This window comes from Dermacentor andersoni, chromosome 1 (genome assembly GCF_023375885.2).
Source record: "Dermacentor andersoni chromosome 1, qqDerAnde1_hic_scaffold, whole genome shotgun sequence".
Taxonomy (NCBI): domain Eukaryota; kingdom Metazoa; phylum Arthropoda; class Arachnida; order Ixodida; family Ixodidae; genus Dermacentor; species Dermacentor andersoni.
The window spans coordinates 169,486,911-169,558,999 of record NC_092814.1 but is presented as its reverse complement, the minus strand read 5'-3'; the positions used below and the strand labels follow the sequence as shown (position 1 = coordinate 169,558,999).

The window sequence follows — 72,089 nt, the reverse complement described above, 5'->3', positions numbered from 1 at the left end:
AGCTGTACTTATGATGCGTGGCCTACCGATTTCGAAGCCGCAGAGAAGCTGCTGCACGTGCGCTCTGCTGCGACTTCGAGTAACGACGTCACTACTCGCGCAACCAATTGCGCGCCTTTCTCTTTCATTTTTCGCGCATGCACATGTGGTTGCACCGGAGGAGTTTTCGGCGTACAGGCGACAGACGCGCGGACGAATCGGCTAGACATATACAGCTTCGCTATAAAAACATGTTTTAGAAGCTTGTTTAGGTGCTCTCCTCTAGTTATTCCCGCGTTATTATTAGTCATTACTTGTCATTATTAAGCATATTGAGCCATTTCTAATGAACTGTAGTCGTTACAAGTTGTCGTTAAACATATTGATCATTTCATAATCATTAGTAGTCATTACAAGTCATTGCAGTCATTATGAGTCATTGCTGCTCACTAGTAAGCATTTTTAGTCATTTGTAAACAATTGTGGTCACTACAAGCCGTCGTTAGACATATTGGTCATTCTGTAGTCCTTGGTAGTCGTTACAAGTCATTAATAGTCACTTTAGTCATTACTACTCGTTACTAGACATTTCTAGTCATTTCTAATCAAGTGTGGTCATTACAAGCCGTCGTTAGACAAATTGGTCATTTCGGAGTCATTAGTAGTCATTCTAAGTCATTATTAACCTCTACAAATCTCTATTATAACGTTATCATTCACTAACTGTCACTATCAATCCTCTTTCATTCTTTAATCTGTCTTTAATCTGTCTTCATATGGCGTGATGACGCTTCGGCGGACACTCCGGCGGTCAGCTCTGTTGACACAAACTTCACCATGAGCCTAGAAAGGATTTCGCCTTAATAATTTGTGAATTCATGAAGAAGTACATAAAGCAGTCGCCCCAGAAGCAGTCGCCCTGTCAAATTTTTTTTTTCGTACTTCTTGCTCGTTTTTGTGTCTTCATGAACACGTACTAATTCGTTCAACGACTACACTTTGTTAATAAAGATAATGTACGCGATGCCGCGTTGCTGGTCTTCAGGGCCATCATTTCCGACTACAGTAGCAGCTTTTTGATGATTTTCGAATGAACCGCAGCCAGACGGGGAGACATGGCCACAAGAGAGATACTCGCCTTTGCGCTCCGTGGAACCTTCGGGAGGCATTGGTCAGGATGGCTGCGTCAAGCACAACATTGGGCTCCGGAGCCAAACGTGGCGGCTGCGGTGGCGGCTTTGGAGTGATGTCAGCCAGCTCGCTCGGCTCGATGACCACTTCGTCCATGACGTGAAATTCCTCGGCGAGCAACGCGATGCCCAACGTGACACCAATCAACACCGTACTCGCCAGGATGGCCACCTTGGGAACCTCTGTGCGGGCAGAGTGCAAGGCGAAATCGACCGCGGCGGGTCGTGCCACTGGATGACAGAAATCTACTGTCCTCGCTCGCTTTTTGCCCATCTTCTTCCTTGACTTTTTGCCACGTGCCAATCGAACAGGGGAATCGTGTGTCTTCACTTCGTTCACTTCTATGAAGAGGCCAGTGGTCGCAGAGGTAAATAGAGGCATGGGATGGAGACTGAGAGCGTAAAAAGGAAATCGTTGCCTACACACTCAACGTACTCATACACGGGCTTACTGCAGCTTGGCCACGCCGCAGAGCCTTTCTGATGCACGGAATTTGGCGCACGCCAGTTCACCACACAAGATACGTTGCAAGTACAAAGAATGGCAACGGTACATGCATAAGTTCGACTTCGTTCCGAGCAGAGCAGTCGCACGCCCCGGAGTATCCCCCACACGCTTGTGAAGGAGGATAGACAGAAATCTTAAACTTATACAGAGGGACGAGAGCCAAATATCCCCCACCGCACAAAGCTCTAACGAAGGAGGAAGCAACGAGTTGGCGCCGATTGCAGACAAACTCCTTCCCAAATTTATACATCCTAAACAAAATGTACCCAACACAATACAGAGACACCTGCCCATGGTGCGGCGCCACACCCACACTATATCATGTCACATGGGAATGTAAACACAATCAATCATTCCACCAGCACAATAACCCGAGTGCGGAGCAATGGGAGAGTCGGCTTACCAGCTGCGAGCTCACGGCCCAAAGGGCCTTAGTGCAGCATGCTAGTGAGGTAGCTAGTCTCAGTGGAGCCCTGGAATAGGGGCCCACCCTTGCCGGAAGAGGCTCCAAGTCGCCGGCGCCCAAGAAGACAACGGAGACCTCGAGACGCTAAATCCTTGAAGGAACCAAATAAAGTTTTTTTTTCTCTCTCTCTCAGTAATAGATTCACAACACCGTCTCGATATACAACTTTTTTTTTTCTAAATATTATTCGATGTACACGTATTTTTATTGTCTGGAGTTAATGGGTGCGGGTTTACCCCAACGCCATAGAGAACGCAGAAAAAGTAAAAAAAAAGATATCTTGAAGGACCATCATCATAATATTGATACCTCGATCATCGTGCTTCTCTGGAAATTGACGCTTAATACACAGCGATATATTTATTTATTTAGGACCTCGTGTTTATGCACCTTGAAGTACGCCCTGGTGCTTATCGTGCATGATTTGGCCCTCTATATTCTTTCAGCGTTGTTCAGCACACCGACAGATAGTTTTCCTGGACGAATGCTTCCGAGTCCATGCAGAGGGAAGGAAAATTAATAATTTTCGTAAAAGGTTCGATAAGTAACTAGCAAGCCTAGCGATTTCCCTCTGTTTACGAATATTAAGTCGTGTGTGCAGATATGAGACAGTACGAAACCCGCACGCATTTTCCAGCGCATCTACATGGTTGATGGCGCATAATTTTCTGAGGAGTCTGCCGAACAATATTCTGCGAATATTGCTCGGCAAGTGTTCCTTCATTAGCCGGAGTTCTTTACTGCGCCGCGCGTTGCGCCGAATAGCAGGGATTATTTCTTCTCTCCCGAGCGCCGAGAAAGGCTCTCAGTGGTAATTACCGCCGGGGAATGTATCAATATTATGGTGCCATCTGGTTTCGGAGTATTTATTTAGCACCGTACTATTGACACAAGGTAATGGTGCAGTGGGACTTAAAGGGAAAAAATAGGGAAAAAGAAGATATCCGACCGAGCACCACTGCGTTGAAAGATGATCGCATTTTCCCTTACATATTGCTTTGGGTCTCATTTCACTCCTGGAGAGTTTCTTACGCGAGAATAAATTTTCTTTCGAAGTGAGCACTAACAGATTTAATCTCGCTCGGCATCTACTACATCGAATTCGATGAAGTCTATTGCATATAAATGAGAACATTAAACCTAACTAACGTATATGGAGCAGAATTTTCGTTAAGTGCAATGATATATTTGCAACATGTTCGAAAATTGCAAAATAATGTTATGTTTAGTCAATAACGCACGTCTTGGAATCTATGTGAAACGAAGCCTTCATGTACTGGTTAATCAAATGATATAAATTTGCCCATTTCCTTCCTGCACCTTTGGCGTAGAGGAAACTGGCGCGCATGCATGTTCTCTCGCACACTTTCTTTTTTTTTAAGTGTGACCTATTCGGCAAGACAGTAGCAGTGCCCAGCAGCCACGGTCACGAAAGTCCGGGAGGGTTCGCACAGAAAGTTTCTCTTAAAAATAAATAAGGAGCATCGAGTTTGCAACTCTGTGACTCGGCAAAGAAAAATGTTGTCAAGATACTGTAAACTGCGCCTCTTGATCTATCATAAGCTAACAAAATTCTTGTCGTATACACCGCTCTGAAATGTACCACAAATTTATGAGTAGGACTTCTGAAAGTACTCTTGTAGAGATCGTAACAATTTAAGGTAAGCTACAAATAATGTACGCCGTTTGTCCCGCTTAGGTGCTCTGACTGATGCAGTTTAGAGAGTGGCGGTACTTGTTTTCGGTGGCATGTTAGGGATTTGTGAACGGTGCTTCAATTTGGTTTAAACCTACTGGTTTCCAGCAACTGTTGTAAAAAGTACGAGGGCTCACTCAAAATTCTGGTTTGTACAGTCGGTGAAATTCAAGTCTCGGTCTGAAATGCAACAAATTTTATTTGAACACGCGCAGATTTTCTAGACACGCAGCAGCTAACGCCCCAAGCGACTGCGGCGCGAAGATAGCTCGTTTCTTTTGGTACTGGTGAACTTATGTTAAAATTCCGCCTTCACAAGGGGGGAGGGGGGGGGCATCGCAGCATAGGGCAACGAGGGCACTGTTGCAGTTTTTAAAGGCAACAGAAGTGGACAAGCGGCTGTAGCCTGAACAGATGTTTATAGTGCTGCAAGTGCTACTGTGCTGTGCGGTGGCAGTATGCGGCGACAGTGACCGACTGTGATTGTATGTCTACGCTCCTTTCTTTCTTTATCTCTACTGTGTTATCACTTTACCTCCCCCTCCCCTCTCTCCCCAGCGTAGGGTAGCAAACCAGATCTTCCCCTCTGGTTAACCTCCCTGCCTTTCCCCTTTCCTCCCTCTCTCTCTTATGGTACTGGTGGGTTTTTAACGGATTTAAAAATACGAGGCGTATATTGAAAAAGGCAGGTGACAGTGAGGTTCTAGAAGGCAAGCCACTCGGGACAAATACTGTGATTAGTCTGAGCAAAGCTAGAATTTTGTTCCCACAGTGGTTAAATATCAAGCAATATAAGCCGTTATTATGACGCACACGGTAGTGGGGGACTCCGAATTAATGTTGACCACATCGGGCTCTTAAACGAGCACCGAATGGATGCTGCAAGGGCGTTTTTGTATTTCGCCCCCATCGAAAGCGGCCGCTGCGGACGGGATTCGGTCCTGCGCCCTCGAGCTTAGAATCGCAACGCCAAAGCCACTACGCCACCACGGCGAGTATGCTGTGAAGTGATTAGATGAAAAATATTTTGTGAATTTATCAAATGTTCGTGCTGAATTCTCGTGAATATAATGTCCACCTCTGAGACTAATGTATAGCTGAAGACGTCGAATGGCACTACGTGCCGTGGGTGTTGTAAAAATATCATGTTAACGATAAAGAAAAACGTTACATAAATATACTTTAGCGTCACCAAGTGTGCACAAAACCCCAATCCCATTGTCACTGGCACCAGCCAGTCAGTAGCATTAAAAGTATGAAAAAATGAAAAAAAAAAAAGAATTCACGGACGATTACGATACTCCCTAATGCGAAATTTGAGCGCAGCTCATAGGTGTTTTCATTTCACGTGTCAATATTTTGTATTATGGTTATTCGGCACACGGTTTATATTAGGAAGAGAACGCTGCGCTAATCGGGAGATCACGAGAGGCAGCGCGTGGGCGACGAGTGGGCGCAATGCACAGCAGCCGCCGCAGACAGACCTTCGCTCATGCAGCGCTTTGTTTCCATATATGGTATCGTTGGATGTGCTCGCCGCATGCCTTATAGATGGCTTTATCGGTGAACAGACGACGCGCGCTACTCTGGCGTCATTTCGTAACGGTCGTCGCCGCAGAGCACGTCTTGCGCGGAACTACGCTTTTCTCCTGCTCTGCTTTCCGCCTCATGCTTCCGCTGCACCCTCCCCCTTCGCTGTCCTCCTCGCGTTCTCTTCGCTATCGCCATCTTTCATCCCCCGCTGCGTTCTGCGTTCGCTCCTTCATCCTTCGCTGTACTCGTTCTTTTGGTTACGCCGAAGGACGCCGACGCTCAACGCAGGAACCGGCACCTAAGGGCTTAGCTCTAAAAAGGGATGTCGGAGAAACATAACTACTTTTCCAGAATACAGGTCTGATTTTTGTGCTTTCCTGAAAAATGGGAGGCGATAATTATTTTATTTGACTGCCAACGCAAGCTGGTAGAGCCGCCTTACTGTTGTAATCAGTCCGACTTGGCTTCGGTCATCAGTTGCTAAAGTTAATTATTGTGAACCGATTGACATGCTAGCTTTCTCTTTGTTCTCAAACTCTGAGTATTATATGCTGGCCAAACGCCTTACGTGAACTAGTGAATAAGGCTTCCTCACACAAGCCGAAACGTCTAATACTTATTAACAACACATTCTTGGTCAGCGTCCTTTCCTTTTCTACTCACAATTATCTACTACCCGACCAAACAAGATGATGTCAAGACATCAATTTCCTTAAAGCAGCATTTTAGCAGCATCTACGTTATGTGTGCAACAATATTGTTCTAGGCTATTCCCGTACATCGGAGTAGGCGTTCAGCTAGGCGACGAAGACGACAGTCGGAAAGGCTTCAATGGTTGTTTTAGACGCGTCATCTTGGCTGCACCTTCTCCCTGTACGTTGTGAAAGTATTTTCCCTTATTTTGACCTACCCTATCTTCGTAACAATTTGGTAGAGATATGGCGCACTCCAAAGTGTCCAGCTGTTGAGTCATTGTGAAAGTGGTGGAGTACATTGGAACGGAGGATCGTTAGAAGTACGAACAGAAGTTCCGGACCATTGGAGTTAGCATCGCGACGGTAGAGAATATCATCACACAGCAAGAACAGGTTGAGGGACGGGTACAAGACATTCAAATATTGCATTCATAGCGTCGTAGGTGTAGGAACATCTACACTTGCTAAACACTTGCTTCTACACTTGCTAAACATTATTTTAGTACGAAGTAAAAGCAGGAGAGTAATCGGTATGTTTGCAATGACGATCGCATAGAGACCTCTGTAAGGCATAGTTATGAAAGGCTGTTACACAAATGTAGAGATTTTATGACCTCTCCAGCTTATTCACTTTTCACTTCCAACTAGTCATCATAGTAATGTCTGACGACAAATATTGTTATCAAAACGCATTTAAGATCAATGAAGCCGTCGATATTGTCCTTTATCTCAAATAAAATTTATAGGAGGAAGCAGAAACAAATCTGGTGCAGAGGCGTAATGCTGCCAACGCTCTGTCTTCGCAGCTGACGGAACCAAAAGGAAATACCAGTTCGGTTGAGGTTCGGGTTCAACGCGCTCAGATTTCGCTCCCGTTCAGTTCCGGTCCGGAGAAATAAAATTTTCTAACGGTTGCCGAACCGGTTCGCAATACTGAACCAGTTCGCGAACCAGTGCGGCACTGTAGCCCTATGGTGGTGACAAGCTGCACAGTACTATTGACTTGTCTTCATGGCGCATGCGCAGGTTTTCTCAGGAAGTGGAAGGCAGGCGCCATGGCTGGCAGTAGAAATTTATAAGGGCGTTCTAATAGTGAAAATTTCGAATTTAATTCAAAAGCACTACTCGAGATAAACGACCGTCGAATATTGAATACACACAATTTCTAAAAAAACAAGGAAAATGTGCAATTAAAAGCTTCGTGAAATCGGTTCGACAACAAAAGGCTTGTTTACATTATTTAATTCATGCATACCGGATATAATACAATACGATCACATCTGGGACACGTTGAGAATACATGTGATTAAAAAGAGGAAGAACACGTCTCAGATGCATGTAGCAGAGTGTAGCACTTGTTGAAATAGCGAAGCACAGAAGTACAGCACCGCGAATCGTTTTGATGAAATCCAAACATATTTAGATTGGTCAAATGATAAATTCATTTTTTCTAAATCAAGACAGCGTATTCGTAGGCCGCCTAAGAGGAGGCATGCTTACTCGACGGCTGGTAACTATAGTACATAAGAGACCTTCTCGATGTGTCTGCTCTGGAACTCGGTCGTCTGTGCAACAACTGCGGTCCTGATAAACCAGGAATCATTCGGATGAGTCTCCATTTGTATCACCCCTTTTCCCTGTAGACTGCAAGAACTCTTGTTGTCCCTACAAGTATTCGAATGAAACTATAAGGAATTGGCCATAGAGTTTCTCACTATAACACCTAGAGGGTAATCTGGCGCCACCGTCTATGGGAGTTTCTTAAGGGGGCACCGTGCCGTCATGGGAATGACGGTATATGTGTCTGCGAGGCTCGTGTTGGCTGGTGTTGTAAGAGGCTTCGTCTAAAACGTGGATATGGCTACACAAATAACTCGTTCTCAAAGTCAAATCTTCATAAAATGTTTCCATTCACGCATATTACATCTTCACTCACCCACGATGCATGACCAAGCGAAGAAAAGCAAGAACAGACGACCTACTGTTTCAAATAGCGTCCTCGATCACCCGCACCGGTGCGCCCCGGGGCGCCTTGGTGCGCACTTTCATCCTCGATCAACCGCACCGGTGCGCACCGACCATCCTCGATCACCGGAAGCGCACCCTGTTGGAGCGGTTTTCTGTTGCCCCGTCTCGCACCGAGAAAATCGGCGGTGCGCCGGGGTGCAATCCCAGCAAGCACTGCGGGACGCGCCACGCGCGCGCGCACGGCCGTGCAGAATCGCGGACGCTCTGGCCCGATAGCTGCGGTTGCAACGGAGTTGACGGAGTTAGCTAGTGGAGATGTCGGCAATGAGAAAGGAAGCGCTGCTAGCAGCCGCAATCGATGAGCTTTTGTCAAGTTCGTCTGAGAGCGAAGACGACATGCTGATCGACCTCGTCCAATAACAATGTGGTGAATAGTGGCCGAAAGTGGACAGGTTCGTTGAACGGGTCGTCAGGATTAATTATAAGATCCATTGGTGTTTGCTTGCAACCAGGTATGTCGGAGCACGCAGTTTGACAAGGTTCGAGCGCTTGCCGCGGATGCTCAGCACCTGTAAGCAATAAAATGTGCGCGCGCGCGTGTTCGCGCACGTTTTGTGCGCCAGGGGCAAAGTAGCGCTGCCTGCAAGCAACCAGCACGGGGTGCAGTTTTGTCCTCGATGTTGACCCTCCGCAGCGCGCCACCACCGCGGTGCAAAGCGCACCATTTTGGTTTCGGGGCAACCCCGGTGCAAGGTGATCGAGGACGCTAAAAGCGAGCGCGAACCTTGTCGTCTGTCCTCCAACTTTAGCGGCCCGCCGATACTTTTTACGTAACATGTAGCCGTACAAATAATTACAAGTTCTCATAGTTAAAAAAAATTAAATTATGGGGTTTAACGTGCCAAAACCACTTTCTGATTATGAGGCACGCCGTAGTGGAGGACTCCGGAAATTTCGACCACCTGGGGTTCTTTAACGTGCACCTAAATCTAAGTACACGGGTGTTTTCGCATTTCGCCCCCATCGGAATGCGGCCGCCGTGGCCGGCATTCGAAAGTTCTCATAGTTAAACAAAACATGTTTTCGCGTAATAATAAAGGTAATACCGCTTTTCACGTGCTGATTTAGTAGAAAATGAATCATTGTGACAGACGGAACGGTACTTGCCAAGCGCGTCTTCAAGGTGTCCTGTCTCTACGAGAACGCTGCCAATCCGAATCCACAATATACCGGCATTCCCATGCATACCACAGCGCAGCAGCGCCTTATTTCCCTCTAGGTAATGTAGTGAGAAACTCTATGGAATTGGCCTTGAAGATGCAGCGTAGATCCGGGCGCTCGGGTGTTGACAACGTGAACAACGGCTGCAGCGTTCCGTGTTGCACCTTTTTTTAAGGCGACAGCGTTAATGAGCTTGTATCGCAGAAAAGCCGGTGTCGTCGGCGTCGGCGGCGTTGACCGTGAGCGAAAAATCCCGGAAGGCAATTCATAAATAAAAACAACTTGCAATATGGGCTTGTTGGGAATCGAACCAGGGTCTCCGGAGTGTGAGACGGAGACGCTACGACTCAGCCATGAGTTCGATGGTTGAAAGCGGGACAAAAGCGCCTCTAGTGAATGCGGTGTTGCCTTAGAAATGTGCCGTCGAAAGTTATACTGCGGTGTATATTGGTAATTATGATCATGTAAATTACAGAAGTCGCAGTTAAACGAGTAGCGAAGTACGTTTCCGCTACATTTCTTCTGCGCTTGGCGCACACGCAGAGCCATCTTGCGGCAAACAGAGAAGACCCCCTCCTCGCAATTTACGGCGCTGCCTCGACAGGTGGCGTGCCATTCGCCCGCTTCTTCCCTTCGTCTCGTCAAGAGCATGCCGAGCGAATGAATGGGTGGTGCGAACGGTGTGCGATAACGCAATCGCGTTCCACTCTTGAAGGCGAAACTTAAGCGTCCTCCAATTTTTTTTGTACACTCATTCGCAACAGGATGTGCGCTGCTTGGATAGACTTTTCACGTGGCGGCTATCTTTTTTCGATCGGAAAGCAGCCGAGGCACCCTGATAAGAATAAATAAAGACGATTTTCTCTACGATGTGTCGTTAACGAATTGATTGCACCATTGCGGAGAAATTTCAATGTACATATCAATGACAGTGTTAATTACTGACACTGCCTGGGTCTGCGTGGGTTGGGTTAGCTTCCAAGCCTTGAGAGCAGCGTCGTCAAGGCATTTGTATTGCTTCAAGTAATTACTACATGACTGGTGAGGAGTGAGGAGGAAAGAGAAAAGCAGAAGGCAGGGAAGTGTGGCACATGATCTGTGGTGTCACAGAAAACGCACATTCACATTGTATTACACAAATTACAACTCCAAACTTCTAGTCTGTAGCAAAGAAAGAAGCTAGCAATGGTCATTTCGCTCAGTTCTCTGCTTTTTTGGAAATGAAAGGAGGTGAGAACATTGATTTTTCTGAACGATAAACAAGGGCAGCTTGCGCTAAATACCACGACGTTTTTTCTTACGCCACCAAACGTGGCGCAGAGTCTTGTTCTGACTAAGCGCGGTCAAGAAAGGAATGCTAAGCACGCACATTGCGACCCGGGAAAGATTTGAAAAATCGAAGAACATTGTAATATGCACGTATACGCGTTGAACGTTCGTTGAACCATCGCACGAAACAAAGGCACATTTCCCGTGCCGTTAAGCGCAGCAGTGCCCAGGCACTGAGATGGTGACGGCATTCATACATATCAACGACTGCAGTGTTTTCGTTACAAGAAGACGTAGTGATGAGCTCGTTGATTTTGCTGTTTTCCTTTCTCGCGAACGCTGCCAATTCTACTTTCCATGCATCCTGGGAAGTGAGTTTTACGGTCTAACTAGTAATAGTAGCAAGCTGGCCTATAACCAACGAATTGGAAGCTTCAATAGAAACGGTGATTCTGCGGAGCCCCTGAAATAAAGTTCTGGCCGGGGAACAGAACTGGCGTGGTCGAGTTTTGAAGTGCAAGCTTCTCTGCTTAGGTACATCCCCATTCTCGCACACAACGCAACTCGTGAGTCGTAACTATCTGCTACAGGGGTGCGCCGACTGAAGTAAATATTTTAGAAGACTCGCTCATCTATTAAGCATACATATACAGGGTGCTTGCACTCTCTACAAAAAATCTTAAGTAATATTTAAATATGTCCATTTTGAAATAAAAGGGCGGTTCCTTCAGAGACATGCCGCCCGTAGCGGCGACCACAGGTTGCGAGTGATAAGTGGTAATTAGTCACTAATTGAAGAATATCATTAACTAACTTTCGAGCTATTAGTTTCAGCGGGCTCATCGCAATTGGGAAATTGAAACGAGCTCTCCGTACAAGCTATATCAACTTTTGGATCTGGTAATATGTGATTACCCGCGGAACTGTGGCACGACGAATTTCGGCTATCAGAGCGCGTGAAAACGAAACTGGGAGGCGGCAGCGAGCGCAATGTCGCGCCCCTCGAGGTGACGTTGTGCTTACGTCACCCAGCAGCGGGCAGTCAGCGCGCTGACAGCCAGGAGGACGGAGCCGCAGTACGCTGGTTGCCCTCTACGCGGCTGTGCGGAGTGTGGGCGTTACGGAACGCTGGCTAAGCTCGTTTTGCATAGCGACACCTGCATAGCGGCACAGAGACAGTTTGCACAGTTCTTGTATCGTGCCTTATGCCTGAAGGTTCAAAAGCAACTTATTCATGTGTCCATCTTAATACCTATAAGCACACATTTGCTCGATTTGTCACTGCTGTGGTAGCATATTGGCGTGAACTGAAAAATTCTCGGGAATTTAGGCGTTGGGCGCACCTTAAGGAAAGCGAGAGGTCAAAATCTCGAACTGTCCACAACGATATCTCTCATAGCCGCTTTGCGACTTTGGGACGCTAAGCCTTACCAACAAATACAGTATACGTTCCCATTGTAAGGAAAGGTGCCTCGGAGTGCTGCCAACAATTATCCCAGCACACTGACCTCGTAATAACATCAAAGCGAGAGACAGCCGCGGCTGTTTTTCAGAAAGGCTCTGACAGCCCCGTAATCATTCGTCGCTGCGTTTTCCGTGTCGCCGTCGAAGCGCTCAAAGGATGGTAAGACTACTTCAGCCGTATTGAATCCATCCATCCATCCATCCATCCATCCATCCATCCATCCATCCATCCAACCATCCATCCATCCATCCAACCATCATCCATCCATCCCTCGATCCATCCATCCATCCATCCATCCATCCATCCATCCATCCATCCATCCATCCATCCATCCATCCGTCCATCCATCCATCCATCCATCCACCCATTCCACTCATCCATCCATCCATCCATCCATCCATCCATCCATCCATCCATCCATCCATCCATCCATCCATCCATCCATCCATCCATCCATCCATCCATCCATCTATCCATCCATCTATCCTATTACGCCGACTCAACAACACAAGTTGTATGCCTGCTTGCGCTACCAGGTATGTGCTCCTGGTCGTTCCATTGTCGTCATGTCGTAGTCGTCGCGCTGTTGTCGTTACGTCAAATAATAATTTTGGAATCGACATCTCATCGTCATCATGCCGTTGTCGTTATGCTTCCTTTGTATCTGCCAATATCATTCCTTCTTCGTCATTCCATTGTCGTCACTGCGTCGGCGTCGCACAGTCGTCATCATCCCGCCATGGGCGACTTTGGCAAGGGAGTGCCAGAACGAAGGTGGACCATATCGAAATATGCGACATATAGCTGAAGCAACGAAAGTCTCAGAATTACCACTAGGTGTGTTAAATGAGCGTGCCTTCAGGAATACAGTCTATAACAACATTGCACGAATGCTATTCGCATGACCGTTGACAGTCATCGCGAGATGAACTCTACTGTAATATTTTTTAATTTTTTTTTATTGATGACGTCATAACTACGTCGCCACACAGATTTCGAAAAGTTTAAGGTCATTACGCCACATGGTGAAGCTCAGGCAAACAAAACTGGTATGTCCAGGAAAGGTGGATATAAGTTGGTTCAGCATTCTCTCAAGTTTTCTGCAGTCGCCGGTGTACTATCTCGCTGTAGAGCTTACATGCCGACAAAAGCCAAGCTACAAATTTATCATGCATTGTTCACCTCGCAATTTAATTATTGCAGTTTAGTATGGGCAACCCACAACATGAACTTACATAAATAAAATAGTTACATTACAAAAGGCGCTTTTCCGACACATTGCTAATATTGAAGCCCGATCAACAACAAAAACATTGTCACAAACATACCAAATCATATGGGTAGATCGTTACTACGAATATCGTCTTTTACAATTATTTTATTATGCAAGGAAAGAATAGAGAGATTTTCTTACATCACTAGCGACCTTGTAACACCATGACATACCTGTGCATCTCAGAAACCCTGAACCTTGGCTTGTACCGCGCTTTCGCACCGAGTATAAGTTAGAATCTATTAAACACAATTTGCCGAAAATTCTAAATAATCATGTTCACGCTAATAAATTCTCTCGTAAAGAGTTGAAGATGTATTTCGTTAACCTATAACATATATATTCATGTATAACGATGCATATAAAAGACCATGTTTTCTTTTTTGCCTTTTTTGTTTTATTTGTACAAAAATGTCTTGTTGATTCTTACATATCCTGTCATAAGCATGTATCTGAGTTTTCAAATTTATGTTTAGTTTATGTTTAGTAAATTTCTGCTAAAGTTTTTTTGTACCAAAAGGTCACTGTTATCGCGCTGCCATGTATAACGCCTCCTCGGTCCAGTCAAGCTGCTGACGGCAGCTTTTAGCCCGGGAGGACGCTTCTAGTCTGTACTAGAAAAAGAATAAACTTGAAACTTGAAACTAATGAGTGGCATTTCTGCGTTCTACTTGTACTTGAATGGGGGATCTGGTGTTTGCCCCAAGCTAAAGTTTCCTCTTAATGTAAATATTAAGTGCACAGGAAGCATGGTTCATGAATGACTTAGGATGGTGGAAACTACCACCCCAAATGTCACTTGATAAACCACTGCAAACCTCGAAACAGGTACCGCATTTAAAAGCGCCGGTATAAAGGATGATTTTTTAAAGCGACGCTTTCCTTGCCTACTATCCCAGGTTTTGTGTCCTTCTGCAGTGCCTCGCTGAGTAGGACATAACAAACCAGCTGACACAGCAGGAAACTGACACACATAATGGGAGCGTACTTGTGTACTGAGTAACAAAACCTTAAAATACGTAGGTATATAAATAAATATATATTTCTACATCACATAGACCTCGTAATGCAATAGCGCATGACATTCAGCGGCTTCATTGATTTTCTTAAACTTTTTTTTATTTTGGCTAGGAATTCTTTTCCCATTTGGTATGTGACACTTGTGTGCATATTCTTGGACAATTATTCAACATGGGCATGTGCCACTGGGACAAGAAGGATACCAAATCCTCAACTGTGTTAAATCAAAGCTTTCTTTGCCTAGCCCCCCACGATTTCACGTCTGTCTGTCGGTCAGCAATAGTTTGTGGCCAAGTGTACATATGATGTCACCTTATGGGTATCTCTAATGCACACAGACCTCTTAATGAAATAGCGTATGATATTGTACGAGTTCTTTGATTTTTTTTTTCTAAATCGAAGCTTCCGTTTCCTCTTTCACCTACTTTGCGGCGACACTTGGGCTTTTGGTTATGTGACACTGGATAGGTGTCCGAATAGACAAGCGAAACAAGAGGCTAGAAGTGATCTGGCCACTGAAAATTGCAGAAATCGGCTATAAAGAAGTGAAGACGTCGGCAACAGAAGCAGCCGAGTCCGAAGAAAGATGTAAAGTAAAAAAAAAGTCGCACTTTCCCCCAAAAGGCGAAGCATCGATTGCGATAGCATATTATTGGACAGCTAGATATACGAACTAAAGATAGTAGTTTAATCGGCCGTATAAACTTGGAAATATGGGCATACTGTTACGATCGGCCAGCGGGGGTAGTGGGCTTCTAACGTCGCCTTGCCCGCTGCGACGAATCACTTCGTGAAGCCAACAATGCGCACCCCCTCGGACACAGTAGCGGCGCTGCAAGGCAAGACACGTTTGGCGTGGAAAAGGGTGGTTTACGGCGTTCCCCCACGGACTTCGGTAACCGCCATGGTCGTTTGACAGACGCGGCAGCTAAGTGCGGGGTGATCTCCGGATTCAAGACGTGTCAGCTTGAGTTAAGCGTGACAACCCCTGTCTACGAGGCCCCACTCGTTTCGGTGTGTTCAATGAAACAAAGGTGCGGGAGTGAGTGTGGGAAGCCTCGCCCTCAAAGGCGGGTCCGTCGACAAATTCAAGCGCTCGGATTGGACAAAGGTTGGATGGCATTTTCCCTGGCCTAGGGATCTAGGCAGGACTAAGGGGTGTGCTTCGTTTTCAGTCATGCTAGGCTGATGAAATATAACGTTCTCCACTCTGGTTCATATTGTAAATAAACCCAGTACTCCTCGTTCTCCATGAGAACAAGTTCCTCCCTTCAACAATGTCCTTAGCATGGATGAGTCGGACGAGGGCATGGGCCAGCTACGCCTTTTTACATGCCCGACCCCAACTCTTACAATACGAACTAAATTAACAAGCATGGTGTCACGTTTGCACCAGCAATCATGAGCACATCTCACTGGATGACCGCGGAAACTCGCTGTCAGAACGCTGCAGTGAGGAAACGTGGCAGCAGCAGTGAGCGAATTGACTTTCGTGCGGCCGCTCCCATCAACGCGAACTAAGTTGGCAAAACACAGCTCAGCGTGGAGTCTGTACCCGTCGCAGATGGCTTTCAAGATGAGGCGGTGCGGCCGGGCGTGCGCGGCCGCCTGGGCCAACGTTTCCGCTTCGCTTCGCTTCGAGCACGCGCCATGTTTGCTGTGACGACAGCCGAACCATCCGCCTCGGACCAGCCAATGAGAGACGAGCAGGCGTGCGGATGGGAAAGTTGCGACCGCTCCTCGCCCACCAGTTGAGAGCCATCAGCACGCGGGCGGACGAGGGCGGAACGGACGGGTGGACTGACCATGTACGGGCCCTTACTAGACGCCTGGGCCGCCCGGAGCAGAACGCGCACCCCCTCGCTACCCTCCCACCGAAGCCTTGCGGACGTCGGAAGGCGGCGCGCTTCCTCCTGGCTTTCTGCCGTTGCGTGCGCGAGATTGAGCCGCGATCGCCGGCTCATCCTCACACGCTTTCACTCGCACACGTCCACACGATGGCGTGAAAAAGCCGGCCACAGTGGCCTGGTATCGCGAAGTAAACAATGTGAAGCGTGCACGACGCCGAGCGTGGTCAGTAAAGCACGTGGTATCAGTATAGATTAGCATTTCCGTATCTTGAATTGTGCTTGTTTGCAGAACGGTGTCTGTCGCCGATTGAATACACCCCGCTCCCCCCTCATTAGAGAGTTTTAGCAGAGCGTTTACGGTCCGCTCCGCTCAGACCGGCGTATCATACCAATTTGCACAAAGCCACTCAGCAGAACGCTACCGGGAACACGGATGCGCGTGCGCACAACGCACATAGCGGCAGCGGAACGTAGAACGCTGACCACGTTCCGCTAGCAACCCGATTTAGCGGAGTTTCAGGGTGCGTCTAGTTGCTTTCGTAATCGTTTTACAGCTGAGCCGAGAGCACGTCACTGGCGTCTCTCGGAGACGCGCTTGTTAGATAAGCGAAATCAATGCACTCAAAGCAGCCAGCGCTGCGCGTGAAATGTCCGTTCTGCGGAGCGTAGGCAACGCTCTGCTAAAACTGTCTGTTGTCCTCGTCGTATAGGATCGACAACTTGAATTGATTTGATCCGAAACCAGCTAGAATGTTGAACCATTATGAGCTTCATGTACGGTGCTGTGCATTGTTCTGACGTGCACTTCAACGTGCGTTCTTATGCGGCTGGTAACATTATAGAAACGTTGGCGCTCAACATTATGGTGATGTTAACTGATTATCCTTGACTTATTTGAGGTGCCACTTGGACTATCAGAGACACCCTAGTTAAGGCCGATCCACATGACGGACCAAGTCCGCGGGCCGCTCGGTCACGTGATGCGATGTAACGGCCCGGCGCGGTCCGGTCCTGCGCAGAGCACATCCACACGGCGGACCGCCATAGCAGACGGCAGAGCAGACCAAAGCTACACTCTCGGCCAGAGTGTTATCATTGTTATCATTCCGGCTCGAGCCCCACAAAGCCGGGAACTGCTCAACGAGGTATACAACATGAAAAAACCTCCTCGTCACTCCAAGCGGACACGGTGTTTAAAAAATATATCTGCTGCACGCACGTGTAGGCGGAACGGCGAACATGAAACGACTGGCTTGACTGGCTTTTGCTGAGCCGCAAACTAGGTTGGATTTGGCTGAAGACACTCTGTTGCCGGACAACACACGCTGGCTAAGCCAAAATCGCTGCGGTTTGCATGCGGTCCGCCGCCAAAACGGAAGCGGGAAAAGCCTCGGCGATTTGTTGGACCGCGAGGGCCGCGGTCTTGCGCGGGCCAACGACGGTACGCACGAACTGGTGACGTCCTATCACGTGATGCGCGGACCGAGGTCCAAAAGAGCAATTTGGTCCGTCGTGTGGATCGGCCTTTAGGGGCTCCAGGCCCTGACGTCACCAACCTATGATTTATTACCGGTCTTCAAAATTGAAGTGAACGCGCCTTTGTGCACTTTGCCTCGGTTGGAATATGCGGCCGTCTGAACCTGCAAAATAAACTCTTGACCTGGTGCAAGGCATCATCGTGTTTTATCAGCTGAGAAGAAGTTGTTACGTTTCGCCTACAACGCGCGGTAATGCCGGCGCGGATGCAACGGACGCCGGGGCTTCGTTCAAAGCGGCGGACATTTTGGCCCGTGCGACGCCGCCGCAACGCCTCCCCGCCAAGCGTGTCCAGGCGTGTTTCAGTGCCACGTGTCTTCGTGTGTGCGTGTGTGTGTGTGTGCCCTCGCTTGTCAAAGCGCGGCAGCCGGGGAGCGGAGTTCCCCAAATGAGGAGCCAGGAGGTCTCTCGGCTCAACCGTGCGCGCCGTCGTGTGGGCGGGTTGGCGATGCGTCACTGCACTCGGTTCGCCATGTCTCTCGGCTCGACCGTGCGCGCCGTCGTGGGCTCATGCTCCGCCGTCGCGTGGGCTCTTCCCGTGACCTTCCCTTTTGGACCGCGACGCCGAGAGTATAAGAGCAGCTGCCCCCGGACGCCAGGAGAGAGGCTCCGATTTGTACTGTTGAGTTACGTGCTCTCCCGTCTCTCCACTTCGGTCGACCTGACCGGCCGCTCTTTTGCTATGTTAGAATAAACAAGTTGTTCTGTTACCAGTCTTCTCTTGCTTTGCCGGGACCTTCGGATGCTTCCAGTGCCCCAGGCCGCCAGGCCAACGCTACCCTTGGGGCTTGCGACCCATTGGCAATAACGGGCGTCAGCACCGAGACCCCAACAAACTGGTGGCAGCGGTGGGATTGCTACATCTGGTTGCCAGCGGTGGGATCGCGACAACGGAGGCCAGCAGCGAAGAGATGCGGTTGAATGTATGCTGAGCAGCACAACGACCATCCGGGAGCAGTGCAACGAGCCCTGTGTGATGACTGGTTGCCTGCAGCGGAACGACTGCGCTGAATTCTTGGCTGCGAGGTTTGGTGAGTGCGGGACTTTCTTCTTCTGAGTTTTGCCAGGCTTTTGTTAGTGTTAGAAACAGAGCTGGTAATTGGGGTTGTCGTTGCTGCCGGGTTAGTTTGCGGCAAGACAATAGTAGGCAGTAGAGAAAGCAGCATTCAGAGCAGCCATGGATTTGAAGTCGTTGCGCAAACCGAAATTGCTGGAGCTTGCGAGAGAGTTGGGTCTGGATGTCTCAGACAAACTCAGAAAACCAGAACTGCTAAGGGCTATTCTTGAGTTAGAAGCTGAGGATGACGAGCTGTCGGAATGCCTTGAGACCATTGAGGAGAGGGAGGAGCAAAAAGAGAAACAGGAGCGCGAACTTAAAGAACAGAAAGAGAAAGATGAGCGCGAACTTAAAGAACAAAAAGAGAAAGAAAAAGAAGAGCGCGACCGTCAACACGCTTTGGAAATGAAGCGTCTCGAGTTAGAGATGGAACGCGCTTGTAATGGAAGTCAGGCACACGGTGCAGGAGAACGAGTATTGTTCAAAATGACTGACCTGATGCGGCCGTTTAAGCTTGGAGAGGACATTGGTTTGTTCCTGGTTAACTTTGAGCGAACGTGCGGGAAGCAGTGGTGTGCATGATGGTAAACGTTCCCGAAGAGCTTCCGGTCGAGCTTCCGGGACTAGGCTCAGTGACAAACAGGAAAGACACCGATCAAGTCATTAGTGACTTAATAAGTAAAGCATCGCTGTCGCCTGAGCAGAAAACCGAACTACACCAGCTCTTACAAGAGTTTCAAGGTCTGTTCTCTGAGAGGCCTGGTAGGACTTCTGTCCTTACTCATGACATAGAACTTACCTCCCCAGAGCCAGTACGATCCAAGGCGTACCGGGTGTCACCCCGCCAGAGCGATATTATGGAGGCTGAGGTAAAGAAAATGCTACAGCTCGGTGTTATTGAAGCGGGTGAGAGTGATTATACCTCCCCTTTGATTTTAGTTGAGGTACCGGGCAAGGAACCTCGTCCTTGCGTCGACTACCGCAGGCTTAATTCCATCACTAAGGATCAAATTTATCCGATCCCTAACATCGAGGAGCGCCTTGAGAGAGTGAGTAGCGCTCAGTTTATTTCCACCCTAGATCTTGTCAGGGGTTATTGGCAGGTTCCACTTACAGAAGAGGCTAGTAGGTATGCGGCGTTCATTTCACCAATGGGGACATTCCGTCCTAAAGTTTTGAGTTTTGGTTTGAAGAACGCGCCATACTGCTTTTCAAGCCTCATGGATAAAGTGTTGCGGGGACAGCAAGAATTCGCTTTACCGTATCTAGACGACGTAGCGATATTCTCCGCATCCTGGCCTGAGCATATGGGGCACTTGCGGGCAGTGCTAACCCGCCTGCGCGATGCGGGCTTGACAGTCAAGGCTCCCAAGTGCCAGTTAGCACAGGCCGAGGTTGTCTACCTCGGACACGTGGTTGGTCGGGGTCGTCGCCGCCCCTCTGAAATAAAGGTGGCCGCTGTGCGAGACTTCCCGCAACCGCGCACGAAGACCGATATTCGGTCGTTCTTAGGTGTCGCCGGCTACTATCAGAGGTACATCCCCAGGTACTCTGATATCGCGGCTCCCCTAACGGATGCTCTAAGAAAGACAGAGTCGCAAACAGTCGTCTGGGATGAGACAAAGGAAAGAGCTTTTAGCGCCCTAAAGAGCGCCCTAACAAGCCAGCCTGTGCTACGATCGCCTGACTACACAAAAGGGTTCGTTGTTCAGTGTGATGCTAGTGAGCGAGGCATGGGCGTTGTACTGTGCCAACGGGAAAATGGAGAAGTAGAACACCCCGTCCTGTATGCTAGTCGTAAGCTGACGAGTCGTGAGCAGGCGTATAGCGCCACCGAGAAAGAGTGTGCGTGTATCGTGTGGGCCGTTCAGAAATTGTCATGTTACCTAGCCGGCTCGAGGTTTATCATTGAAACGGATCACTGCCCTCTCCAATGGCTGCAGACCATCTCTCCCAAAAATGGCCGCCTCCTGCGCTGGAGCCTCGCTTTGCAACAATATTCCTTTGAGGTGCGTTACAAAAAGGGGAGTCTCAACGGTAACGCCGATGGCTTAAGTCGAAGCCCCTAACGTGGGAATCAGCCTCAAAATTGCTTGTTACTGATGTTTTTCTTCCTGAGGCAGGATTTTTTTTAACTTATTGCCTTTGTGTAGTGTTTCAAAGTGATGATGTGCTTTTTAGTGCAATTTTTCCGATTTGTGGACGCGTTCTGAGTGCTGCTAAACTACTGTAAGGAACTAGGCAGCAGTATAAAAGGGGAAAGAGCCTGGCAGGGCTTAGTGAGGGTTGTGCCGTGCTTGCTGACTGAGCGGTTGACTTTCGGCGTAGTTCTAACGCTTGCCGGAAACGAGAACAAAAATGTCAACTCTCCCGAAGTCACTTTGCAGTGTCCTGTGTGCACCTGAACGTGAGAACGAGGCCTTCTCTGTGCGCTGCGCTCAAGAAACGCCAAAGGACGCCCGACTTCGGTTATGAGCATCATCGAGCGACATCCCTCCGGACAGCGGATGCAGTCCCCTGACCATCGGGATCTCCTTCCCCCGGCGGGGCGGTCTGTTACGTTTCGCCTACAACGCGCGGTAATGCCGGCGCGGATGCAACGGACGCCGGGGCTTCGTTCAAAGCGGCGGACATTTTGGCCCGTGCGACGCCGCCGCAACGCCTCCCCGCCAAGCGTGTCCAGGCGTGTTTCAGTGCCACGTGTCTTCGTGTGTGCGTGTGTGTGTGTGTGCCCTCGCTTGTCAAAGCGCGGCAGCCGGGGAGCGGAGTTCCCCAAATGAGGAGCCAGGAGGTCTCTCGGCTCAACCGTGCGCGCCGTCGTGTGGGCGGGTTGGCGATGCGTCACTGCACTCGGTTCGCCATGTCTCTCGGCTCGACCGTGCGCGCCGTCGTGGGCTCATGCTCCGCCGTCGCGTGGGCTCTTCCCGTGACCTTCCCTTTTGGACCGCGACGCCGAGAGTATAAGAGCAGCTGCCCCCGGACGCCAGGAGAGAGGCTCCGATTTGTACTGTTGAGTTACGTGCTCTCCCGTCTCTCCACTTCGGTCGACCTGACCGGCCGCTCTTTTGCTATGTTAGAATAAACAAGTTGTTCTGTTACCAGTCTTCTCTTGCTTTGCCGGGACCTTCGGATGCTTCCAGTGCCCCAGGCCGCCAGGCCAACGCTACACTTGGGGCTTGCGACCCATTGGCAATAACGGGCGTCAGCACCGAGACCCCAACAAAGTCAAGAATAAACGATGAACGCTGATACGATGTCAAAGTGTGATAGGCAGCGAAACTTGCACGTGCGGGTATTCCGTAGCAAAGTTTTATGTCATAATTTGGGAGTGTCGGTAGACAAGACTTCTTTATGCCTTTCTCTTTTAGGGCAGATTTCATAGCTATCCTTGTCATCGACAGGGATCCCATCCGAAGGGAGAGCGCGCTTCGTCATCGGTTGGCGTTTGACGACATCGTCTACCAACCCCTTAGACAGTACTGGGGCGCGATCGGAGATATTTTGTTCGATACGCGTTCTGTTCAGTTGCTGCAACGTCACAAAGTTGCAGTATGCAAAATTTGTGACAGCGGGGCGGAGAGAGCAGCCAATCAGGAAGCGGTGACCTCCCCGGAAGTTTACTTCCGTCGTTTGTCGTCTGCTTGCAGACAGTATACTACAAAACGAAATGTTTCTCGTCTTCCAAATGAATGAAATCGTTACCTAAAAAAACGTATTTTATCTTCTCAAGCCCAAACACGTTTTCAAATAGTAGTACGTGTCACTACTGCAATTTATAACTATTAGGTTCTTTGCGTCGTCCCTAGGTGGTGTCGCGCACAGCGAGAAGAAAAAAAGAAAAAGAAAACGACGGGAGGAGTGGCGCACTTTTCAAGGGGCAGCGACAACATTCCAGTGACTCGCTGGCACCAATGCTGTTGTCGATTTATCTGTACAACCAACGAATTATTTGTTTCGAGAAACAAAAACGACGCCGGAATTCACTTTCTGCCATTTCTTCAAACGCGTTTCGCACCGCCACCCGCTCTCCTCCTTCCTCTAGAAACGCCAGCGCAACAACAAAAGTTCCCAACGGAAGCGCCATTTTCTCGAATTAAACTATGGATTGGATTCAAACGTGCTATTCCGCAGCCGAAAGAAAGCCGAAAAGGCCGCCTGTTGGATCCAATCCAATCCACCAGACGCGCCATGCGAAGCCGTATGATCGCTCCAAACTTCTCAACTCCCGTCGCGTTCGGACGAAATGCTCGGTGGGCGGATGATTGACAGGAGCGTGTCGTCATTTTGACGTCACCAAAAACGGGGCGGCGCCCCGCGGCTGGCGACGTCGGCGCGGAGTAGGCCAATCGCGCGCGCTGGTAACCGAACGAACGCGCCGAACAACCATCTCCGATCGCACCCCTGACTGTCGAAGGAGCTGATATTGTGCATATGCGCGGCATTAGAACCGCACTTGCAACCGTATGCACCGCTATCACATACCATATCGATGAACATACGGGTGCTGGTCGCCTTCCCTTGAGGCGCCTTGAACTATGAGTATACAGCTTTCTTTTTCCTTCCCGTAATTAGTACCGACATAAAGGCATTTAGTCACTTTTTATTACGGTACGTGTTCGCGGTGGCGGCGGTGATGTTACATGCGGTGTTAGCAGGGCAAACCTGGCCGGCAATTGCTCCGACTGAGCGTCTCTTTATGCGCGAAATTGTCACCATGTGTCCATCAGTCTTGTGTCTCGCAGAAATGCGAGAAGAATGCGTGAAACTTCACTGCTATTCTTTTGGCGGTGGTGCGGTGAACGGGCGCGCGTGGTTGTGCCTGTCGGCGCTGTAGCAGATCTGCTACAGCACCGACAAGCAGCGTCGACGCCCGGAAATGGAAGCTGTCGAATAGGGATGTGTAGTGATCTGCCGTAAGAATATAGTCTCATCTACAGGTGCATGATGTGCGATCATGCTATCAGTTGACCGTGCTTCCTTCACTGCTTACCGTTTAATCGGAGCTTTGCTTCCTCCTAGCTCGCTCTCATACGACGCCGCAATTAAAATGCTACGCCACTTCGGTTGCACCTTTATCTTAGCGTAATAACTTTTTGGCTAAGAAATCGCGTACGAAAAGCGCAGCCTAGGGAATTCCACGCCGGGAGAGCAGTCTAATCTGATAGCAGTGTTCCCTTTTCAAGGCGGTGAAGGGGCAGTTTTGCCACTTGGGGCACAGATGGCGACACTCAGTTTCTCCGCGCCAGCCGCTAGATTTGGGCGCGTTTCTTTCGCTGCTGTGTCTTCAAGTGCAGTCGCCGTCTCCTCCCCGTCTGCCGTCTGCTTCAGCTGCCGCTACAGGGGCTTGCGCTGCACGGCGTTGTTGCCTCAAAACATGGCTCGTATACTAACGAGGGGGGATTGGCCCCACTGGATACATTGAAGCATATATACACCCAAAAACATACCAAAAGGGTTAAAGGCGAACATTTAGAACGAATCATATGGGAATGAACTGCTAACACAGATTTTCAGAGTACCTATACATCAACTAAATAAATAAAAAATTAATTTATACTGATAAACCAAAGAAAGAATAATAATAATAAAATAAAATGTCCCATAAATCTTTCTCGTCTGCTTCAGCTCGCGCTGCAGACGCTCGCGTGTTGATGCTCGCTTGCCACGATGATTCTTTATAGATGTGCTCGCTCGACAACCACTAAATAAATTTGAACGCATTTACAACCCACGCTGGTTACATTTTCATGCACGAAGTCTATTCACACGACGCTTTCCCTGCCTCCGCCCAACAGCGTTTTCACGCTATTAGTATAGGAAAAATACCACAGGGCATATCTAGGCTTTTGCTAAATTTTGCGCATGCATATCATGCCGCAGGAATTGTGGATTGTAGAAAAATGTTATGGATAGTTAACCTCGCAGAGAACACAAGTTAAAAGAGTAAAGAAAGCGGACTACAAAAGCAGTATTACGGGAAACTAAACGCCAATCTACATTTCGTCACACAGCTAAGTGTTTAGGAACGTTGGGGCAGCTCTAGGAACATTCGTGCTCCACTCACTGAACAGCTTTTAGACCGTATGTGGGAGTAAGAAAAAAAAATCATTTCCTTTGCCGTAACCGCACTGTTATCAGAAAACGAAACTGTTTAATACTTTGTTAATTCACCATCAAACGTGATTAACAGCCTAAAACTGTTACATGCGCGATGAGGTGTCACCTTTGAGTTCAACAAAACACAGGAAAACCAACGTGTCCGAGCTGAAGACTCAAACCCGATACAGCGTGATGCGACAACTTCGTAGCGTGACAATCGCTTGAGACAAGCGGGTATCAAATGAAGGCAATAGATTTAGGTTGCAGCACTTATCAAACAACCGAGCAGCGCAGAGCTCGCGTTTCCAATCGGAGCGAATCGCAGCGGCGTTTTTGTTTTGTCCGCTTGTCGCCTGCTATGCAGCCCTGTTGGGCCGCGTAAGAGCCCCTTCCCAAGCTGGATATTTAATATCCAATTTCGACGGTACATGGCGCGCTGTATTTGCGCTAGCAGTCTGCAGAAGCGGAGGAGAAGAAGAGCACTTGAAGAAGGCCTGTTGCGGAGAGGGTTGAGCAGCGGAGACAAGGGGTACGGCGACGTGCTGCGCGCTCTAGTTCGCGGCGTCGAACGGAGCGAACGCGTTCGCGAGTGCCAGAGTCTGCTCTCCTTTATATATTACCCTGTGGTCGTACAGTTCTCTGCGCCACCTCCCACGCCCATTCTTCCCTCGACAAGCATCATACGTCGCCTTGGCCCTCGTGACATCGCTGCGTGCTCGTCTCGCCGTGTGCGTCCGCCAGATTTGGTGTTTGCATTTCGGCCTAGCTTCTGAACGGCGCAACGCTACAGCACTTGCGTGAGATTAACGTTATAACTTCTGCGGTGCATAAACACATACATTGCATGAGGTTGCGCGTTTGGGTAAATTGAAATTAAACTTAACTGTAATTATCGAATTTAGTTTGATATTTACATAACTGCTCCACGAAAGCTTCGTTTCTCGTAGATTACAATATGGGCGCGGAAAGTGCATAATTTTTTTTTTTTCTGGCGGCAGTTCAATAATCGAAGTCGACGATTAGGGTGAAATAACCAAACCATTTCCATTTTTCGCCAGTCTCCTTGGTTCGGACGTGGTACGGAGGCCGCCATGCCACCGTTATCGCTAGGAGCGGCCACGTAACACCCCGCTTGATAAAAAAAAAAAGCGCAATAGAAAATTAAATTGAATTGTTACAAAATGCGGGCCGTGGTTTAATTTAGTTCGTGTTTCCTTGGCTGAGTTCCCGTCAACAACGACATTTCCCTTCAGGTATGTCTCCACTTGAGTACTTGTTTAACCTTGACGAAGAACTACGTTTCTTCAAGTGGTAAATAAGAACATCGAAAGAAATCTTCATTGCGCTACTATTTCACGTTCTTTGTGTTTCGCAAGCTGGTACCTCTGGCACAGACCCTTCTCGAGCTAAGTAATGCAGGCACCTCACGGCTAAAACGGGCTCAATATGCTAAATCCATGAATGTTCGTCGGTGTAACCAAAGATCTTATGCTACCATATTTTGATTAAATGTAATTAACTGTCATACTTTCCTGAATACACACGCCCGATAGGCTCCGGACAAAGCGACACATAGGCCGCCGAACCTATATCGAACAATAAAGAGGACCATATCAAGAAAGCTCGAACCTGTCCTCAATTCACTTCTCCACTAGCTTCAACATAGCGATGGACAAAGCTGTGGCCTTGCTCGGCCGCCTATAATGGATGATCAAAATGTGGTTGAGAAGTTGATATGGGAAGAAACCATATAATGACTTTCTCTCGACCATTGAAGTCGGCGCTCTTGGAACACGGCGATTCTGGCGCTTTGTAGTAAAATAATAATAAGCGCGCTGAATAACAGCGAATGGACAGAGATCGTATTTGTCGAAGTGATGGAGCCCATAATGGTGTATTAATCATGTAACTTCAAAGCACTAGCTGTAGCAACAGGCTCCTCCTTGGCTTCATATGACGTAAGGCCACGCAAAGAAGTGGTCGTAGCCGAAATAGCCACACAGAGTGGCGCGCACTGACTCGAAGCGGTGTTCAATGTATAAATCTAGAGGTGCAGCGAGGCTCCTGGGATCGTGCAGACGCGCAGGGTCGTTACAAAGTTCGCAAACATTAATCGCAACGCAACCTTTAAGTCACTCTACGAAGGCTTCTTAGTTTCACTGCGAAACTCGTACGGATACGCAAGGTTTCGATAGCTGTACGACAGGGTCACACCGGCGTACGTTTTATATTATTTCTTTTGTTTACTTTCCTGCATCACACTTTTCACACTTCGGCACTGCATATTTTTGCAAATTGTTTACTCGGTGTTTATCAAGCACGAAGTGACAGGTGTCGTACACGATTAGCGCGCCTTTCTAGATTCCTTTACGCATATACCGGATGCCGACAGGAAAAGTATGTTCAGCTCCTCGACACTGATGCATTAGGAAAATAATCAATATCGGCTATTCTGAGCCATGACACAACAAAGACGACTTTCTGCTTCGCGCTGCAGGACGAGTGTGACAAATTTAGCGGTGATCTGCGCTCTGAATCAATACGATGCGATATGCGGAACGACATACTGCAAGACTCCAGATCAATCTATAGAGCGCAGCAGTTTCTTGGGAGCAGCAATAGCTTGGTGCGCTCAACTGGTTTTACGTTTTGATCTCATTGGGGAGACATGCAACCACCTTTAGGTATGCAGGAATTGATCGGTTACTGACGGCACAGGCAAGCAAACCCTTCAGTATGAGCGCCAGATTTGACAGCAAACACAGAAATGGACACTTTAATGGATCAGAATCACAGAACGGTTGCGACTGCAAGAAAAAAAAAGAAAAAAAAAGCAGTTGCCCGCGTTTTACACAAAGCTGCGCGATTCTCACTTTTCTCTCATTTTTTTTTGTTGTTGTTGCTGCTTTTCGCAGCCACAGGTGCAGCAACACGTTGGACGAGGGTACATCACGAGTGGTCAACGGTGCTGTTCTCAGCTTGCGGTGTGACAGTAAGCAGCGGCTGCTCGGACAGCTTTCCCGGTGTCATGAGGCTGGCGTACACAGCCGCCACGAGTGGGTGAACGGGGCCGCACGCGCCTTTGAAGTCGTCGATGCTGATGTCCCACAGCATGATTCCAGCCACCGATTCGTTGCGAATCACTTCCATCTTCTCAGCGATGCTTCGTGCGTCGTCGAAGTTGATCCACTCATGCTTTCTGTCGGGATGAAATGTACTCCGCTCGTAAAAAGAGCAAGGTCATTTGCGACGACCAAATAAAATGAAAGCTGCGTAGTTTTTATGGAGCACGTGAATACTATTTTAACCATACGCAAAAACATAAAAGTGCCATTGAAGTGTCTGTTTTCAGCCTAATAGTGCGCTCACACGCATGAGCCTCGAAAGTGCACCGATTTTAACTCAGCAGTAGCGCATTGCAACTACCGCATAAGGGCCCTCTAACACTGTGTTCATGATGCTTTAACTAGTGCGATAAACATAGCGGGTGAGAAAAACGGTGAGTGTGCAGACCATCTCCAGTGGCAGTCACCATAGGGATCCTTTATACAGGGTGTCCCAGCTAACTATTGCCAGAGTTTAAAATATGCAAATGCCACGTAACTGGACAGAACAAATGTAATGTTATTTGCCGTCACTTGGAGATGCTCAAACTACTTTTTCATTCCGCCTAATTAGATTATTAGTGGTAATTAATCAATCAACTCCTCAAATGTTATAATTAGATAAAAATGTCAACGAGAAAATTGTAGAGCGACATGGGAAACTCCCGATACAGCTTTTTGTTGCTCAATATGTGCTACATAAAAGTGTTTTTCTGAGCGTGAAAGAAGCCCGCGAATACACGCAAAGTGCCTCAAGCGGCCAGTCGCGTGGCAATGACGTGTTTTTGCTCTTTGTGCCATCGGCCACTTTGGGTACCGTCGCTTGATCACGCCGGATTTTCTGCCTCATGGAACATGTAATGCAGTCGCATTTAAACCACTTTGTAGGAAAGCTGGGTGGCCCACGCTTGTGCCAGTGAAAGACAACTTCTGAGGCCTTCATAGGGAACCTTGTCCATGTTTCAGGCAGAAGGGATGTACTGCCTTGCACGGCAGGTGGATGAAATCATGTTGAAAACCTCTACACTCGTCATGTCATACTTATGTGGGTTGATCCGCGCCCCTCTTCTCTTCAGATGCTTTCTTAAGCTGTTGTGACGACTGAATTGCATGCGACAACATGAGCTACGTTGAAAGTGTGCTGTGTTTCGCGCTTAGCACATAATCAGTAATCTTTGGCCACACTACACCACCGGCAAAGCGCGCACCTTTCTATAACGGAATCACCACGTGGCGCTGATTATTAATGCCTGTATATCTGATATGCTACTTGCGAAGGGCTCGCGCTCCGCCTCTCATATGTGGCGGTCTTTTCTGGTAAACGCTTACATTCTGAGCGAGTTGTGCTCATCGGCTGCACTGCCTGCTGTAGCGAATCAACGAGGCCGCGGAGGGAGGACGTCGAGGATTTACCCTCCGCACCTGCTCCTGACCTATTCTAATCTGATCCCACGCGCTCTGACCACATTTAGCAAACTTCGTAACGAGCGTAGCCAGCGTTCCGTAACTCCCGCTCTTGGCGCTTTGACGCTCTTCGTCCTCGCTTTACTCGTCTTTATCTACTCCAAATGCGCTGCGTGGCCAGCTGTTTTCGCTCGACACAGAATTGACACTGCGTCAACAATTACAAATGCTGCATATTCTTTAAAGAATAAAATGATTGATTGATTATTTCCTTGCCGGTTTTTGTTGTTTGCGCCTGCGTCATGAGTTTGTTGCTTATGCATTCCATGCATACCTGCCGCAATGACTCAGTGGCTAATGCCCACAACCTCGTTGAGCAGGAACGAGGTTGCGGGCTCGATTCCCGGTCACGTCGGCCGCAGTTAGATTAGGCCGAAATGCAAAAACGCTCGTGTACTTAGATTTAGGCGCACATTAAAAATTAACCTCTTGTGGTCAAACTTAATCCGAGGCCCTCCACGTACTGTGGCGTCCCTCATGCAGTCTTGCTCTGGGACGTTGAACCCAATGAATCAATGAAATTTTGCGCTACAGAACGAAAAAAAAGTTTCTGTAGTGCTCGTCTTTTCTAAAATATGTTTTTCTATCCTGTTTGCGCTGGAAGCCATGAATGTCTACTCAACAGGTGAATTTCTTTTACAACAGGACACAGCGCGCTGTGTCCTGTTGTTCTTCACTCTGTCCCCGTCTATGTGCCCTGTCAAACCACTTTAAGATGCTTTACGAACTAGCCCCCAAACCACAATTAATAATACAGCGCTGGAGTGAAACTCTCAGGCGCAGTCGGCGGTGAAATGGGGAGCATCGAGATAGACTAAGTGGTGAGGCCACTTAATCAACTTGGCACTCGTATTTCTTCCAAGACATTTTTGTCCTATAGCTCAGTCACGGTACAGTTAATCTGATTGTTGTGCTGTACGAGGATACTCCGGCTCAATGGCTGCATCAAATCAAATTTATTTCAATATACAACTGAAGTTCAGGATCGTGGACAAAAAGCCAGTAAGGCTTGACGTGGTCCATCGACCACCTTGGGCAGGTGTTTAATATCCGCGGTAACAGTTATAGAACACTTATAGATATTATAGAACTTACATAACACTTATAGAACGGTTATAGAACAGTTATAGAACACGTTCTATAACCGCGTAGATGATGTCAAAGTCCGTTCAGTGCCGCCGCGTCGCGTTGGCTACATTGGCGCGCCATATACTATACTGACGAGTGTCTCACCATTTTCGACGAAACGTCACCATGGCGAGCCTGCGCACACGCACGCATAAAGTCGGACTATGACAAAGCCTGAACGTCGTACTGCCCGAGTTTTTACGTGCAGAAAAACATTTGAGTTGCACTGTACGGTACTTGTATGTGAGCTTAGATCATCCAAACTTAGTTTCACGCCATTTGCTACCCGAGGCTTCTTACGCCCAGTGAGAAAGAATGCCTTTATATCCGCAGGTTTTCTGACTGCACGCCGATTAGCTAAGGAGGCGAGCCTAGTGACGATTTGCAGCAATCTCTGAAACAGTTAGTAATGCAGAGATTGCGACTGAAGTTTGTGCACCTAAATGGATGTGGCCGCGCTAGCTTCTTGAAAGCGCTAAGTTCTGTTGGGAATCCCAGTGCAAAGCGGTGTTTTTTAAGTCAGAGATGGTGACATGACTACATGTTCCTGACAGAAAACTACGCGCGACGTCAGAATCGGCCTTCCTGTCGCTAAGAGGCTCATTACGATTTAGGAGCTCTGAACCGTAATGTCGCGCAATCGAGACAACCGCCTTGTTTGTTAAGCTAAACGAAAATTTGCCACCTAGATTTTCTCGGTGCCCGGACAAGTGTGTGCCATCATTGTTGTTCACCAACACTCATGTCTCATCTTATCTTAACGTTTCGCATAGACACCCTGTGGCTGTTTATAAATGCAAATACTCCCTGGATATTTCCCCTTGCCCCGTCTATAGTTTGGGCTGCGAACGGAAAAACCCGCTACTATTATGTGATAAGTCGTCTCCGTGGCTCACATATAGCATTGGCAGAAATAATTTATATTGTCTAATTTTTGCCTTTAGCATTTAGTCCTCAAGCCCTAGCTTATAAAGAAGGAATAAAATACTCCACTTTGATAGGTGAAAAACAAATTTTCGTCATCCTTAGTTTAGTACATATCATAAGAAGCCAACAAACACATACACGAAGGACAACATAGGGGAAATTACTTGTGCTTAATAAATGAAATAAAAGGACGATAAATTAATGGAAATTAAGGTGGATGAAAAAACAACTTGCCGCAGGTGGGAACCGAACCCACAACCTTCGCGTTTCGCGTGCGATGCTCTACCAATTGAGCTACCGCGGCGTCGTTTCCCCCATCCACTTTCTTGGGTATTTATATGTCCTGGTAGAACCCTGGGAGTGTTAGCCAGCGCCACCACTCACAGACCTTGGCGGCGGACGTGGATGGTAACAAAGTGATGTAAACAAGGCGGATGTGGAACGTCGTTATTGCTGTAGGCGTCACGAGAACGTGATCTTTTTTGGGTGAAGGAAACTGGTCAATAAACCCCCACATGCTACCTGAAGGCATCAATGTTGACGGATTCGAGACCCTCGTTATGTAAACGAGAAGAAAGGGGGTTAACCGAGGGGACCGAGGGGCAACATTGATGCCTTCAGGTAGCATGTGTGGGTTTATTGACTAGTTGCCTTCACCCAAAAACATCACGTTCTCGTGACGCCTACAGTAAAAACGACGTTCCACATCCGCCTTGTCCACATCACTTTGTTACCATCTTAAAAATTGAAAAAAATTCCGAGATATTCATCACCGAATTTCGGCGCTCAAACCAGCCAATATTGATATCAAACACGCCCCGCTGCTACACCAGACAAAAGCGCCCCGTGAAGAAGTGACGAAGGCAAAAATTGACGTATCAGTATCTGCCGCGACTGGCCGCAACGTTCAGTGTCAAACTTCGTCCCATATTTAGTCAAGGCGCGTTTCCGTTTGGTATGATAGCGGCGCCGCCTTTTTCTGCGCTCCAGATGCTCTTAGTTTCAGTATTGCCTGGGATGAGAGTTAAAATTGGATGATCAATTCCTCAACTTATGTGCGATTTTCAAGATAAAAAAATGAAGGTACATTAAATGTCACTGCCGCCACATTTGCAGCTTAAATAACTGCCCCTAAAGTGCTAATGAAAAAATGCAATCAGCAATTATTTGTTAATTAGTCTCCTGGAACTCACGTTATTAGCGGCAAAGTAGTTTCGCCTCGCCTAGTAACTTACCTGCAAGAACGCCACTTTTGCTATGCTCATAGCCTTTATTCGAGGTGGGGGAATATCGCATTTTTCGAATACAAATCGAATATGAATAGTAACTGTCTAATACCCAATCGAATATCAAATAGTGAAACGAAGACGCGTACATCTTCAGCGGGAATATTTATTTTGGTATATTTAGGCACCAGGCCTGTACTGACTAGTGTAAAAAAGAGAGCTAACTATTGGGAACAATTAGTATCAGTTTTAAACACAAGATAACTAATTGCCATTAAGAAATTGGACCAATAGCCTCTCAACAACATTAGAAAATTGCAGCAAGCAAAATTCCTCAGAATGAATGGCTGCTGTGACCAGCTTTCCAAGATTGCTAAATAAATGATTGCGGAAAAAAATATCGGAAGTTGTGGAAAAGGAAAAGAAAAAAAGAACTGCTGAATGACTCGTATGCAGCAAACATATATAAAATGGTTAGTTGAAAGGGAAAAAACCCTGATGTAATATTGTTGCATAACTAGACTGCCAAAGACATTAAATTACAGACTACACACAAAACTCACCAGTAGTCATGCAGGTTTCCGCAGCGAAACCAAAAACAAAGCTCGCATTAATAATTTTGTTTCTGCATTGCCTCGAAAGCTTTTGTCGCTTCACTTCGGATAATTTGCGACACTTTGTTCAGCAGACGGAGAACAGTAGTAGAGCTTTAATGCTAAGTTGCTGTGAAATATTTGGTTCCCTTTTGGTGTTCGAAAATACCGAATATTTCATTTTTTAATACAAACAGTTAGTGTGTAATATTCGATTCCTATTCAAAAGTTCGATTATTGGTCCACCCCGACTTTTTTAAAACATCTGCATAGTCCACAGAAAGAAAGGAAGAAAGACACCCTGTACATCTGAGAATCTGCATCCTATCGAGTGCGTACAGCAAATTCGGAAGCCGTTGCTCCACCACTACGGTGTTTGTTTGTACAGGCGATTATCACCTAACTTGCTTCTAGCCTCCTTTCGATGCTTCCCATCCACGATGTCTTAAAGAGGACAAGCCATATGGGCAGCTCTCGCGCAAGCCTATCTGAATGTCAATTGTCTCCCCGCTAGGTCGCACTTCACTCGATATCTGTAATTTATTATTGTGATATACTTCATTTAGTAAAAATCTTGATCTTATCGAGAACTTCCTCTCTAGAAATAATACACAAAATTTGTACTTGCGCTGTCGCACGCACCAGTTATTTCAAGTAATGCCAACTATAAAGGGAAGTTTTGTTCATTGGCAATTCGAATATATCGACTGCGTGATTAGAAATAGATGATCGTCCATGCACCTGCCTAATACAAAACCATTCTGTAGTTCTTTCGATAGCTTATTATGTTCGCAGAGTTCGCAGCGCGGTGGATTCTGCAGCGCCACCTGCGGCAAGCACTGACCTGTGAAGAAAGTTGGAATGGGTGCTGGAGTCGAACATCAGTTCCCAGCCTCCCTGCTGGATGCTCTCGCACACTGTGTAGTATGGCAGCGCGACAGGGGACGTGTTGTTGATGGAGTCAAGTGCGTCAAGGAACTTGTACACGGTAACCTCCATGCTGAAGGTGGGCACCAACTTGGAGGCCGGCACGCCGCTTTCGCGCAGAAGCTCGATCGCGCTGCCGATGTTCAGCGCGCTTTCTGCGGCACTCCGCACTGACGGTTCCTTGTTGACCTGGGTCGCAAATGTCCCGAGGGCTCTAATGGGCTGTCACCAAGGGATTACAACTCATGGCCCTTCGATTTCGGTGCACATTTCTCGTATCCGCGAAGGTATTGGGCTATGTTCCTGACCCAGGCAATTTCCTAGGCACTCGGACGATGCTATTTATACTCATCATAACACGTAACGCCAAGAGAGTGAGAGGTTTGGTAGTACGAGAAATTCATTAGGCCATCTCATTCGAGGGACGGATGTGCGAAACGAAATCGATGCGTGAGCAGTTTATTTGTTTTGTGAAGCAACAGTTGAGATGCCGTTTATTCTGAACGACCGCTTCGCCGACAAGGGAGACGACGTCGAACGGTGATCGCCAGTATGCACAGATGAGGAATCTGAAGTGCATACGCAGAGCTAAGTATAATAAAGCGCGTGAAAAGTGAGATATTTGGGCCCACACCACGATAGTAGCGCACTTAGGAGACTACAAACTATGTATACAAGCGCGAGAAAAATAGCTCAGAAACTAAGTGAGCATAACGACAACCTCACGGAAAAATTACCTGAAAACTTGCGAGAAGCAATAAGCTTAACTCGCAACAGGGGCCGGTTCAAAGTGCCATCAGTAGCAGCCATGTTTTACGCTTAAATCAGAGGTTTCATGTGGCATCTGCCTTGCTTAGCTTTGACAGTCGCTTCACGAGACATCATTCATTATCCGCTAACCAAGTGCGTCTGGTAACCCTACACGCGGCCCTTCCACCCAAAAAGGCACGAACAGGCCAGTTTCTGCAACAGTCGAAGACTCACCGTGACGACGACGAGGTCCACAAAATGTGCCAGCTTCACCCCAGCGCCATGGGTGTGAAATAGCTGTGCCTGCGGTGGAACGACCAAGCCCAAGTTGATGTGGTGGACGCGAAACAAGGTGCCAAGTTTTTTAACCATCTTGACCATGGCGTTGCGCATGTTGGCAGGAGCTGGAAACACACCGGCAAGCAACGCGCCGTCCAGCTTGTTGCCGAGCACCCATCGCACCATGTTTCGCGAGAATCGGGCCATGGTGTCACCGTTGCCAGCCACGTCGGCCATCAGATTGGTTACGTCGCCGAACGCACCTACGCTGACCAGCAGGTGCGCGCCCTTACGCTCGAGCAACAGGTCGACGGCACGCCAGAAGAAAGGCCGCGTTGCCACGTGGTACACGTCGTAGTTGATGAGGTCGTTGAACCAGTCCTTGAGGCCTGGCATGGAGAACACCACGTGGGTGCAGTGTTCGGTAGGTATGTGCTCTGCCCGGTACGCCCACGGCTCTGGTCGCGAGAAGCTCTCCGCGCTAAGCTGGCACAGCACTAAAGGTCCCTGCAAGCCCTGTTGTCGCAGCCGGCCTTGGTCCTCGAGCTTCGGAAGGTCGGACAAGTATCGAACCTGCACTCGGCCAAGATGAAACGGCGCGGTCACTGCAGAAACACTCTCGACTTACGAGTCGGGCAACTTTGAAGACAGCGAGACCATCAGCTCTCGTGTAACATCGCAAAACTAGACTGAAGAAGCAAACAAGGAGAAGCACTGACTTCCAACTGCCCGTGGTATATTACTGAACCCGAGACATGTACGAATATACCTTAAGACACACAAATACTAAAGCAAGAAACTAATCTAAATGACAGGCCAGAAAATACCACTGCTAACTCTCCAAGTACGCGATAGCATACTTATGCTGTCTCGACAGCTGTGCGCCCGTGCGTCCCTGCATACTCTCATTTATCGACGTGACGTTTCTGTACTTTGTATGTATTAAAAACTTGTTATTTCGTGCACATTGTGATGCTGTCCCGTACGCTCAACACACCTTGAGTTTTCGGTTAGATACCTCCAAAAAGAGTGAAGTATGTATGCTATAACGCTATAAAAAATGCATGGTTGATGGTACGGGATCGAGCCTCTGTCTTCCAGCACAGCAGCCCTATGCTCTAACCAGTAGGCCACGATAACACGTATGCTGCTCATGTGCTAAAGCCCATCTTTGAAACTTTTGGTACATGCGTCCCGTGCCAGTTTTTGGTATTTTCCCCTCGTGACATTTAGCCCTTTGAGACGCAGTATTAGATTGCACTGCCGTTGAGATTGGCGCATAATTTCTGTTAAGATGCCTCCGAAGTGGATGAAGTCCGCTTACAATGTTACCGCATGAAGAACAGCAACGCTATCACTCTGGACCAGCACGCAAGCACGTATGCCTGCGCTTTCCAAAGACATATCTTTGCCATTGTGATGGACGGTTTGCTTACCCATATACGTACACGATTGTTTGAGGCATTTGTGCAGCTTCTATTATTATGCGCGTGCAGTAATCATACTGTCTCTTCTATACGGTTAAACGGTGCTGTGTAATCGTTGCGTCGCAACAGCTTGCCGGTCCTCGCGAAGGCATTTGTTTAGGCACCTGCGCGGTATAATGCACGTAGCAGTCCCAGCAACAAAAGGGATCTGTACATGATCACGCGGTCAACGCGTTGAGTCTTATTCTTAACCCTGCAAAGGCGCTGCTCTATTCATAGTCAAAAGTGTCTTTGTAGGGTTAATCACAATCATGGAGGCTGCACAAATGCCTTAAAAGATCACCTATGTGTAAGCCTTACTATCTGGCAAAAAGCAATTGTGGCTTTAGAGGGCGTGAGCATGCAGTGCGTGGCAATAGCGCGAGTGTTTTCTTTTGCGAGGGTATTTTGCTTTGCTATTTTGATTAATGCGTTCGCATTTATCAAATAACTCGACGCGTTTTTAGCAGCCTATTCTGCCTAATTTTGCGCTATTTGCAAAATAAATGCACCAGCACCAAGCCCCCGCAGTAGTACAACGATTGCAGGTTAAAGTGTTCTCCCGCATTATAGCAGCATGTATTAGATTGAAGTGGTCACCCCAAACAGAGTTTCTGCTCGACGTGAATATATTATATTAACATATTATAGTAGTATATCATAGTAATATATTATATTAATATATTATAGCGCTAGTTAATGAGATTCTGAAGCGCCTTTTCTTGATACCGGAGCAACACGCTGGAGTGAGTAATATGCCTTTGCAAAGAGTGGATTCCCGAAATTCTTTTTTCAAATCCATGAAACGCACCGGGATGCCAAGATTGCGATGCTTATATACTTTCTCCCTCCTCCCTCAACTCATCGGTTCCACTCACCTGTTTTCTCACCGCAGGCGATGATTATAATCTTTCGAGACTGGACTCTAACAAACGCACTCAAAAGTGACAAAGGAGTGGCAATCCCATTGACAGAAACCGTTATAGATCACCTAACCATCGTTTACGTGTTACTAATACATTTGGAAATATGCGTGCGCGAGCTCACGCTCGCGTGTTATGAAAAACGGTCGCCCGATTGCTGGCGCCTATGGAAAGGTGCCACCTGACGTTAGCTGGTAGCCGGCTGGCGTTTCGAAAAACGGCGAGGAAAAAAACACTGCAATAACCCACCGCGCGCGCTGTAACTCCACCGCTTATATTACATATGGCTGGAAGAAAGCGGGGGCCCGTAGAAAGCTTCACAACAGAGCAAATGATCTATTATATAAGATTGTTGGTTAGGTGCCCTGCGGCGTGCAGCGAAATAATCCTTGGGTGAGATGTTCACGAAGCATTGACTACAAATAACCAATATTTTTATGCGAAGCATACTAGCCGCACAACCACGCTCTTCCTTGCTGCGCCGCGCGCGGCCGCGTAGCTACCATATGACGTCATAACAGCTGCAAAAGCGGAGGCTCAACTCGTGCGCTCGCTTGCGGCCGCGTAGCAACATAGCCGGGTCTCAGCTCGTGCGCTCGCCTGCGGTCGCACAGATGGTACTGCGGCCTAACTCCCGCTTCTCCCGCTTCTCCCGCTAGGGCACTGACGTCACAACAGCTGCAAGCCGGGCTCAACTCTTGCGCTCGCCTGCGGTCGCAGAGCCGGTGCTGCGGCCTAACTCCCGTTCCTCCCGCTAGGGCACTGGCGTGTTAACAGCTGTATAAAGGAGCGGCGCGCTCTCGTCCAGGCCAGTTATATAGCGCGATGGCGGGAAAGGAAAGGGCCGCTCGTCAGACCGCAAAGCGCAAGTTACAAAGAGCCACGGAAACGGCCGAAGAACGAGAAGTTCGGCTTGCCAAGCGACGTGCACAGTACGCGGCTAAACAGCAGCGTTCCTCCACAGAGTCCGAGGTAAAGGATGAAGTTGCGAGTGTATCTGGGAGTACTTCTACTCTAGTATGCTTCGCATCCTGGGCTTAACCTTAGCTAAGCCACAGCCATTTTTTATTGCGTTCAGAAAGTGCCTGAGTGCCCCTTTAAAAACGGTGAAATACCTATACATGGATTTGTATAGCAAACGGATTTGCTGATGCGCTAGTGAGTAAGGATACTCTCTGTTGGGCGTAGTGTTGTCATATTGGCTATTGTTTTGTCGCGGAGCCTTATTGTTTGTGTAATGGTGTCTCGATATGCAAGTATAATGTTTATTATTGTCTAATACAATTAGGAAGACCAAACTAAGAACGATCTTCGCTGGTAACTTATTGGTAAACACATTTACGATACTGTTTATGTGGAGCTCTGGGCTGCATTAACAAAGGTTATCATTCGAAAGGGCAGGCTGTCATTGCCCGGCCGCTTTGACTAATACGAGGGCGAATCAGAAAGTCTTTGCCCCTATTTTGTAGTAGCCAAAATAAGGTACATACCGGTAATTACAAATATAACGTACTATTCTACATACATTACACTATTTTTCCACATAGTCCCCACACCGGTTCAGACATTTGTCCCACCGCAGCACTAAATCTGAGATGCCCCTGTGATAGAATTTGTCCGACTGACTGTGGAACCACCGCCAGACTGCTATCTTGGCTTCACGGCCTTTTTTGCGAACTCACAACACCACCACTACACGCTTCTCAAAGCAAGACACCTTTCCCCATAAGTGGGCTGCATTTCGCTGTGGATTTAGATGGGCGTTCGTCCCTTGCTCCATAGAAAACGAACCACACTTCGTTGCTCGCACGCCGTGGACGTGTGACGCACAATCGCCATCTTCAACTTACAGCAGCGCCGTGCCACGGAGCAACCGGCAGATAAGGCCGGGCCGATCCGAGAAAGGTCCACTGGTACGAATGGATATGTTGACTTCGCATTTACAGCCGTAACTAGGCTAAAAAAATCGGGGCAAACTCTTTCATAGTCACGCTCATACTATGTCCGACATAACAATGTGCTGTCATTTTTCTCCTGCAGAAAAATTTATCGTCACTTTTTTAGTAAGTTAATAGAAAATGAATAGCAACATTAATAGAAAAACCCAACTGCGGGACCTAGCAAAGATATTTAAGGGTTCAAATCTTGACCTCGGAAACGTAGCATGTAAATGGTGAAACATCTTAACCCAGTGACGGATATTCCTAAGTTAGTTTCACTCAAGTGTTCTGGCTATAGTCAGCGATACTCGGGCAATATCACGAGATAACAGATTTCTACAGTGACTTGAAGGCACTTGTGAATGCAGAGCCCGTCTTCAACAAGCTTTCAACAGGCCAATCGAACAGCAAAGCGGTAGATCACAAAAATATAACACGATGAAAAATTTAAAACAATTAAATAAATAAAATCGGTTAGTTTCGGCCGAAGGGTGAAGCTATGCAAGTAACAGCAATACTTAGCGTTGCACTGAACCTCCTGAGACAGTGTTCTAAAGGATACTCGGCGGCGACATGTCGGCGCGACAAAGCACGCGAGGCCGCTGCTGTTACGTAGCAAAAACAGTGCTCTCGTTGCTATTACACTGTAAAATAATGTACACCCTTGAAAGTGAATAAGCGTGTAAAGCTGCCTGCTCACAGCTTAACAACCTTTCCTTTTTTGGTGTAAGGGTCTGAGTTATAGACCGATTTACACCGTTATTCAGTTTTAAGGGCGTACGTTATCTTACAGTGTGATAGTTGCCAGGGCGCTGGCGTAATTAGGACCGCCAGCACCAGCGTCGCAGGCGTCGCACCTGAATGGTGCACATAGATGATACAGATGGAAAACCGTCAGGCGTTTGTATCTGGAAGTGCACTGTTCGTTCCGTGCGCACCGGGGTGTGCGCTACGGTGTGGTCTGCTGACAGGTGAAAAGCAGGAGCGCTAATGTTAGTGCGCACAACGGTCATGCCGGCAAAGCTGCCCTGGCTCAGCTGCAGAACCGATCCAGCGTAGCCTGAAGGTGCGACCACTAGGCCTCGTTGATTTTGCAGGCAAGCGCACTGCCCGTCTCTCGCGTCTCCAGAGACCGTCCCTCCACGCGTGAGGGGGACGTGGGCCGTCGATACCCTAATAGCACGGCGGTGGCGCCGACGGCACGAACGCGCCTCGACTGCCAATATAAGTTATATCGCAATAATAAAGAAGGACTCCTGTTCGTATAAACAAAGCTTAGCTAGAGTTAGTTCCCTTAGAAGAGTGATAAAGATATCTAGCAGCGGGGAAACGGACATTCATGAGCGCTCACCTTGCGGAAGTAGGGCACCAGTGCTCCTGGTAGAACGACGAAGAACACCACCACTAGAAGCATGCAGGAGCTGACCGTGTACACGTAGGAGGTCTTAATAAACGGGTCCTCAGTATCGCCAGCTCTGAGGTCGCGCCTGCTGAGAAGGTTTTGCTCCGAGAACCGCATCCTGAGGCGTTCGAGCGGTCGTCACGTCTTGTGCGGTCAGCTAGGGCGATGGCTGGTGCCTTCGTCCTCTTCACGTGCCGCCGTGCGAGAATCGGGTGCCGAGCGCGCTATGTTCTTCCTCTTCCTTACTCTAGCTCGGATCATCATTTCATTGTTTTTGCGACTGTTATCACGCTTTCCGTCGCCGCTTTGGGTTCTTGTAATTCTGAGCACTGAATTACTAGTTTCACATTCTTTTCATTTAATTGAACTGCGTTTTATAAAGTGCGTTATTTTTTTCACTTCACCGCGCCTAACGCCCGAATATTGGCTTGGACAACGTGGTGGGTCTGCGCCATTCCACGAATGGCACCAGCAGCAACAATTTCTAAATGTCGCAATGCCTTAGTGAAATGCAGGGGGACGCAAGACTGGCTGAGGGCTTTTTAGTTCTTGCTCTGTAGCATCACATATGAGAAAGTCATGTGATATACATATATAATAATTTTTCCACAGACACATAACCTATAAACATAGTACGTCCTACGTAGGGCGCCTCCAGCGCTTTCGAGAACACAGGCACAAGTGTCGGGTTCTTCATCCGTGGCACGTGAAGCAGACCACATTATTGAGTCGAAATTACACATTACCCATGTCGGTATCAGAGTATTTTTCTACCGTTTTAAAACATTTACAGGTGCATCCTTCGAGTTCATTCTTGAAGTTTAGGCATGGTTGAGGCCGCTGCCCACAAAATTAACCAATTGCACGTTTCCGATACCGGGACACAGTATTGAGACACGGTATTTAGAGCCAATGAAACTGAGTGCAAGCAACCGTATCAGTTGCCACTTCTGGGTATGACCTCGCCAAACTTGACATGTTGTGTATATTTGTTCATTTTGTGTTATTATAGTACTGATACAAAATTTAAAACTTTAGATGTGTGTGTCGTTGATTCCTGAGTATGAGACCACGATTACATTGTATCCCTGAGCTGCGTATTAGTGGCCAAAGTTGCCTACAACTTATTTTAATAGAGGCTTAAGGACCACGTGGGGGGACAGACATCAAACAGCAGCATCTCGCGACTTCGAGATCAGCATGACGTGTTCTGCAGCTCCTTTCTTTTCCTTGGGTTGCCAAGCCGCAAAATATGGAAATTAAATTGTAAATAATCAAGCAGGCTCGTTTCTAGCAGATATTACAACGGTGATTTGTAAAATGCATTACCGTGAGCCATTGCTCAGTGGTTAGTTGGATCAGTTCTTAACGCCCGTAACCGCATTTTCACTGATGGTCTTCGCCCCAGCGTATGTCCGAAGTATATTACGGGCGCATCCGCTGCATATGCTGAAGCAGAGCATTTCGGACATTGTACGCGGTTTTTCGATGGTAGGTGCAATGTCGAAGACACTCGCTGACATTCCACAAGGGCGTATGAAGTCACCCATGGGTATGCTTACGCGGTAAGGCTGTTTCTTTACCAGGTTGCTCGGCTGCTTGTAATGCGTATAGTCTATACGGGAGAAAACGGGGAAGCTCACATAAAACGCCCAATAATATATATATATATATGTATATATATATATATATATATATATATATATATATATATATATATATATATATATATATCTGTGCATCCCACGACACAATAAATGTGCTGAGACTTTGCATGCGTCAAGGCATACCGATGACAGACACGGCTATTAATCGCAAACATGAACACAAGTGCTGATTCGCCCTTGCGACGCGTATCGACCATACGATTCCTTTCCTTCAATTTAGAATAAGACTTTCTTCTTACTGCATCCTGTGCAGTACGTTAGAAAAGCCAATTCCGAAAAAAGAATTCCGCCAGAAACTATTTCAGGACGACTGTCCACGGGGGGAACGGGGGGGTAATGCGATTACCACCCCAGCATTGTAGCGACACACCCTATTGCTGAAGACACGCGTATTTATAATCTGTAGCGGGCATTCTGGTACTTATCTGCCTCGCCCATATCCGGCATAGACTATCTCGGCTATCAGCCTACTTTGTTATGACACTCGCTTGCCGAAATCGGCCATGAGCACAATGGCATGACGACGAATTTAGCCGATGGAATGACGAAGGTGCCATGACGATGGCAATATGACGACAGTGAGACTAGAATTCTGAAATGATGACAATGATATGATGACGACAGCGTTACGAAGATTGCATGAGGACAATGGGAGGAGGATGAGTGTATGAGTACGATGGGGTGATGACGACTGTATTACGAGTACACTATGACGACGCTGGCGTCACGATTATGGTATGACGCAATGGCATGACGAAACAGAAAGGACGATGGTGAAACGATCACGACGGCATGATGAGGACGACTGTCTGACGGCAATCACATGAGAGCGGCAGCGTAATCACGATTGAATCATGACATCATGATTATAATAAAGTGACGTCGATGGAACGACCAATGCGGTATTAGGACGACGGCATGACCATGATCGGATGATGAAGTTAGAATGGCGACGATGAAACGACCATGACGGCGTCACGATGAAGGAAAGACAATTAATCAAAAGTACACATTCGGCAGACGTCTTCCTGGTTTGGGACAATTGAATTAAAGAGAAAAGAAATACAATATTCGTTTAAATTTTAAAACTCGAATGCATTACTGCTACTGCATGACGACGATGACATGAAAACGGTATGATGACAATGGGATGAGGCCGAATGTGTGGCGTTGATGGCGTGATGATGGTTGTAAGATGACGACTTTGTGACGAAGAGGGCAATACGACAACGCCGTATCGATGAAGGATTAAGGAGAATCGGATTACGAAGCTCGAGTGAGGACGATTGAGCGACGATGGTATCACAACGAATGCGTCACGACTGTATGACGAAGGTGGCCTGACGACCACTGCATGATCAGAGTCGGATGACAAAGCTGGAATGATGACGATTGAAAGACCATGGCGGCATCACGATGATGGCATGGCAACGAATGCATCCCGACGGCCGTATGACAACGACAGTATGACAACGGTGGGAGGACAAAGGCATAGCGACGAACGTATGACGACGATGGCGTGAGAACGACTGTATGACGATGACTGTGTGGCAAATATGGCATGACGACGATGCTGTGATGACAGTGGCATGGCGAGAATCCAATGACGAAGCTCGAGTGACGACGATGGAACGACCAGGACGGCATCGCAACGATGGTATGACAGCAAATGCATGAAAACGTATTGTATGAAAAGCATGAGGACGGACAGTGGCCCAAGCTATAGTAGACAACTTGGGCGAATAGGTCTGGGGCCAACAAGATCGATCGATCGATCGGTCGACAGACAGACACAGACAGACGAAGAGGCTAGCCTTCATAAAGTACGGAGACTCTACCAGTGAATGTACTCGTACTCAAGCTTTCTAGCAGAGGAATCACGATTACTTTGTCTAGCAAGATTCTCTTAAAAAGAGACTTCCAGATATTGATTCAGTCCTCCAACTTAACGCGCGTTCACCTACTCACAAAGAAGATCAAAAAACCGTCTTGTTCTGCGCATTGAAGATCCAATGTGAACATCGCAAGCATAATGTTTGGTGCAGCTTATTTCTTCCTTAGTGGCATGTCGCAATTTAGGTAAAGAAAGTCGAACGTAGTTTGCTGTCTTGGAGTTCTGCAAACTCACAAGAGATTGTAGAATTCCTACACTGTGACACAATACAGAATATATTAAAGAATCATATCGAACGCCACGTGGTAATGCAGAGCAGTTCTTGAGCGTTTTCGACAGTTATTTTTAAATATATTTTGGTGAATTCCGTTTTTGTGAACACCCATCCAGAACACCACTAATGACTTGAACCAACCTAAGGTTGCTAAAAAAGAAACGCTTCAAAAAGAATTTTCGCTCGCACAATGTCCATCATCAGTGACAGAATTTAAAACTGCGAAACAAACTTGATAGCGAGATTGGACGGGCAGTGACCACAGGTGTTTGATTCTGTTTTTTTTTTTTTTCATTCTGTCTTTTCGATACCGCAAAAAAACGCTTGGATGCCACTTGGGACGTGTTGCACGGTGTTTTGTATCGAGATTAGAAGCCTCTTAAAGCCATAAATAAATTACTGATAAACAACTCCGAGAACTTCACCGGCTGACTTTATAGATGTGTGCTTTGTTAATGCTGCTGTAGCCAATTGTACATACGTGCACAATTTACAGAACAGAGAAACTTGGCTCTTGCAGCGAACGGATGAGGCAGAAATTTTAAAGCGACACTTTGTTTCCGGAATGGGTCGGGTTTGGAATGGGTCGGAATGGGGCGGTGGTTGGACTGGAGGGAATGTAGAGATGAAATAGGTGGAAGATGATAAAGGAATGTATAGGGCGCGGCGCAGGAAATATAGGTGGCATCAGCGATCACGTGATCCAAGGCCGATGCACACATGCGCTTGACTGCGACAGAAGGGACACGCTTCAGAGGCATGTGTTACACCGGTACCCTCCAGAATGGCGCGTTGTGCAACAGTACAAAGGTGGCTACAAATGGAGTGGCCGGCTGGTCGATCTGTGAACAGTGACGCAGCAGGGGAGCTGCTTCGGCTAGGCAAAAGACCAAAATCTCGATCGCAGCGAGAGGCAACCAAGAGAGTCCAACGACAAGAAGGTTCGCTTAATTCGACTATGTCTTTTTTAAAGAAAACTGATAAGCTTGAGTAAGACTCGGACCTTAGATACCTAGAATGCGAAGATAAAGCCGGTAACATACATTCCAGAATAGGTTAGTCCCGCGGTGAATCGTTGGTTTCTTTCGCCAAGGGATTCAAATACATTTCCTGATAAAATGAAGAAGCCCAAACAGTGATAGGAATTTCGTAGGCTACCGGCCATTCACCCTTCTTCAAATCTTATACAAGGGAGTCGAAAAAATTATTTGCTGCCTCCTTGCACACTCTCGTCCTCACGCAAAAGTAGCTATCAGACTTGCCATTGGGTTTGCGCAAGAAAATAAAAAAAAGGAACAGGCATAAGCGGTCTTACGAATTTTGAAAGAAAATATAGTTTTCTAACACTCGGTTTGAATACGGTGCAAATTTTTGTGTGTGAATATGCAATTTGCCTAATTGTACTCTGTCAATTTCCCTTTCTCTTCTTACTGCGTTCGATATTTCTGATAGAACCATTTGTACATAAGTGCTGCTAAGATAAACGAATCTCTCTTTTTTCATAAATATTTCTGTCTTTGTTGCATGCAATCAAAAGTAACGAAGATGACCAGTTTCATTTAATGGTCTCCAAATAAAATAACCGTCTACTGCTTGTCTGGTGAAAACAGAGCGCTCGCTTTCTGACGAGCCAGATATTACCGCATACAGTGCGCGAGTAATTAATGGTATGAAAGAATCTTGCACTACCATAGAATTTCAGATTCAGATGCATATTTTACGACCCAGATCGCGCAGAACTAATCTGTAGATTGACATAGACTCTGCTGTACCTTGGCTGAGCGCTTAAATAGTGAGTGTCCAAGACTAAACAAAGTAGTTGCGTATAAATTTCCTTACCAGTTCCCACTAATTGCCTCGTTATCCACCTGCCCTGCTTTTGTTAGGTACCCCCTTCTTCCCTTCGCGTACAAGGTAGCCGACCAGAACTAACTCTGGCTAACGTTCTTGCTTTTCTATACATACTTTCTCTCTTTCTTTGTGTTAGGTCATACTTCTTCCTTTCTTGATGCTTTCTGTTCATCTAAGATGGATAAACCCTACCTAATTACTGGTAAGCTTACCGTACCTTTCCTTTCTTTTATTACACATTAAGGTATGTCTCTTCGCAGAAGGGCTGAAAACTGAGCGGGTTGGTAGATTAAGAGAATACTTTGGAAGAGCGCGAAAAGACTAGACACGAATAGACAGCGTGAGCGCCTCTCTCTCTTTCTCTCTGTTCCTCCTTCATCGTTTTCTTCATTTGTTCGAAGAGACGCTGAAAATGAATAATAAATAATTTTAAAGCCGTGAAGTGTTCTTTCGACGACCTTACATTGCTTAGTTTGGCAGAAAAATTTTGGTAATTGCTGACTGAAATCTAAACATAGCGCCGAAACCACCACACACGTACGACGCTGTCACGTCACGGATTTCAAAGTATCTTGTATTTCAGTGGCTTAGCACCAGAATCAGCACTCGAAGCTTGCTAGGTTGAGTGTTTGGTTGCTCTTAAATACAATGTAGTCCGCCCTTACTGATAAGCGGTCAACCACACCAGAGCCCACTCTGCCGAAATTCATGACGTCATGGCACGCTGGTGCGGGGGAACTTAGGGTGGCGTGTGATTTTGCATTTCGCTTTCGTGGCTTTTCTGGCTTGTCACGTCTCCTGTTAAGTAAGTGTGGCCGTTTTGCTATTGCAGCAGCCTGACTTTAGTTCTGCAGTTTAACGTATTACATTTCATTTCAGTTCTCCATGATTTATTTTATTTTTACCGTTGGGCTTCAGATGTTAACATGCAATTTAGCCATTGCTCGTAGCGCTTAGTTTTCAGGAGCGCTGTAACTGAATTGCTGCTATCGTTTTTCATTACTTACCTGAACCCGAATATTGCCACACACACAAAATTCTTACGCTGGAAATGTGCTTAAGAGCGTATGCCAGTTAAACTGTAATGTTGGACATATCATTATCGAAGGCGGCCGGTCAATGGAAAACAGCAGTTAAGAGCGAAAAAAATTGTGAATTTGGCCCTTGTTTCTTGGTCAGTCTACCGTAATCAGTTAGAACCGTATATTTGAAGGCTAACAGAAAAACTGCGTTACCACATCACGTTACGATTGCCACTGGCCTTGGCGCAAGAGGACGAAGCCGAGGTCCGGATGTGCTCTCTCAACTTAAGCCGAAATTTCTTTTTTCGTCTACCCGATTAGTGATGACGTGTATAATTTTGTGTCGCAAGGGACAGTAATGACCAAAAAATGCCAGTGTCTACCCGATTATGGGCCAGTGTTAGAAGCTGAATGTCTGGCACTCTTACTAGTGGTTACAAAACTGCGCCAATGGCGATCTAAGGTTTTCATCATAAATGATAATTTTTTTTTAATCTGCCCGTGGCTGTACCTCCTTCCATCTACTCTAAATTGGCCAGTATAACTTATTCTTTGGTGCTTATTTACCGTCTAATGCAAACTAGGATGTTGATAAATGGAGAGACTGACACCCTGTATGAACCTAGACGTCAGTAGGACTTGTGATTGAAGGTCCTCGATTGGCACGTGCAATAGTGGCGAGTTATCGCAGATAGATGTGGTTGAAAACTGTAAGCGGTAGCATACATCTCATCTTTGACTTACTCATAGCACAGAATCTGTTCTTACATATTCTTGCTGTTGTATCCCCATGCTAAAGCTTCTATCTCTGTTGAGCCTCTCCCTTTCACAGATTTTTCATTGGTTCAGAGTTTGTTCTTGCGCACCGACAATTTCTTTACTGCGCCACGGCCACTTGGGACCTAATATTTCATAAAAGTGTTAAATATATCCTCACGTGCTATCGTTTTATTTGTTGCGTCAATGTTGTGCGTATTTGTCGAAACATAAATCTAGTACTAAATTCAATACGCCATTAAATAGAATAGGCTAGGAAACGTTTTTCCGGATTGGGTTCATGAGAAATTCCATATCTTTTCCTTCTATGTTTTTAGCAGTAACAGTGATGTTAAAGTGTTGACATCTCTGCTCGGCTAATCCTTCGCTGCGCATATGTGCTCTATATTTAGAAAGTTAAGAAAAAAAAAAGACGCAGTTTTGCGCGGAAGGCGAAGCATCGATTGCGATAGCAAATTAGTAGGCAGCCATACGAAGTAAGGATAGTAGTTTCATCGGCCGTATTAACTCGCAAGCATTCGCTTACTAAATAAATTAACAAGCATGATGTTACGCGTGCACAGGCAAACAAAAACACATCTCACTGAATGAGCGCCGACACCCGCTGTCAGAACACTGGCGTGAGCAAGGGCGGAGGCAACAGCGAGCGAATCGACCTTCGTGCTGCCTCTCGCTTCAACGCGAACTAAGCGGCGAGAACACAGCGCATACGAAGCTATGAGCCCTCGGCACACCTAGACTCTCTACTAGTCGCAGATCGCTTTAAAGATAGGGTCGGCGCGGCCGCGCCGTACGCAGCAGCCGCCGGGGTAGATTGAGCCGCCATCGCCGGCTTACCCTCGCACGCACGCCATACGGCGCGTGGCGACGATGTTGTCGCCCTTGGACTTTATGCGGAACATCGCGGTGACACCGACGGTGACGAAGACGGCCGAAATGCACCTTGAGTGTCCGTGTAATTGCTATCGCAATTACGTACAATTAGGGAAACAATCCTCCCTCCCCTACAGTCTCCTCTTCAAGTAAGAATCCTCTTAAGCTACGTCCTGCCACCCGGTCCTTGGCCTATCCTGGTCGTACGCGCCAGAAAAGAGGAGGATCATCATCATCATCAAACAAACCATGGCCTTGCAGGTCATGGTTTGGTTCATGATTCGGTTCCGTCCCATGTGTGTAATTTTTTCAAAGTTAACTGAAAATACTGAACAATTCAGTGTGTCATTGATTTTCAATACGACGGAAAGGACTTCTGAAAAAATTAAATTCTGGGGTATTACGTGCCAAAACCACAATATAATTATGATCGAGGCACGCCTTATGTTGGGGACTCCGGATTAATTTTGACCACCTGGGGTTCTTTATCGTGCACCCAATGCAGGGTACACGGGCGTTCTTGCCCCCGTGGATATGCGGCCGCCGCAGCCGAGCCTGCGTCCTCGGGCGCAGCTGCGCAGCGCCATAGCCACAACAGTGCCACCACGGCGGGTAAGCGGCTTCTCCAAACAGCTTCTCTGTCGGCCTGAACTGGGCCTTACTGCTCCAGTGGGCCTATTCCTTGAGTGCGTTGGCATTTTGTTTCTGCCACAGGGCCGTATATGACGCCCCATTTAATTTTATGTCTGAGACACGGAACCGGAGCATCGACTCCGCTAGTCTGAGAGAGATCCTGACTGGTTGCCGATTCATCGCTTTTGTCAGGCGGCGCTACGCATGGGCGGAAAATGTGGAGGGGGGGGGGGGTGCAGGGTGCTGCTCCAAACAACTGGTGTAGTGGGCGCGCGGCTGCGCCAACCTCGGGTCCAAGCTCGGGTCTCCCTGCCGTAGTAACGGCAGAGAGGCCGTGTTCGAGCATGCTGTCGCACCTCCCTGCACATTTGTGGTGTCGTCTGCTCGGCGCATGCCCTGACGCCAGTAGCACGCATAAATATTGCTGTTCGTGGACAGACGTTAGCAAATGAAACACGTTTTAATTTTATTTTAATTAATTTACTCGCATTATGCTTTACAGGACCCATGCCGGGCCTTTTTAGAGGCACGAGCATCGAGTACACTCGTCTTTCTTGCGCCGCACTTCCGGTTCACCTCCTGAGACGACCTGGAAGGAAACTCAATATAAATAAGAAAAACATAGAAAAAAATTGTACACTACAAAATTCATGGGTTTCATTATAGATATATCATAGCGTAAGTTTATTTACAGGTTGAGTTACTGAAGTATCTGGAATAATTAGAATTAGTTAGAAATCACTGAGACGACCGAGAATGAAATTCAAAATAAATCAGAAAAACATAGAAAAAGATTGTACACCACAAAATTCATGGTTTTTCATTATAGATATGATATCAGAGGATAAGTTTAGTTACAAGTCGAGTTACTGAAGTGTCCGCAATAATTAAGTTTAATTAGAAATCACTGATTACCGCACACCGAAGTACAGAATCGTAGACTTTAGAGACGTGAGCACGACTTTGACGAAATTGATGGAAACCCGGAAGTGAAAATCGGAAGTAATGACGTCACTAATGACGTCACACACAAGAAGGTGGCATGATATTTCACCGGCTAATTAACGGAAAGCAGTTGTCTTCAAGTTAGTTTCTATCGTTGCGTTCGCCTAGGTTAACCTAAGAACACCAATGCCGAGAGACACCCATGTAAAAGATTAGGGTCGCCTACTAAATTTTTGAGGGAGTTTACATCAAGTTACGCTAGGCAGAGGCGCAAAGCCACTGAAAATAAACGAAACACGAAGATTATGCAAGAAAAACAACAACTAGAAGATGGGGGAAGGGGGACATGCGACTGCAGTCTGCGGAGTCTCGAGCTATGTCAGAAGACAGCGAAAACATTTATGGGAAGGGCGCCTTTTATTACTGTTTTTATCTGAGCGTCTTTCAAGTAAACAGATGCTTCCCTTGAATCTTTTCTCGCGACGCTTTTTGTGTTTCCCAGTTCTCTCCGTACCTTGTGGCGGTCCCACGAAGGCGGAAACTTGACTCTTTCTAGGCGCAGAAATTGCTCCGGCAGAAATGGACTTTAACTTGCGCTTGCAATGTGTGCTGTCGTCATTTCGTCGTGTGGAGCTGCTTGCACCGCTTCATTCAGCAAAATCATCGTCGCAGGCCGTATGCAAAGCATTTTTCTTCGCTGAACAGATCCCTGCAGCCTCCAGGCTGCAAATTATGGGAATCATTATCTTCTCGAAGACAAGGCTGAGAATTCCCATTACGTCACGTGCCTGAATAAGAGAACGCTCCTACAGTGTGCGCAGTTGCAGACAAATTGTTGTCTTTTTCCTTCCCGCATCGGCGTCTTGTGATTGCAACTGGCACTCGGCATCATAGAGTTGCGCCAGGCTTCCTCGAAAATCGCAGAAACGGCTCCTTTTCATAGTCGGTCAAGACACTTTCTTCTTGCAGGATATTTTCTTTACTTTCGCTGCAGTACTTATCAAAAATCAGGTGCCACTCGAAATGTCGCGCCCATATTTTGTCTTTTGCTTTGAGCGGTCGCTTACGTGCAGGAATTTTCTGTCGCCACTGCTGCAGCAGTTGCGGATGAGGTGGTGCTTCGAAGAGAGAAAACTTCTCCCGTTCTTAGCCACACCCGGATTTATAGAGGGACATAAAACATTTAATCAATTACTGTTGAGTTGTTCCGCCTTTTCAAGCACGAGTATAAGCACATTTTTACTCATCGGGCGTGATTAAACATACTGCACGCATAGTAAACAAAACGCCGAACAGAAAAAGTACGTAGCACATAACCATCACTTCATCGCAGACGTCTAGTTGTGAAGAACATGTACTTCTGCTGTGCCTTTTCTTGGAACTTTATTGATGCGAAAGCATCAAATGGCCCATTGAGCGAAAAATTGGGGGTCGTTTAAGCTACGCCTTCAAGAGTGGAACGCGATAGCGTTCCCGTCCACCCGCGAAGGGGTGTAAGACAATGCGCTACGGCGCAGCGATCACTTACGAGGCGCCCCGCATCGGACTTTGCACCCACCAATCACGCGGTGAGCGTCGAGCAACGCAGCGTTCGGCCCGGCAACGAAACGTGTGCCTGAGCAAGCGGAAAGAACCAAAGAACTCGGTGTCGCGGAGGGGGAAACGATGTACGCCAGCCAAACGTCATGATCGACACGGGCAGAGAGATAGACAGATAGTGATCTAAAGAAAGGAAGGACGCTTGATTCTGCAACCCGTGAGGGAGCACGGCGAAGCGTCGCCAGGGGAGAGGGAGTACGGGCCGCGACGCGCCTCGCCATGGAGGAAGGAAACTGAGGAGAGGCCCTACCCCCTCCGCGCGCTAGGAAAAAAGTGTGGAGGAAATGACGTAGTAGGTTCTCATCTTTTTTGCTGATTTTTTTATTTCTTTGCCGTGGCGGCCACGCCTTTCGGGCCACAATGGCGGCTTTGTTTTGGTTCTGTGCGCTCACACGTGTTGCTCCGTAGGTTTCGTACCGTGGCAAAGGCGCTGTGCGGGCAGGTTCGCGTTGGTCTCCGTGTTTTGTTGCGCTGCGTTAGCTGGACCGTGCTCTCCCGGATTTTGCTGTGGCCAGGTGGGACAGGAGGAACTAAAGTTCGTGAAAAGAAAGCGCGTGCAACGCTGTACGCAATGTACCGCGCCACGGCAATGGCAACGGACGAAGGAATATCCGCGGGAAATATTGCCCTCTTTGGCGGAATCATGCTAACGTGCTAACGATTGTTTAGTATTGCTGCGGAGCGCGTGCGTCCGAGCACCACTGTTGCGCGCAACGCGGCGTGGTTTCGCGAGAAATGTAAACAAGAGAGGAGAGCTGGCCCGAGAGGCGGAGCAACGCCATGAGCGACGCCAACTTCCGGCTTCACTTTAGCTTCACAAAGAGTGATGTCAGGGCCTCTCCTGAGGTTCCTCCCTCCGTGCGCCTCGCAGTGGTCCCCGCACAGCCCCAATGCGCGTGTGGCGCGCCACCTGTCGGGACAGCGCCGTACATGGAGAGGAGGGGGTCTTCTGTGTTCGCCGCAACATGGCTCTGCGTGTGCGGAAAGCGCAGAAAAAATGTAGCGGAAACGCACTTCGCTACTCCTGTAACTGCGACTTCTGTAAGTTACATGTTCATAATTACCGATATACACCGCAGGATAACTTTCTACGGCTCGTTTCTAAGATAACACCGCATTCACTAGAGGCGCTTTTGTACCGCTTTGAAGCATCGAACTCGTGGCTGAGTGACAATAAAGAAAAAAAAAATCGTGGCTGAGTGGTAACGTCTCCGTCTCACACCCCGGAGACCCTGGTTCGATTCCCGCCCAGCCCATCTTGCAAGTTGTTTTTTTATTCATGAAGTGCCTGCCGGGATTTATCGCTCACGGCCAACGCCGCCGCGAAACTCGCCGCGAAACTCGAAAGACAACTCAGCGGTGTTTAATTGGACCGTAATGTTTTAGCATTCGCAACTCATGAAAGTGCTTAGGTGTCCTCGTATTCATTTCGCCTGCTTTCTCTAGGGAAATTTAAAAAAAAAGTTTTACATACGCGCAGAAAAGTCAGGGGCATGCGTTCATTTTTTTATTTATGGTCATATAATTTTGTGTTTGATCATTGTCAAATCGAGACGCCGAGGGCCTGAATTTCTAGTAGACGACAACGTCAACGCGCGCCGCTCTGCCACCGCCGCCGTTATCCGCCACTATAGCGCATTCACACAGGGAAGCAAGCTCTAGAATGGGTTCCGCGGGCCTCAACAGAAGGCGCTAAACAAGGAGAGTAGTTACCCGAGTAATTAACTCAACTAGGTTAGATGAGTACTTGTCACCCGCCCCGTTTCAAAGGGAATGCCAAAAAATCATCATCATCATCATCAGTCGGCAGGGCTCGGAAAGAGAGGAGAAAGCATGTGCGAACGCTATTAAGTGGAGCGGAGGCAGAGAGAAAAAGAAGTGAACTAGACGCCCGGCTTCCGTGTTTCACGATTTTTCCCGAGTGAACGCGTTGCGCGGCGGCGGAGTCGGCGCTCCTGTGCATCTTACGCCGTGGTCTGAGACCAGAAGGACTGTCATGCTAGCTATACAATCTATTTACGTATTTATTTATGTATTATTTATTATGTACTTTATTCACGTAATTACTAAGTAACCTTATTAGTATCATCTTATCTTTATTTAGTCTTCAAAATCACAATAGAATAATTAAAGGCATCATGTTCGTTCGTTCTATATTTTATGGATTCATTATATATATATTCCCTCTGTTTCTTTTTTTCCCCAAAATGATGTTTCATTTATGTCCCATGCTATCGTCAGTGCCTCGGCCTCTCCAACGTAGTGGGTTCTGCCCTTACACTTGCAACAAACCAACCAACCTTGGTAAACGGCGGCTGCTGGTGGCTACCGAAGAGGAGAAAGACGAGGCAGTCGCAGCCATGCCCGAGAAGGAGGCCTCGGACCCCAAGGGAGGCGCCGGGGTTGAAGAGGACCCCTTTCTCAAGAGCACCTGCGTCTACTCGATCAGCTCGTGCATGATCCTGATCCTGGTGTTCTTCATGGCACTTCCCGGAGCCCTGATGCCCTATTTGACCCGGGTTCGGTTCATCAGGGATGTGCCCAAGAAGGAAGACATCCAGCTGGACAACAGAGGCCCCGAACCACTCCTGATTTGCCAGCTGGACCCGCACAGCTTTTCGAGGCCTCCGCCTTGGACCTACGCCCAAAGATATATCCCTGTTCACCTGTGCTCGCACATTGTGCTTCCGCTTGTAGGCCTACCTGATTTCTTCAGTGACATGCAGAACTACGACAGCCTGACTTCGGCCAACCCGCCATTTCACCTTGCCGACCTGACTCCCCTCGTTAAGTCCAAGCCGCACCTAAGGCTCTTGGCAGGATTGGGAAGTTTTCAAGATGCTAGCGGGCTCCTGCATCGGGTTGCATTGAGCCAAGAGAGAAGCACGGCGTTTGCGCGGAACTTACTTCGCTGGACTCTCGTGAACCGCCTGGATGGACTGATGGTGACCGGCCTTTTTCCAGTGTCGGACGGCCATCTACGCAATTCTGCCGTGCGCTTGCTCAAGAAACTGGCCACTCTCTTTCGCCACAGGGAGTTCCTGCTCGTGTTGCCACCCGAGTCGTCTCTGTTACGCAGGCCTAACGCAGGCAAGAGGCTTGCGCAGCTGGTGGATATGGTCGTGCTGCCACCGCAATGGATCGGACGCAGCCGAGCGCTGGAAAATGTCCTTGCAAGCAGCTTTCCTCCTTCTAAGCTGATTGGGGCCATCCGCTTTGAAGGCATTCCGTACACGCTAAACCACAGGGATAGTTACACTGGTTCTGTGCCAGGCAACGAACACACGTTCGCGTATCACGAGCTGTGCGCCAAGCGAGGCTGGAAGCGCCACAGCGACGGGGACATCACTCTCTTGCATCGCGGTCGTTCTTGGTTCATATACGAAGACGCGCAGTCCTTGGCAATGCAAACTGCAAAATTCATGGAGAAAGGACTCGCCGGCATCCTTGTGTGGGATGTCAGTGCCGACGACTTCCTGGGCTTCTGTGGCACCAAGAACATTCTACTCGAAACCGTTCATAATGCTTCTTTAGCGATGAGTGCATCGTTACTGAATTTGACATCGGAAACCTGGAACAACAACCCCATGAATGCCTCTTCAGTTGCCGAATTAAACATGTCAGTCTTATGACATTGATCAAGCCCGTGTGTCCATGTAATGTTCCTTTCTCACACACCCGCCTGCAAATATTTCAAATGCACGTAGGGCTTACCGAGATATTGCAATGAGCATGCACCAATCTCATTTTTATTCCTGCTCGTCCTGCTTTCTTCTTCTAGGATTTGGCCGCAGGGCACACGGAGAAAAAGGACAGTAGTACAATATCAAACAAAAGCGTGCATCGCGGCATCATGCAGTTAATTGAACATCTTATAAAATTCCTGGTTCATGAGGTTTAAGTTGGAGTTTTCTGTGTCTCTTAAGCACTTTAGATGCGTTCTTGTTTGTTAAGGTGTTCGTCATCAAGCCGATGTGACGAAATAGTAATGATCAAGGATGTGATGTGGTTTTGTTGGTGTGTCATCACGAGAGCATTTCATGTAGGGCAAATTGCCTCCTCGGTGTCTGTGTGCTAGTTTCGCTACATTGCACGTCTTTGAAAGGGTAAAGCTGCGAAGAAGGAAACACCCACAAATTAAGGCGCGCGTGTCCCGTAAGAAGGCGAAGAATTAGAGAATTGGGAGGCTTTACATTTAGTAACTACCATATTTCGTGAATAGGCGTGAACAAGTAAACCAACCGAAGAGACGGCACATTCTGTTATATAGTGGCGGCTCTTTGTTTCCGGTTCTATGGAGAGCCTCCTGAGGTTACCACGTTGGATTATCTCGCGCCAGGATGCTACACTTCTATTATTCCTAATAAAACAACGAAGCTTCAGCGACGTGATCAACCCTCTACAACGAAAGGGTAGTCTGTCCCTATATGATACAGCGTCACCTACACAAACGCGGCTGCCGACTCCCGGGAAGGCCAAGACGCCGTCGTGAGCCCAACGCTTCCGCAAATTAAAGCGGCTCGAAATTACAAGCAAGTCTTCTTACTAATTGTGCTGAAGCCCACGCATGGTGCAATTAAAGCCGCTAATATCCTGATTAGTGCGGTAAACGCAGTTCTTCCCATTCCTCCTCAATATCCTCTGTAGAAACACGCTCCTTAATTCATCCGTGTGTCTTCTCCCTTTCCCGTAATCTCTCTCAAGTGGAGGATCTTTCTATACGGAGACATCAGGCTGGAGTGGCCCTTACGCGTTCCATTACCTGGACCAAGTTTCCAACACATGAATACCTCTTGGGCCATATGAAGTGTTCCGCTCCAGGTTATGACGTTGCACTGCTGAGTTCGAGATTGCAGGATCGATTCCGGCTGCGGCGGTCGCATATTGATGGGGGAGAAATACAAAAGCGTTCGTGTACTTACATTTAGTTGCCCGTTAAAGAACCACAAGTAGTAAAAGTAAGGGTCCCACTCTTTGGCGTGCCTCATAATCAAATCGTGGTTTTTGCACGTAAAACCCCCCAATTGATTTAGATTTAATTTAGTGGGTACGGCCCAGGAAGTGTTGCTGTTTTAGTGACTTTGTCTCTAGATGTAGTAACTTTGCGGTGTGTCACCGCAAAATGGAGCCCTCAAATGTTGACCCGCTAGATCAACTGGAAAGCTAACTTTCAGACAGATGTCAACCCATATAAATTTCTTCAATAAATTACTAATCGGCCAAAATTTCTTCGCCTGAAGCGAACCTACTGCGAATGTGCCACATAGCTCGTGATACAGCGGCTAACTCGTTTCTTTACTTTCCTCCCGACATAACGTTGCTGATGAGCTTCGTTCGAAGCCCATCGGCCTCTTATAACTTCGCGCTGGTTGTCCCACTTACTACACAGGCTCTGCGCTGCGTCCGGCCTGGCGTGTCGTGATTCAGTCCGGTTATCGTTCGCGAGGGGCATTGTCCAAGCTTAGTGGCCAGTATACAGCGCAAATGCGTCGGAATTTCCGTTGCCACCTGTCTCGCTGATCGAGCGTTTACAATTACTTCAACTTGGCTCGTGAGCGTCGCTCACTTGCAACGCCTAACGCGATGACGTTTTAGTGGTGGCAGACTTTGCCAGCCATTCGTTCTTTACATATCTTCATGTTCCGTTACTAGGTCACGATTTTGTAGCGATGCCTCTTCCCGATGCTAATACCTTTCGGCGCTTTTCGCGTTCGTGAGCGCCCACGTTCGACGCTTCGCCCAGGGCGGAGCGCCTCTTGACCACTGAAGAACGCGTAATGCGCGAAACTGCCGATTACTTCAAAAACTTTAGTACATACCCACGGTAGAGGCTTCGCCACGGTCTTCGCGCACCCGTCGGCGCTTTTCCTCGCCGAGGTATGGCGAACGAATGTTTGTTTTTGCACTTAGCAGTCAGGTTCAAGGTGTACTTCTAATCGAAATGGAAAGTATTGTGCAACTCTGCGGTTGACCTTAAAAGTAGTTTATAATGCGGCATGATAATGCATCAACAACAGCGACAACAAGCGCCAAATGCGATGCGTCCCGCTGACGTTTGGTTGCCGTCGAGTCCTGATTGTATCCTTGACTTTAAGCAAACAACCGCATTTCCAAATGTAAGTCCTGGAACCATTACACTTTTCTACATATTTAACATATTTAACCTTTCTTCATATTTCGCACTTTGATGTTGCTACTTAATATGAGAGAGAGAGAGAGAGAGAGAGAGAAGTTTAATGATACGAAATGCCGAGAGGTCGGCCTGAGGTATATTCCTCTAGCCAGCTACTCGGCATTGGCGGGAGGGGAAGAGGGAAAGAAAGAGGGAAGAAATAGGCGCATGATTGATGGCGATGACGATAGAAGAAAGATGTAGAACATATGGCAAGCAATTTGGCATGCTCAAAGTCTGCAATCCAGGCCTGTAATATTTAAAAAGTTCAGTAATGCCTGGATGGCCTTGAAACTCGATTGAGCATCTGGCCAAGGGCCTAAAATAACGTCCTCCGACAACGGTGCGCTGTGGAGACGCGTAAGGTTGTTGTCCAACCTTTCACGCTCTTCCACGTACTTAGGGCAGTCACAAAGCACATGACCTGTAGTCTCAGTCACATTGCACACCTCACAGTGTGGAGACTCGGTGCGTCGCGTGAGGTGCACGTATCCGCGCGTAAACGCTACCCCCAGCCTTAGTCTGTGCAGAAGACTGGCACAGCTGCTTTGAATTTTCGCTGGTAGCCTAAAATTCATGGTAGGGTCCAATCTCTGGAGTCGTCTGTGGTGATTATCCGGGTTGTCCCAGTGCTTTGCTGTCAATTTTCGGATGACACTGGAGAGGAGACAGTTGGCGTCCGCTCTTGAAAACGGAATTGAAAGCAGTGACTCTCGTTCTTCGAGGGCTTTCTTCGCTTCGGCGTCGGCCAGTTCGTTGCCCTGTATACCACAGTGACTGGGAATCCACTGAAATGTGATTTGGAGGCCATTTTCTTGCGCTAAAGTGTAGAGCTCGGCAGTTTGAAGAGCCAACACTCTGTAAGCGCTTTCTTTCAACACCACTCTAAGTAGTTGAAGAGCCGATTTTGCGTCACTAAAGACTGTCCATATTTGAGGAGGCTGTCACGAAATATATTGAACGGCCTCTCTGATTGCCACTAGTTCCGTAGATGTTGAAGTCGTCTTGTTATGCAGACGAAACCGTCGAATGACTTGATGCGCAGGCACGACGAAAGCCGCACCAGACGCATACGACGAGACCGATCCGTCTGTATACACGCTCACCGAGTAGTCATATTCTTTCGACATATATTCAAGTGTTAAATGTCTGAGGCCGACGGTAGGTATTCGCGACTTTTTAGAAATTCCGGGAATAGATAGACGGAACGGTATTTTGGACATTACCCATGGGGGCACACGTGGGAGGTCAGCCGGGGTAAAGTATGCTGGTATGGCAGATTCTTGGCATTTAACGGCTCTTGAAAAAGTGGAGTCCGGCCGTATATCGGGTAGTGTCGATAAGGGATGGCGTCCATAACGGCACAGCAGTCTCAGGAATACTCGAAGAGGTTCGCATCGTAGATAAACAGGTAAAGGGGAGACGCGAGCCTCCTCAATTGTTCCGTGGGTTGAGGTGCAACGTGGAACACCAAGACATGTTTTCAGCATCTGTGCCTGGGCACTTTCCAGCGTACGCAAACATGACGGGCTCATACTTGACAAAACAGGCAGGCTATACCGAATGTATCCCACGTATAGAGCCTGGTACAGCCGGAGTAGCGAATGCTCAGATGGACCCCACTTCATACCGGCCAGAAAGCGAAAAACTTGAGCAAGCCCAGTTAATTTTTTCTTTAACATTGCCATATGTTTCGACCATGAAACACCGCGGTCAATGACAACGCCGAGGTATTTGTGGTGGGTGACATATGGGATGGCATTGCCATTGATCATAATTGGATACCAACACATAAGCTTCCGTGTGAACGCTATCGCAGCGCACTTGTCTGGGGCCAGTTGCAGTCCTTGGCACTGCAGGTACTGAGACGTTAAAGAAACAGCTCGCTGCAATCTGGCACGAATATGTTTGTTATGCAGATTATGTATTTGTAGCTCGTATTTTTTTTACAATTTTACTACTACTTTATCATGGTAAATGTTTGACCTCGTGCCCTTCCTGCAATAATTCCTGGTGGGGTTGGTAGTATGCTCTAAATAAAATAAAATAAAATAACTAAATACCTCGGAGCACTTCGTAACTATTGTATCCCCACAGTGTTCTGTGCTTCATTATTGCCGCGTTTCTTTTCTCCTTTGCTTTTATTGCTATTATTACCATATATCCATTGCATTCGTCTATCCATACACCAGGGTATTTGTATTCATTTACCCGAGGTATTTCCTGGCCCAGTATTGATACTGCCTGTTCACTGTTTTCATTGAATAACATAAAATCTGATGTCTTAACGCTAAATTTAAATCATATATTCTCACCTTCCTGTCCGCAGATATTACCCAGAAGTTGAATATAACTTGGCCGGTTAGCAAGCAGCAGAATGTCGCCCGCATAAAACAAACCTTGAACCTGTTGATCTGCTATTGTGCCCGCCTGTTTACATGAGAGATTTTGAGAGTTTACATGAGAGATATTGATTCCTTCAAACGCCCTTTCCATCCCTACCGCGTACATCATAAATAGCAGCGGGGATAAAAGGCACCGGTGTCTCTCTCTTGGTGATATCAACTCTCTCCTCACTCCCGATCCCTTACTATTCAACGCAAACGGTATTTTCTGGGTAAATCTCCCTCAAAATCTGCATACAGTCGTTGCCTAAGCCTTCCCCTTCCAGAATATCCCACAAAATGTTGCGATTCACGTTGTCATACGCTCTGGTAATGTCTAAAAAAAGTCACTCATAATTAACGGTCTCTTTTCTTCTCGGGATATTTCAATACACTACATGGCCACCATAATGCCCCGAAGTGACCATTCCGGGTTCGTGGTGGTAAAAACATGTTTATTTAAAATTTCTGTACTAGTTTCCGGGCCTAGGTTGGTCTCACACATCCTACATCAGGGAATCCAAGCCAAAGACCATGACATAGGAGAGGAGTAACTCAAAATGGGCACCCTGAGCGCACGTCTGGAGTTCATCCGGGCCAGCAGGCGATATCTGTCCTCTAGCAAGGTGCCTTCTTCGGATTGTGATAATTGAAAGCCCCAGTGGTCCAAAGAGGCCATAGCGAAAGAAGACAACCCGCACGGACGGCAGTTATATATGTGAAAAGAAAGCACTGCGTAACCAAACTTTTGAAACACGTACACTTCGAGCGCGAACTATAAGAAACCTTTCTGGCGAGCACCGTGCCCGTGCGCTTTTGGCTAAAGCGCCGAGAGATGGCGCCACAGAACCTGGTAGCACGCGGCGCCCTGTCGGACTTCAACAGGCAGCCGAGCCGGAGCTCCCGTCTCGGGCTCAGAACGAGCGCGGTGGCCCGGGTCGCGAGCACATCGATCGCACGTGATCAGCTCTGCGTGTTGTTCAGAGCCGGCCCCTTAGCTAAAGTGTTCGCACCGCCGGCCCCCGCTCATGCCAGCGCGGCCGGCGGACCACGCTCCAATGTGCGTCCCGCGCGGCATGGCACGTCATGCATGCTGGACAACCGGGGGCAGGGCCACCTGTTTGCATTCGTCCCTTCTCGTGGCTCTGGTGGTGCTCGGATTACCACCGTCAGCGCGACCACGCGACCAGTCGCCGGTAAAAGGTCGGTACACGCTTCTGAATTATGCGACAGCGTCGGCGCGCTTTTTTCCGAATTTCAGCTTCGTGGTTGCGCGGCCGAAAAGTTTTTGTTCTGCGTCGCTTGCAAGAATACCATACTGTACCGTTCTATGTACGCTATTCTTGCAACGTAACCTGATTGCTTCTGAAATCGGTTTCCCGCATTTCTTTCTTCCATCTGTCATCTTCCTAGACTTTCTCTAGTTCTCGCATAACTTTTGCGAAAACATCCGTGTCGAAGGATTAGGTGCATCTCAACGTAACTTCGCGATGACCAATCGGTTCTGTAGAATGCGCAACTGATCTCAACACGTTCGTAACCAACTTTTATGAGACATATACTGAGCGCTATCGGCTTCGCTGCCATTTTTTCCTTTTACCGTCCCACTTTGCCGCTGTTTATTTTTTGAGTGTACGAAGTTTGAAGTGTTGAACAAGAGAACCTGAAAGTTTCGCATTGCGGATTGCATGCACTCACCCACACAGAGCCAGCTGAAAGAGGCGAGCAAGTTTAACAGTTTTATGTTAAGTAGGGCCGGGACTTCGGCCTGAGGCGAATTTCTCTAGCCCGCTATCGTGCAATGGGGGAAGCGGAAGAGGATAAGTGGCACAAGTTGGGGGACGATGAGGAGGGAACAAGCGAAGCACGTAACGGGTAAGACTACTCAAGGCTTGGAGACCAGGCCCATTCTAGAGCCGTCTGTGCACGAGACCACCGTTCATATGATGTTTTTGTTTTGCGATAACAATGTACTTAATGATTTCTCACACATTGGAGTATTATTGTAACGAACTGCAATGAAATATTGAAACTGTGCAGGCATGGATTTCTTGCTTTTGATGAAGAGAATAATTTTGCAACAAAAAAAAGGGTTTATTAAAAATGAGTTTGAATGCACTTCCAAACGGTAGCTTGTCCTTTAAGTTTCTTTGCGAGTCAGTGGTCATAAGAATATATAAATTCAAGATAAAACAGTAAACCAGAAGCAATTCAGCATCAGTCAGTATTGGCGTTCTTAGGGTTTCGAAGTATATGGCAATTTGTCTGATGAACTTACTGCCTGTTGCAAGGATTGTGCATCGAACTCATTGTTTTTATTACTTGTTTATTTATTTATTGTTTATTAATTTAAATACTTTTCTTCATGCTATCCATTCTCTAAGCTGCTGATATTTGTAGCGAAAGGGTCACATAATACTGACTGTTTTATCGATTAACGATGAAGGGAAACTTGGCGCCTGGTTACGATCTAGGCTCGTATGCAGAACAGTTTGTCGGAAGTGTCCGCCATTCGCCATTGCGCTCCAACGGTATCGTTATCGCGCTGATCGTTATCGTGATTGGTGGGCGCCCGAACGCCAGAAAATGGAGGAACGGTCTTACAGAAGTTACCTTACAGACGCTTCGGGAATACCGGTCTTTGTTCTGGGCTGTGATTTTTCGTTTTTGCTTATAGGTCTGGCGAGAGAAAGAAGACTGCCGTACGCAGACCTTGGACGCCTCGGGCCCTATTTTCTAAGGGCCCATTTCATTTTTCACTCTTGTACGTCGCGCCAAGTGGTCGATTTTGGCGATAAAAGCGACCTGGCCACGTCCTAGCCGATTATGTAGGGTTAAAATAATGATTTAATTCGAGTTTAATGGCGCTAAAGCGACTAAGACCATGCTGCTCCAGTCACAGGACAGTACAAAATCCAATGTGAAGGTAGCAAATGCTTCGTTACCTTAAAGTCGATATAAATAACCAGTTTCATCTTAAACTCGACAAAGTCACTGAATCTCACTATCGGCTCATTTTCCAATATTAAAGGGCCCATGAAACGGTCCGGACAAACTTTGCAGACGCGTAGGGTACAGCTAAAGTTAATCGTTCGCACCACAATTTGTGTGAAGCGTCTCATAATAAGTGAGCTACGGACGATTACAAGTTACCCTCCTCCATAGCAATACATTTTCTCCTCAACTAGTTCTCCGAGTGATCGGGGCTAAGCTCCACCTTCACTGGCTCTGCGTCATGATGGCACGTCGTGTGGCCTACTTGCGGTTCTCTAGGAGCGAGCGCGCGAAGCCTTTCCAACCTCTCTGGCAGCTGCTTGGCAGTCGACCCCAAGCGAGAGCTATCGAAGCAGCGTGCGTTGCGAGCATTCTGTCGCAGCGCCGAACGTGCTTGGTATTCCTGTAACCACAGGCGGGCTGGGCCTTTCGACAGCTGGAGGCATAAACTCAAGCTGATGAAGGAACCTTAGTGTAGACGTACGTGAGTGGCCTGATCAGTCTGCACGATCCATCTACCTGTTCGTGCAGAGCTTAACCAGCCAAACAAAGAGCTAATGTTGCTCTAACCATGTGTAAAACATTTTAAACATTTACAAAAAACAGCATGTTAACGATTACGCTCCTGCAAGAAATTTACACTAGCAGCAAAGAAGAATACACTTCGTTACTGCTACTGTGTTTGGTTGAGCTCTGTGTCACCAGGTGGCTGCACCGTGCAGATCATTCACGTTTGCGCTTCTGCTCATCCCGTGAAACGGCACGGTCAATCGGTCAGACCCTGTCTCCTCGCTTGCGTTTACCCGAATACCAGACTCGCGAAACGCTATTGTGGTAGTAATCCTCCGGTGTAAAGGAACGGCTGTAAACCCGCAAATCCTGGCGCCGATTGGATAGCGACAGTCAGATGCGCTGCAACCACTTCGCTCGTCTGCTGCCTTGCAGAGGGACGCCATGTCGCAGCTTGACATATTGCCAGTCGCTACGCTTGCAGCCGACAACGCAACAAAGGCGATTCATGGTGCTCACGAAAAGACAGACCGACACTGACCCCGGAGCTCTCTTCAAGACGGAGCACGTTGTAACACAAGCGGACGACGCTTGCTGTGTGCCGGAAGTGCTTAAGTGTAGTGAGAAATTGTTCTTTTGCATTCCCTTTCTGTTACTTTCTTTTTATAGAAACTAATTAACTAACATTCCAACTATTACGAACATCATTTGTTCACCATAAAGGTGGAAAATTGTCGATGACGCTCCCTGGGCAGCCGATCGGATAGCTCGCCCTGCAGACGTCAGTTGGGTGAATTGCGTCACATGGTTAGGGGCGGCTGAAAATTCCGCCGAGCAGTGTGCTGCGATCGGCAGCGATGTGCATTTTTAAAACCTTATAATAAATTACACGCTTGACGCGGAGCACTTATATGCGTCAATTAATGATCAGAAGGACTTACTCTAACGACTCAGTACGTTTGTACAAAATCGTCAAAATCGTGTTAGGGTCCCTTTAAGGCAGGGTGTAAAGGTATATGAAAGTAATAGGAATTGTTAAAATGTTTCCGCCTCTGTGTTTCAGTATGTGGACATGACATAATAATGTGGTTTACTGTAAGCGATTCATGGCATTTCTCGCAAGTTGGTGTTTTTTTTTCCAAGTAGAAAATTGCGTGTTATACCCCTGTCAAGCAGGCAAGTTAAGTTCACTTACGGGGAGTGCACTTCGGGACCTTGAGTGACACTTTAGGCTACGCGGTGCTAAACGGGAAAACAAAGTGCACTCGCACTAAAAAAAACAATGGTGACAGACTAAAACCATGTTTTTTGAAGATGTAGATTAAAATAAAAAAAGCCTTCTAAAAAGCGACTGCTCTAGTTGTATTATAAATAAAAAAACAATCGTAATCTTTATTTACTCAACCAAAAACGAAAGTATTTATATCATAAGAGTATTGCAAGTCAAGGCCGGCGAAGACGAATGCCTAGCCAATCCAGAACAAGATGGTGGCGTGCGACGAGGTGGCATTTGATCCTGCTATAACAGAATATCAGCGAGTTATGCTCTGATTATTTTCTTAAAAGCTGTTGAACAGCTAAAATGAACTTCTGTATCCTTTTTCTATGCATTATATTTTGTACCCTTGAAACCGCTGGCGGCGAGGCTACGTACTCGACCAGCAAAGTGCGTTCCGTGAACGCCCTCCGACCGGAGTGCACTCTTCTGCGATTACACTCCGCTTGCGACGTTTAGATTTGGGAAAGTGCACTCAAAACCGACTGCAGTTGAGTTGAGTTGAGTGGTTGTAGGCTACTGGTGGGACTAGCCTTGCAGTAGCTGCCGGCAATTGCTCCACCGTAGCGACACTTAAAATACATAAATCATATAAATCAGACATAGACCTCACAACTACACATAGTCACTCCTAACGTCACCATGTGGAGGCCAAATCCGTGTCCTGCAGGTAATTTAAAAGAAGGCGAGAAACCTCCTTCCTATCTAACTGGTTCCCGCGCTGGAAAACAATGTCCTGAAGAGAACTGTGGGGAATTCCTGCCTTCTTGAGGGACCCGAATAACACACTCCTTTCCGCGTTATACAGAGTACAGCACATAAGGTGATGTTCTATGTCACCGCACACACGACACGTTGAACGTAATGGAGACAACGCCAGGCCAGTCTTACACATCCACGCAGGGGTAGGAGCAGAGCCCGTGCGAATGCGGAGTAAAGTGGCTTGGTTTCTTTTGAAACCCTTAGTCACACATGGCTTGTGAGGTGAGCTCCACAAAGAGCTGAAGTGGCACGACACCGCTTCTCTGAAGAGTATCTTGTCCTCTTGAGGCACTTTTCTCAAAGGATTCCCAGACAGCGCTCTATGGGCGAGGCTGTCCACCATTTCGTTGCCTATGATACCTATGTGCGAGGGCACCCATTGGAATCGTATGGAGAAGCCTTTGATATGGAGATTGTGCACCGAGCGTAGGGAGCTTAGACATAAAGCATCAGTAGGGAACCCATGCTCTAACCTTTGAAGGGCGGATTTCGAATCTGTAAGAATGACAACAGGTTGAGGCGTACAAAACCGTAGCTTCGTTAGAGCTGCCTCAATGGCAACGCTTTCGGCCGTTGTGGAGGACACGACTGCAGTGAAGCGAACCGACCAATCATACTTCAAAGAGGGAATGTGAAAAGCAGCTGCACTAGATCCTCTGACCTTGTCCACAGAGCCATCAGTAAAAATTTGAAGATGACGTGCATATTCAGTTTCAAGGTGTTCCAGTACGAGCGAACGCGTTGCCGCCAAAGGAGAGCTCCGCTTAGCACGAACGTGAGGAATTCTTATCGAACAATCGAGGCTCGCGAAAGACGAAGGTGGTTTCAACCTCTTAGTTCGACCTCTAGCGTCAAGACCCAGGTAACCAAGAGTATGAAGGGCCAAGTACGCTCGGGACTCGCATCTCTTTCGAAGGCTCTGTAGAAGGGCTCGACCGGTTATCGTCTGTTTGAGGCGGCCAATTTGCATCAATAACCTTTGTGAAGCGACTAGGCTAAGAGGTCTCGATAGAGACTCATAAAGTACTGCATTGTTAGGAGCAGTCTGCGGAACGCCAAGAGCCCTCCTTAGGCCCGTTCTGTGCAAAACCTTAAGTCGTTCCAGCTGTGATAGTGAGGGGGAAATTAAAAGGAGCTGGTACATTATTCGACTCGTCACGAGTGCATCGTGCAGCCTGATCATTGAAGACGGGTTATTTCCCCATTGCTCACTTGCAACTCTACGGATCACATTGAGACGCAGAGATAGTGATGTCACAATAGAGTCCGCAGCTCGTCAAGACTGTAGACAATGATACCGGACGATACGAGGCCAAGTCTGTCATTTCTTTGCCGGGCTTCAGCACTGGGACAACACAAGCCACCTTCCATGAAGGAGGAACGTCACCAGTCTCCCATACTCGATTGAGAAAGCTTAGGAGCATCTTCCGGTGTTCTAGAGGTAGGTTCTGCATCATCTGGTTGGTAATGCCGTCAGGACCTGGTGCACATCGACGCCGCAGGCTGCTGAGTGCTGTCTGTAGCTCTCGAAGTGTGAACTGGGCGTCCATAACAGACGTAGATGTTGCAGGCCGAGCACATGGATGAATTCCTGAGCTTGCACGTACAAATTCATCTGCAAATTCCTCTGCCAATCAAGCGAGAGGTTTCTGCTTGAGCAGTGCAAGCGCTTTGAAAGGCTTACTAGGACGAGAATCTCCAGCAAGGCTACCAATGACTCGCCAAATTCTTGTCATCGGTGAAAAAACAGACAAGCTGGCGCAGAAAAACGCCCACTGCGACCTACAGAGCTTGTTCGTATGGCGTCGAATGGCAGAGTTAAGCCTGTTGAAGGTCGTCTTCAAGGATCTGTCGTCCTTCTTCAACATCAGTTGTCGTTCCGCCCTTCTGCGCGCTGCGCAAAGGTTCCTGAGTTCTAAATCCGGAGTCGGAAAATGATTAGCCAACTTGACCGCCGTGGTAGCAGCCATCTTACCATAAATCATTCTGTCTATCACATCTCCAGAAGCACTTGCAAGTTGCTCCCTGTAGTTGTCCCAATTAACAACATGGCTCCTTTTAGCGCCGTGCGTATGGAAGTCGGCAGTAAACACTAAAATTGGATAGTGATCACTTCTCATGCGGTCAGGTGGAGTTGGCCACTTCACACGGACGTCAGGCGAATGCAGAGTTAGGTCTATAGATGTGGCTGAGGCTGGAGGCCGGAAGAAAGTGGGACTTCCGTCATTGGCCACGCAAAGGTGCAAACTGTCGATAACTTCTACAAGTTTGCGTCCGCGGGAGTCTGTGTTCCTGTCACCCCAGACCGAGTGATGGGCGTTGAAGTCACCGCAGATAATTCGGGGCGCTGGGCAATGGTCACAAAGCTGCTGGAGAAACAAATCCATTGCTACCTTCTTCCGCGGAGACACGTATACGGATGCAACCGAAAGAGTTCAGAAGCCGAGCCGTATCTTCACAGCCGCTACCTCAATACTATCGGTGCAAAGATCGGTGACGTTCACAGCCACATGAGGAATCTCTCTTCGTATGTAAAGGGCGGCACTTCCTGTGGGAAATGACTTTATGCTGCAATTCTTGTGCGCAACATATCCAGTCAAAGACCTCCCCCTTGGTAGGCCAGCCTCCGAGAGGGCCAATACTGGAACACAAGTTTCTTTCAAAAATAATTTCAGTTCTGCTAATCGACTTATAATCCAAGCGCAGTTCCATTGCATAAAAAACGGCACTTTTCGGTGATTTTTGGTTGCACGAGGTTGAAGAAAACTAGTCATATTATAAGGCACAGTTGGCTGCGAAGGCGGTAATCATGGACTCAAAGGAAAGAACGAGCTGTAGAAAGTTCTTCAGGGTGCCAGTCTGCATCGCTTGAACATATGAGCGGAGGACTTCAAACAAAACTCGCAGAAGGTCGGACAGATCCCGATTCTTGAGCTCCTTATTTTGCTGGACGCACTGCCTCACCACTTCAACAAAAGATGCGGACTGGGACTCACTCTGGGCCGCTGCAGCTGGTTTCTTCGTCTCTTTTGAGGCAAGGGAATGTCCTCCTTGTTTTCGAGTCTGGTTGTGATCTGGTCGCTGAGGAACTTGGACACTTTTGGCTGAAGCAGATTGAACAACCGACTCACCCACAGAGGACTTTGCCGTCTTGCTAGGGTCAGGTCGCTCACTGACGTTGCTTGTTACCAAGCCACGAACTTCCGACTCTAACGCAGGGAACTTGTCACTTCCAGGTATCGGCTTCTCAGTAGGTCGTGGTTTGGGACCACTAATGAAGGACACTCGACGGTGTAAGGCGCTTACACGGAAGGGGCAGCCACCGAAACTCGCTGGATGGTCACCTCCACAATTAGCGCAAGCAAAATCTGCCTTGCAGGCTTTGTAATCGTGGGCGCCACCACATCGTTTGCAACGTTGATCTTTGATGCAAGCTTTGGCTACATGCCCAAAGCGTTGGCACTTAAAGCATCGGGGAGGAGTTTCAACGAATTCTTTGACTGCATGCTTGGTAAAACCGAGGTCAATTTTCTCTGGGCGCTCGGTGTTGGGAGCAAACGTTAGCACAACAGAGTTAGTAGGCTTCGCTGCCCATTCTTTTTCTGGAGTCTCCACCCGGCGCATCATACGTTTCACGTGCAAAACACCTTGCGGTTTCAAGTAGTCAAGAAGGTCGCTTTCTGAATACCACACTGGTACTCCCCTAATAACACATGTGTTCGTCATGTAGGAGTGGGGCAACCGGGCTTTAATTGTTGTCACCAACCTGAGAGCACCGTAGAAGAACGTCAACTTGCTCTTCCGTTGCGATATCTAGATGAAGAGCACCTTGCGTTGTGAAGCGACTGCGAATCGGAGCAGATCCCAGTAGCACTTTAATGGCTTCGAAGAGCCTGATAGGGTTCTGTTCTCTCAAATCAGCACCTTTCTCTGTTGGTAAAACTATTACTGGGATTCCGACCATTCTGTGCTTCCGATGACTCACCACCTTGAAGCCGTCGCTGTCCACTTCCGCCATATCAGCCACTTCCTCGTCAGGGTCGACGATAGTTGAGTCGTCCCGACTGAGCGATGATGACGCACTGGACTGCTGATCGTCCCTGATGACTGGCAGCTCCACGCCTTGCGAGGCCATGGCCGCCTCCACCACGCTGGCTTCCTTCGGATGGCGCTGTCCCTTTAAAGATGCCGACGCCGGAGCAGCCGTACCCTTTCCATAGGGACAGCTACCGCCTTAAAGATGCGGCCGTCTTCCAAGGATATAAATAACTCACTCAATGAATAGCAAAACTTATGGAAAGATTACAGAGCTGAGGTGACAACATATCGAACAGCGTCGTCGTCTTCTTCCTCTTCCTCTAAAACCGACTGCACTCTCCGTAAGTGCACTTAACTTGCCCGCTTGACAGATGCGTGTGTCAAATTCCAAGTTCGCCAAGCAGGGGTTTAGTCACATGTAACTTGTTATTTATGCACGAGTTCCATTCTTGTCGCCATTTTGATGCTAGTGATTTACGAAACACTTGGATACGGTCTTTGTATGGAACTGTTATGTGAGTTATGCTTTTGTGTGCTTGCAGGGATGCGCATCTATCTGCCGCTACATTCCCTTGTATCCCAATATGGCTTGGGACCCAGCAGAATAATATGGTTCTTCCATATTTGTTATTGAAGACCATGTTTAAGATATCACCAAGCAGGGGTTCAGACGTGGAGCTTAAGTTTAGAGCTCAGAGTGCACCCAACGAATCGGTATAAATGATAGCATTCTTCTGCTTGTCGGTGCTAATCTTTTAAACTAAATAAATAATAACTAAAATAAAGGAAAATAAAATGGTTCGTTACAAAATGCGGCCGTGGGTTCCTTCGAGGTACAGGCACGGCTGTGCGGGTCGCGAGTCGTTCTACACGATCGGCAACAGTGGCGTTGGGCAAGCGCTCTGTGCACGCGCCGCAAATGACGTGAAATCACTCGAATTCAATCAGAATGATCTAATGATGGGTCAAGTTGCGCGATGCAATCTGAGCTTCGGTAGTCCCTTATTCAATTGACAGACTAGCACAGGGTCCACAGGGAGACGCTGTCGCGATGCCCGGAATCCGCTCATGGATACCATATACTCGTAAAAGAAGCGAACTAAATGTGCAACTTCTTTGATGCATACGATCAAACGTATTCGCCTCTTATATGTATACTTAAGAAAACTCTGATATATGCGCACCGATAAGTCAGTCGCTATTTTTGTTACGCATTTGGAGGTAAGCGCTATGCTCGTAGACACAGTAACCGCTGTGTATAGTTGGTAACTTGAATACATACATTGCTCTCGTGCAAAAGTGCGTCGAGGTCAAAGATCAAGAGGCGCGACAGATGGCATGGTTTTTATGACCCTGCTGTCCCGGCGAAACGCGTGCCGGCACGTTTTTTACAGAAGGACGTACGGGCAGTAAGAAAAAAAAAGAAAGGAGTGAATGACACCTCTCTGCTTATTGTTTTACACA

The 72,089-nt window shown here is 47.6% G+C and overlaps 2 protein-coding genes across 2 annotated transcripts; one reads left to right on the top strand and one right to left on the bottom strand.

The window, feature by feature from the left end:
* Positions 1-27,560: 27,560 nt before the first annotated feature.
* On the bottom strand, positions 27,561-41,140 carry LOC126547047 (endochitinase-like). The gene is made up of 4 exons (XM_050194879.2): positions 40,904-41,140; positions 35,179-35,796; positions 34,112-34,383; positions 27,561-28,024 (listed from the first exon to the last, which is right to left on the bottom strand). Exons 1-4 carry the CDS (start codon positions 41,069-41,071, stop codon positions 27,775-27,777), a joined length of 1,308 nt encoding a protein of 435 aa, XP_050050836.1. The 5' UTR covers positions 41,072-41,140; the 3' UTR covers positions 27,561-27,774.
* A 13,709-nt stretch (positions 41,141-54,849) lies between these two features.
* LOC126547170 (endochitinase-like) lies at positions 54,850-56,121 on the top strand. The gene has a single exon (XM_050195048.1). It carries the CDS (start codon positions 54,850-54,852, stop codon positions 56,119-56,121), a length of 1,272 nt encoding a protein of 423 aa, XP_050051005.1.
* The last annotated feature ends 15,968 nt before the right edge of the window (positions 56,122-72,089 follow it).

Excerpts from the sequence above, each read along its gene's own strand:
- LOC126547047 (XM_050194879.2), bottom strand. The coding sequence starts at position 41,071 with ATGCGGTTCTCGGAGCAAAACCTTCTCAGCAGGCGCGACCTCAGAGCT. Across the intron at positions 35,797-40,903 it reads TGGTGCCCTACTTCCGCAAG|GTTCGATACTTGTCCGACCT; the intron begins GTGAGCGCTCAT and ends GGCCGAGTGCAG. Across the intron at positions 34,384-35,178 it reads TGGACCTCGTCGTCGTCACG|GTCAACAAGGAACCGTCAGT; the intron begins GTGAGTCTTCGA and ends TTTGCGACCCAG.
- LOC126547170 (XM_050195048.1), top strand. The coding sequence starts at position 54,850 with ATGCCCGAGAAGGAGGCCTCGGACCCCAAGGGAGGCGCCGGGGTTGAA.